Below are 69,740 nucleotides of genomic sequence, written 5' to 3'. Positions count from 1 at the left end.
CTTAAATCTCAAAGCTATCTAATTCCAGGATCACAAGTTAGATTTATTGGTACACTTCTTTAAAATTGAGCACTATCATGGTTTTCATTTTTTTTTTGAACGACGAGATCTAATACTGGATAATGTGGAGGCATTTTTGGCGGAATTTTGATCCATGTATAGAGAACATGATGTAATTTGTGTTATAATCAAGAAGATTCATATTTTGTGACAAGGCAATTGATATGTAATATTATATACTTTCTAATTTCAACAACTTGTAACTGATATTAAGCAGATTGATGTTGCACTTATTAGCTAATTTCTCTATGGATTACAATATGAAGTAAAAAAATTGATGCTCAACTTACTTCATCCTCAAACATTGAGTCAATCAAATGACTTTGCTATAAAGTGTGACAATTGACTTTTTGAATTTCAATTTGAGAATTACAAAAGTATGCCTCAACGTTGTCGTAGTGTAAATGCTTATAGTATGTAAAAATTAGTTAGAACACATTAAATGTTAATAAATCTAAATGTATGTTAGAGTGGATAATAGATTAAATTAAAAAGAGTTGGTATAAAAAAAAACTTTATTTTATTTTCCCTACTTAGTTTGATTATAGTATATAAAAGTTATAGAACCTTAATGTTAAGTATGAAGCCTTGAGAGGAGATAGGGGCCTAAAGATGAAGACTTAAACTAATAGGAGGTTAATTGGGAGGGATGAAACCAAGGCATGGTTGGATGAAGGTAGAAATAAGGATCTTCATCCCCATTGGTCGAAATCCGTGCCCAATGGGCTTTTAGGAGGCTGCCCGCGACCTTGATAAGGGTTTCGGCGACTTCAAAGAGGCCATTAGGAAATTAGAGGCAAGGGTTGTAAAGTTTAGGGTTTTGGCTACAATTTTTGTGCAAATTTTATAGGATTTAGAGTTAGGGTGAATAAGTTATAGCCGTTTGAAGTTAAGGTGTCAATTTGAGACCTACTGTTACTCTTGTGAGTTTAAGAGGCGTCTTACGGAAGATTTTGGAGATCGAAAGGTGCGGCTGGAAGGGCAACTTCAAGACATACATCTTTTGCGAAGGAAATTTTGCATTTGGAGTTTATGTGAAAGAGTTATAGGGAGTTAAAGACAATGCATTCAAATCAAAGGCAGTAAGTGAGTGGTTTTATTCAAAGTAGTGTTAGGAGCCATAACTTGAGTTTTCGAACGAAATTTTGGCTCAAACTTTGGGAGAATGTAAAAATTTGTGTTAAAAAGCTATCTATACAAGTTTCGTGGCATTTGGACTTATGGTTTGTGAGATATGAAGAAAATTGCCCGCGGGTATATAAAGATTTTGGTTTGAAGCGACTGTTAGGATTTTGAAGATATCTCAAGATCCGCGACGAATTTGCGGTTGACATTTTTTTGTAAAAATTAATAACAACATATTAGTACTTCCTGTAAATTTTGATCTTGTTTGGACGGTTGGATCAAGAGTTAAGAGGTGTTGAGGTTCGGGAGAATTTCCACACAAGGATATACAAGGATTTAGAGTACTTCTATCATATTTTGGGTGTTGTTTGTTATTTAAGACTTAAGTATTTTGTGTAATTGTCCCGAAAGGAGAACTTATATATATAAAATTAAGATTTCCTTATTTTAAGCTTGATTGAGCAATTAGTGACAGCCAGAAGCCCAATGCTTTCTTAAGGCAAAACCTCTCTACCCCGACAACGTTGTCGAGAGAAAGAAAGCTTGCCTTAAGAAAGCGTTGGACTTTTTGCTGACACTTAATTCTATTCTCTAAGATTATTTATAATTTTGTTTTTATTCCTTTCCATAATATTGAACATAGTAGCAATAAATATCAAATGTCAAGTCTCTAGTAATAGTAAAAGTTGTAGCAATAAATAATAATTTTTGGACTTCCAATAATAATAAAAGTTATAGTAATAAATAATAATTATCAAACCTCTAATAATAGTAAAAATTATAGCAGTAAATAATAATTATCAAACCTTCAATAATAGTAAAAGTTGTAGCAATAAATAATAATTATCGGACCTCCAGTAATAATAAAAGTACAAGCAGTAAATAATAATTATTAGACCTCCAGTAATAGTAAAATCAGTCAGTAATTTTCAAATCTTTTGTAATTTCCAAAATCCTTTTTATTGTAGTAAAATCCTTGTAACACCAAAATTCCTTCAATACTGAATTCCTTTGATGCACTGAACTTAAAAATTTGATAATTTTCAATCTAACCATTAAATTGAGCTCAAATTATCTTAATTTTTAAGCTCTGACTTCGACCAACTATTTCTTCTTTACTTTAGATGTGATTTTATCAAATCTTTTACAATAGTTGAAGCCCTTCAAGTCAACTTTCCAACTCCACCTTCTGATTGTTAAATGCCTTTCTACAACTCTTTGTATGCTTGAAAGAGTGACAGTAGGTACAAATTTTACATCTAGACTTTAAACAGCCATAACTCTCTTATAGTAGATTCAAAGTTAACAACCCTTGTATGAAAATTGTATTTCTTCAAACCAACTTTCCAACGACACCTTTTGTTTTCAAAAAAACCTTCTATAACTTTCTATATGCTTAAAAGAGTGACAATTGATAAACAATTCACACCCTAACTTCAAACAACCTTAACTTCTTCATACAAAATTCAAATAACAAACTTTATATACCAAAATTATAGCCCCAAATACAAGCTTTCTGAATCTCCCCTCTAAACCCTCGAATGCCTCTGAAGAAGTGACCTCCCCTTTGGTTTTTTCTCGGACAACCCCTTGAAGCTCATTGATCATGACCTATAGCCAATGAGAGTTAAGATCTTCTTATCCTTGCCTTATCTATCCATGTAGATGGGCTAAGGCCACTATACTATAATATCAATACCCATATATTTCTATATCTTTCATATTAAATATCCTAATACTTCTATTTTTAATTATAAAACTTATACAAGTTATTTAAGATTTCTATAAATCATGAATTTTATAGAAAATAGTTCATTATTTTCTAAGATCATTATTAAATAATATAAATATAATAACCATTATTTTTACACTATGAATAAATTACAATACGGCATCCATCCCCTCTAAAAGTGAACATTCTCTGACATGTACCAATTTATATATCTTCATCTTCTTCATCATCTTTTGTTACTTCCATGTGCTCTACTTGATCTAGATTTAATGTCTCAAAGTGCTCAAGGTCACATGGATTGAATCTATTGTCTTTTCTCTTGAATGCTTTTATTTTTTTTTCCAACCACAGGCATTTTCAGCATTGTTCCATTTAATTCGCGAAGTGAATAAGTGGCATTATCATATACTATTACCACTACATATGGACCAAACTATCTTCGAGCAAACTTTCTAAGAGTACTATGTTGATGTTCAAGACTACTATTAAATACTAGTACCCAATCTCCAGCTTAAATTTGTTTAATCTTCAATCGATGAGTTTTATCAAACCTTTCTTTGTTATTCAACCTAGCTGCCTTTAACTTCTCCAATGTAATATTTTTATTTTCAGACAATCTTTCAAGCTATTAGATCCGAAGCTCTAGCAGTTCTTCTCTTATAATGCCATCTTTTCAATTTGAAAATATCCAAGTAGACACTAAATCTTTCACTTGCAAAATTGGCTTTTGACCCAACATAAGCTCAATAGGCATATAACTAGTAATAGTGCTATGAGTGGTTCTATCTGCCCATAAAGTAAATGATAGAAGTCTTAGCCATTTGTTTTGGCTTACTTCTACAAGCCTTAACAAGAACATTAATAATAGAAAGATGCCCTTTTTCACTCTTGCCATTAGCCTCAGGATTATAAGCAATAATTAATTTCAACTTCAAACCATATCTTTGAAAAAAGTTTTTAGCTTCAATTACATCTAATTCTCCTCGATCTGCTCTCATTCTTCCAATGCTTATATATCTGCTAAAGTTGCCCTTAAGGATAAATCTATAAATTCCTTCTATAGTCTTGGTCCTCAAAGCTCTGCCTTCAACAAAGTTGGAGAGTTCTTCTCTAGCCAAGACAAGATATTTCATATTTCACAATCTCAAAGGCATGGCTACTAAGTCAATCATCCATTGAAAGTGCATGGCAAATAGATAGGTAGGATGCAACTCATCCTTGTATCTAATTTTAGATTACAATTGGCATTCTATACAAGAAGCCACAAATTCCTCCACATCTTTATAAAGACCTTTCCACCAATATCGTTCATTGATTTTATTGTAGGTGGCCCAAATTCTTTTATGCCCTACCCAAAGGATATCATGAAATTCTTAAAGAATCTGATTTTTAGTCTGTATATCATCAATCACCCTTAATAGCACTCCATCTTTCCTTTTTGGCCTCTTCTACAAAAAACTATCATTTAAAAGATAGTTATAAGACTGGTGTCTAATGTCTTTAAAGGTCTTGTTTGACCAACCTTCTTGCCTTCTCGTAGTGTTCAAATAAATATCAATATCTCTCAATTTCTCTCCATAAAGATCATCTCTAAATGATCTATTTCTATCACTTGATTTTACTTTGTCAATAGCCAATACATAACCATAGTCCTCAGCCTCATCATCTTCACTAATTTCTTGTGTTTTCATTTCTTCTTCACAAATATATCTAGCTCTAGATAACATATCTGCTACAGAGTTTTTTTTGCCAAAAATGTGCACCAATATAGGGTTAAGTGATTTGATGTAGGCTATCTACCTTAATATAATTGTCACGGACCAAAAATACAAACAAGAAATCTAAACAAGAAGTTCAAAAAGAAATGACAAGAACTAGATTATCAGATGAGTACAAGAGCAACGCCAAGAGAATTGAGCTAGAGCTTCAAGAAGTGTGTTGTCAAGACTGAAGAGCTCTTCAGCCTTGACTCCTATATATACTACTGGCCTATGATTCTAAGGAAGCACATCAAGAAGCTTCCCAAGAACTATGAAGCTTCTCGAGCAACTACTCAAGAGCTAAGAAGCTTCTCAAGTAACTTCCTAGAATCTACTAGAATATTCTAAGAATCTTCTAGAGCCTTCTAAGGGAATTTTTAGAGAATCTTCAAAGAATCTTTAGGGAATCTTTAAAGGATATTCTAAGAGAATATTCAAGGAATCTTCTGGAAGTTTCTAGAGACTTCTTTCTAGAAGGTTCTAGAAACTTGTCTCTAGAAAGGTCTAAGGACTATGTCCCTAACATCACCTCCTCCTTTAGCTTCGAGGTCTCCGAGAAGCAATGTTATCGTCAGTCAATACCAATGCAAGAAAATGAAGATCTGTCGCATAACCTCTGCTATGAACTCCAATTGTTGTTCACGAGGCAAGTGATTCAATGGTCCTTGAAGCCAACGGTAGTGGCCCACGCCTTCAACTTCTGACCAAGCATGAACCTCTGTGTCTTCATTGTGAAATTGTCCTGCAAACACTCCTTCTGGCTGACCATTGTAGGCAGGCTCGACCTCAAATACAATCACCAGCGATCTGTTGCTCGGAATCCTTCGACATCGTGGTGCAAGCGGTTCTTCATCTCGCGGTGGTCTTCGTGAGCTAGTTGCTTGAGATGACATGACAAGTGTAGTATCTTGGCTATCCATATTCAAAGGCTAAAATAATAAGAACAAACTTGGGCTACTAACAAAGTTCTACGCTATCTTGGAGAGAATGACTACATCAACTATGGATTTTGGTGGTGCTCTCTCCTCTTTTCTGTTTTCTAGATGAGCAAGCTTCAGTAAGAAGCTATCGTCGAACCGACTTGGATTTCTCAGGATATCGTCGATGAAACTCCTGTACCTTTTGCGGTGCATTCGCGAGATTTTCGGCCGGCTCCCATGTTCTTGGCTAGATTCTCGTCAATGTACTTCCGCAACTCAGTCAACTCCGTCTGCGATAAATTGTAGATTGGTCCAAAAGGTGGTTGTGCTCCTTCTTGCAATTCAATGGCACAGTCATAGGGTCGATGCTCTAGCAGCATATCAGCATTCTTCTTTTCAAAGACATCTTTGAATTCTTCATACTCCTTTGGAATAACCAAAGTCGGAGTTGCATCTTCTCGAGTCGGAGTTGCGAAGATGACAAGAGGTGTATTTTGCTTGGCTTCCTTCATGAAAGCCCTTGCACCTATAAACAAGGATTTGTTTCTAGGCATTGTCTTGGCAGATTCCACCTTCAAGGAGTTTGTTGGAAATGTCACTTTCCACAACTTCCAATCTATCAATGGATTATATCTATCAAGCCAAGATAGTCCCAAAATGATAGGACATGAAGGGGTCTTGATAACATTAAACACAATATTGCTCTCATGGTTTTCAAGACGTACCTTCAATGATTTAGTTTCATGGATAACATTGCCCGAAGACAATGGTCGTCTGTCTATGACTTCTACATGGACAGGCTTAAGTTTCTTTACAAGAAAAATATTGTGAAGCTTGGCAAACTCTTCATCTATAAAGCAAGCGGATGCAATCGAGTCTAATAAAGCATCGACTTGTAGTTCTTGAATACCCAGATGTAAAGGTACCATAAAACAATCTGAAGGTTGAGCTGAGAGAAAGGAACCTTGATTAATTTTGGATGTTGAGATGTCCAGCCGTACGGTCCCTATTGTGGCTGGGCGTCCTTGTTTTCCTGCATGCTTGTACTCCTGAGTCTTGTTGTTTGAGGCTTCTGTTTCTTCCGACAATCTACAGCTTTATGGCCCGCTTTTCCGCAATATAAACACAAGTTTTGTTCAAACCATCGCTTCCTTTCCTCAGCTGTGAGGGGTTTGACACGTACCGCATCAATTTGCATGGGTTCAAGATCTGTGGAGTGATTCTCTGGACCTTTTGAAAATGTAGCAAATGCTCCATCATTTCTCCAGCCTGATCGTCTTTCTTGTTGTAATTCAAAGAGGCGGTTGTCAGAAATAATTGCCTGAGATATAAGTTCTTCTAAAGTATCCGCCTTAGGCATGGTGATCAATAAGTTCTTGACATCATCTCTCAGTCCATATCAAAATCGTGTCATGAACGCCTTATCATTCCAATCAAGATCACATGTAAGCTGTTGAAATTTTGCTGCATAGATTGCAACAGAACGTGATCCTTGTCGCAGATTTTGTATCTTTCTTTCAGCCACTCTTTCTCGATCGCTATCTCCAAACGCAGCAGTAAGTCTCTCTATGAAAGCCTCTAGGTCGTACAATATTGGAGAATCCTTCTCCAATAGTGGAGCAAACCAAGAGCGAGCATTTCCTGATAGAAGAGTACCTATGAAAGCAACCTGGGTAAATCCATTCGGATAACGAGAAGGGTATAGGCGTAGGTAAAGCCGTACTTGTTGCACAAAACCTCGGAAGTTGGCTCTTGTTCCATCAAACTTGTCTGGCATACTCGCTTTTGGTTCTTTCGTACTAATCCTTGAAGTATCCATAGGGGTCGTATGTGACACATGTCTTGCTTCTCTCAATCGAATAATCTCTTGTTGTAGGCTATGAATTTTGCGTCTAGCTTCTTCGGTCACTAGATCAATTTGAGGTTCTTTACTTGGATTGCGAAGAAATGCAATCTCTTTTCGTACACTATTCATAAGAGCTTGAAGATCTACAAGAGTTGCCACTCTATTGTCTACTTGTGGAGATGCACTGTCTATGACCTGGTCTACTTCCATATTTAGAGAATAGATGGATTAAAATTTTGAGAGAAGAAGAAATTGCTAAGTCTCTTGGAGAAAATTGTAGCACTACCTGTCACTAAAACCTACTCGGAGAAAAGAAAATAAAACACTAAATGATTTCAATTTTAGAGGAGGGTAATCCGCAACCTCTAAAAATGCCTCAATGCTTTCGAGAAGAGGGGTAATCCGCACTCTATCAAGAAGGCAAAGCTCTGAAATCGATGTTAACAGTCTTTTTTACTAGCTATGCTAAACAAAAAGAAGGAATTAATATCAGTCCAAGAGAGGGTAATCCACAACCCTTAGAACACTCAAGTATCTCCAAGGAAAGGGGTAGTCCACTCCCTGCCTCAAAGAACTAAGCTCTGATATTGTGATTGAGAAAATATCAGTTTAGAGGAAGGTAATCCGCAACCCCTAAAGCGCTAGAATACCTTCAAGAAGAGGAGTAATCCGCTCTCAAACAAGAAGGATTCAGCTCTGATATTAAGATAAAGGTAGTCTCGACAAACTGTCACGGACCAAAAATACAAACAAGAAATCTAAACAAGAAATTCAAGAAGAAATGACAAGAACTAGATTATCAGATGAGTACAAGAGCAACGCCAAGAGAATTGAGCTAGAGCTTCAAGAGATGTGTTATCGAGACTGAAGAACTCTTCACCCTCGACTCCTATATATACTACTGGCCTATGGTTCTAAAGAAGCGCATCAAGAAGCTTCCCAAGAACTATGAAGCTTCTCGAGCAACTACCCAAGAGCTAAGAAGCTTCTCAAGTAACTTCCTAGAATCTACTAGAATATTCTAAGAATCTTCTAGAGCCTTCTAAGGGAATCTTTAGGGAATCTTCAAAGAATCTTTAGAGAATCTTTGAAGAATATTCTAAGAGAATATTCAAGGAATCTTTTAGAAGTTTCTAGAGACTTCTTTCTAGAAGGTTCTAGAAACTTGTCTCTAGAAAGGTCTACGGACTATGTCCCTAACAATAATAATATCAAGAGTAGAACAATTAGCAATCATACCTAATAATGATAAGCAAGCGATTTCCAACACCACATTGGTTCCAATCAAATAGTTTTTATCTGCCTTCATAGACGTGACTACTTCCAAAATTTTTCACTTCACTTGTGGATATTTTCTTTGTCTCTCTGTGAGAATCCTTGCTCCAAATCTGATAGCAAACTTTTTTCCTTGAGCATCATCTTGACCAATAGCCCAACCAATAGCAATTGGACTTGTATCAATGATAACAATAATTGGTCTTCCACAATCATAGTCAACTTACCTCAAGATTGGTGGTGATTTTAAAATCTCCTTCAGACCTTCCATGGCCATTTCTTGCTTCTGTTCCCATTTGAACTTGGTTCCTTTTCTTAAGAAATTATACAATGGCTTAGCTATGTGAGCAAAATGAGGAATCCAAATCTAATAGAAGACACAAGTACCTAAAAACCTTCTTATTGCAATGATGCTATTACATGCCTTCATCCTAGCAATGTCATCAATTTTTTTAGGATTAGATTTTCTGCCATATCTCCCACACAAGTGTCCAACTACTACAATCTCATCAACTTCAAATTTGGACTTGTCAATTGATAATGTTAAGTCTACATCCTCAAGTTTTTTTAAAATTCTCTCTACATCTTCAATGTGATCTATTACAAACTTTCTGCATCTATCAACATTCACAGTTAAGTCTTTTGCTTCTTCTTTACAGCCTTTGATAGGAATATCATCTACAAATAGAATGGTCGTCTCAGGTACAAAATCCCTTAAAATTTTATTCATAGCATTTTACATATGAGTCACTAAATTTGTCGCACCTTGAAGCAAGGTACACATCCTTACAAGTCTTAAAGGAGTTTTTATATTTGTCAAATCTCTACTTTTTGATGCAAGTTGAAACTCATCATAACTAGAATAAAGATCTCGAATAGAATAAATAGCATACCTTGTAAAAGACTCACTAATCTCATTTACAATTGGCCCTGATCCCGTATTTCTAATTGTCACTTTGTTGGCTGGTTGCATGTCTTGAATAAATCTCAAAGCTCTAGACTATGTAGGTATCATGAACCATCAATTAGAATATGGAGCCATTCATGGCTCAAGTATTTCCATTTGTAACTTTTCTTTCAATAAACTCACCAACTTAGATAGCAAGGCTTTTGGTATAAGAATTGGCTTCAAATCCCAAGGTACATGTGGAACAATAAAAATGACCATTGATACAATAACCTTTGGATTGACACATCCAATTTCATTTGGTGAAGAAGCAAAAGCCTTATCATGCTTGGAGATCATTTCTTGGAACATTTTCTTTTCAAATTCTTTCAAAAATTTACCCCATTCAATTTTTAGTTTGGCCAATGTTTTTTCTAGGAAATTACATCCAATCCTACTAGTTCTTTTAATCTAGGTTCTTTTTTAGCCTTCTTAATATGATCTTCAGAGTCTAGTAATAGTTGTGTTGCCATTGGTCTAACCTTCTTTGCCACAATCTTGTATTTGGTATTCACTATAGTATCAATTTTTAAGCCATAACTTTCAACCAACCTTGCATTAACAATTGTCTTTAATATTTCTTCATGTAGGCTGCTTGAGTGAATCTCTACCATCACATTAGTAGATGCAATCTTCTCTCCTTGTAAAGTCTCTAAAACTTATAAAATATCATTTGAAAATCCTTCTTCTTCAACAACTCCAGAAATGAATTCATCACTCAAAATTATACTCATTGTTTTAAATTTTCTTCTGTTCAAATTGAGTCCCCCTATTCAATACATAGAGGCAAGAGTGAAGCCTTCTTCACTCTTGTCAATGCCGTTTTAGTCCTTAGTCTTGTTTCAAGACTTTTTAGTCTTCTTGTTTTTGACAATAGTCATTCCAATTCAATATTATATCAACTGTCACGGACATACATATAATTACCTATATGAATAGATAAAAGTATGTAAAAGTAGATAAAAGTAGGTTAATTGTGTAATATCTTCTAGAGAAGCTTCTTAGAAGCTTCATAGACACTACTTTGACTTTATAGGAGTCTATAGTTGACTTTTAGGTTAGAAACTTGGTCAACAAGTTAGCCATGTGCCACACATGTTGGAAGCTTAAAGAACAAGCTAACTACGTGGTCCATCCATAGAAAACTTGCCTTGCAAACAAAAGCATGTGGCCTAGAAAGTCAACATATATTGGAGGACTTATAGAACATCGCCACATGGCTTCTAGTTAGATAGTATATATAGAGGCAAGAGTGAAGCCCTCTTCACTCTTGTCAACTCCTTTCTTGCTTCTAGTCTAGTTTCAAGGGTCTCTAGTTTTCTTGTATTTTGGCAATAGCCATTCCAGTTTCTTTCTTAATATACATATTTCTATTTTGTCCTATTTCTTTTTGAGAAAAGTCTCACTTACTCTTTAGCTTTCATCGAGTTCTTGTCCTTGACAGATTGAAAAGAGTACACTTACAATATCAGAGCTTTGTCTTTTCTTGATTAAGAGTGGATTACCCCTTTTTCTTGATAAGACATAAGCGCATTAGAAGTTACGGATTACCCTCTTTTAAACTGATATTGTTCTTAGTATTTTCTTTGTTATCAATTCCTCTCTTCTATTTGTTTTGAGCGTTATTAGACATCTTCTCTTTTCTAAGTGCTACTATGGCAGAGCTTGTTGAAATGAAGAGTGCAATGGCACAGATGCAAGAACAATTGAGGGAGTTAATGCTTGCGATGCATCAACTCAATTTACCACCACAAGGAGCAACAAGAATGGTAGGAAGTGAAGATATAGAGATGATTGGGGCTGCTTCAACATCTGCACCAAACCATGTCCCTTCTCCCAGAATGGAACACCCTTCGAGTGTTAGAGAACCGAGAGTTGCCTTGCCCGAGAAGTTTGATGGTACCAGATCCAAGTTTCGAGGATTCATCAATCAGGTCCAACTAGTGATTGAACTTCAACCCCAGAGCTATCCAACTCCAGGGTCACAAGTTAGATTCATTGGTACACTTCTTTCAGGTTCAGCATTGTCATGGTTTTCATCTTTTCTTGAACGACGAGATCCAATATTGGATAATCTGGAGGCTTTTTTGGCGGAGTTTCGATCCATGTTTGGAGAACATGATGCAATTCGTGTTGCAACCAACAAGATCCGTATTTTGCGACAAGGCAATCGATCAGTAACATTATATGCTTCCCAATTTTGACAACTTGCAACTGATATCAAGTGGGATGATGCCGCACTTGTGAGTCAATTTCTCTACGGATTACAATATGAGGTAAAGAAATTGATGCTTAATTTACCTGATCCTCAAACATTGAGTCAAGCAATTGACTTTGCCGTGAAGTGCGACAATCGACTTTTTGAATTTCGATCCGAGAGTCGTACAAGTGGGCCTCAACGTTACTACAATTCAATGGCAACACCGACGTCTCCTCAACACATACCTTCAGAAGTAGAGGATATGTAAATTGATGCGGTACGTTTCAAACCTCTTACTGAGCAAGAAAAGTCTCGTCGTCGACAAGAAGGATTATGCTTATATTGTGGAGAACCTAAGCACACTGCTCAACATTGTCCAAAGAAGCGACGTAACTACAAAATGAGGAGTACGGCTGTCAAAGAAGATAGTATGTCAGAAAACGAGTACGTCCAGCTACAATAGGGACCGTGCGGCTGGAATCTTGTACAACTTCTAATGAAGGTCCTATCCTCTCCTCAGAACCATCTCCTTGTTTTATAATAGATGTGCGTTTAGGACCTAATAATTACAAAGCCTCTGCCTTGGTAGATTCAGGAGCCTCATCTTGTTTTTTAGATGAAGAATTTGCTAGATGTCATAGAATATCATTAATACAAAAAACTAAACCTGTACACGTAGAAGTCATAGATGGTCGTCCGTTGTCTTCTGGAGATGTAACTCACGAAATACTTCCTATAGATGTAGTAATAAATGGTCATAGTAGTTGCGTAATTTTTAATATAATTAGATCTCCCTCTAATCTAGTAATTTTAGGCTTATCATGGTTAGAAAAGTATAATCCTCGAATAGATTGGATTTCTCGTAAACTTGATTTTCCTCAGAGCATTAGTAACAGTTCTAATAATCAAGTAAAAAACCATGAGTCTAGTATAGTAAAACTCGCACTTATAGGTGCAAAAGCATTTATACACGCAGCAAAAGAAGGATCAACTTTTGCTATTTATGCTGCACCTATTTCTGAAAGCGTAAAGACTTCAAGTGGCATTCCAAGTCAATATCAGGATTATCAAGACGTTTTTTAGAAAAAGAATGCAGATATTCTTCTTGAGCATCGCCCATACGATTGTTCAATCGATCTCAAGGAAGGAACTCTGCCACCATTTGGACCAATTTACAGTTTATCGCAAGATGAGTTGGCTGAACTCAAGACATATATTGACGAGAATTTAGCGAAGAATTTCATACGCCATTCAAAATCTCCAGCAGGAGCTCCAATTTTATTCGTAAAGAAAAAAGATGGATCTTTACGAATGTGTGTTGACTATCGAGGACTCAACAAGATCACAATCAAGAACAGGTATCCATTACCTTTGATATCAGGACTCCTTGACCAGTTAAATCAAGCTAAGATCTATACAAAAATAGATCTAAGAGGAGCATATAATCTAGTACGGATCAAAGAAGGAGATGAATGGAAGACTGCGTTTCGAACCAGGTACGGGCATTTTGAATATAATGTCATGCCTTTTGGACTCACAAATGTACCAGCTGCTTTTCAACATCTCATGAATGATGTATTTCGTGAATTCTTAGACAATTTTGTCGTCTGCTACCTAGACGATATCCTGATTTATTCTAAGAATGTTGAAGAACATGAAATACATGTTCGTCAAGTATTACAAAAACTTAGAGATGCAGGATTGTACGCCAAGATGGAAAAGTGTGTATTTCACACTACTCAAGTTGACTTTTTAGGATACATCATTTCAAATGATGGTCTTATGATGGATTCTAAGAAAGTCCAAACAATCATGGATTGGAAGATTCCAAAGACTGTAAGAGATGTCCAATGTTTCTTGGGATTTGCCAATTACTATTGGATCTTCATCAAAGACTTCTCACGAGTTGCAGCTCCACTTACACGCTTGACTAGTAAAGATAAATTCCAATGGAATCAAGAAGCGGAAGCAGCATTTGAAGCCTTGAAGACATCGTTTGTCTCTGCATCAGTCTTATATCGTGTTGACTTTTCCAAGGTATTTTTTATGGAAACAGACGCATCGGATTTTGCCTTGGGTGCAGTTTTATCACAAATGGGAACAGATGACAAACTTCATCCGATAGCTTTTCATTCAAGAAAATTCTCAGCAGCCGAGATCAATTATGAGATCCACGATAAAGAACTTCTTGCAATCGTGGATTCCTTTCAAGAATGGCGTCATTATCTAGAAGGTGCTTCTAGTCCAGTCACTGTGTATACAGATCACAAGAACCTCGAGTATTTCATGTCAGCACGCGTGTTGAATCGTCGTCAAGCTCGTTGGAGTATGTCTTTGTCAAGATTCGACTTCATTATCACTTATCGGCCAGGAAAACAACAAGGTTTGTCCGATGCCCTGTCTAGACGTTCTTATTTTGCACCAAAAGAAGGAGATGCAGCTTTTGAGCAACAAAGAACGGTCCTCTTGAAACCGGAGCAATTTCATCTCCGAGCAGTGAAATCAACATTGACTGTTGATTCAACTTTTCTCAAGCAAATCCAGTCCAGTATGTCCTCAGACCCTCTTGTTCATGATATCGAGAATAATTCTTCCAAATCTCATGATTCTTCTAAGTTCGAGTTCAAGAATAATCTATTATATTTTGAAGGACGCCTATATGTTCCAGAAGGAAAAGCACGTTTGCGTGTTCTTCAAGCACGTCATGACTTTCCAACAGCAGGGCATTTTGGATATAATAAGACTCTGGAACTCATATCAAGAGATTTTTGGTGGCCACAAATGTGGAAGTCAGTCAAAGACTTTGTACAATCATGTGATATTTGTTCAAGATCAAAAATTCCTCGACATCGACCTTACGGACTTCTTCAGCCATTACCTATACCAGAACAACCATGGTCTTCTGTTTCTATGGATTTCATCACAGATCTTCCAAACTCAAGATCTTATGATTCTATATTTGTGATAGTAGATCGTTTCACCAAGATGGCACATTTTATGCCATGTACAAAATCTATCACAGGTGAAGAAACAGCTAAGCTTTTCATTGATAATATCTATCGCTATCATGGATTACCTAAAGATATCATATCGGATAGGGGAACTCAATTTGTGTCGAGATTTTGGAGGACTCTTTTCAAGATTTTAAAAGTGGACATAAAACTATCTTCAGCTTTCCATCCTCAAACTGATGGACAAACAGAGCGCGTAAACCAAGTCTTGGAACAGTATTTAAGGTGTACCATCAACTACCAACAAGATGATTGGACAAACCTTCTGCCATTGGCAGAGTTTGCTTATAATAATACGGTACATTCCTCCACACAACAAACACCTTTCTTTGCCAATTATGGCTATCATCCACGACTTGATACTTTTGATTTTTCAAAAGTTGATAATCCTGCAGCAGAAGATATGACAAATCGGTTGTCAGAGTTACATGCAATAATGAAGGCGCAGTTGAAGAAAGCTCAAGAACGACAAAAGATAAATGCAGATGTATATCGTAAAGAGCAACCACAACTCAACGTGGGTGATAAGGTATGGCTACTTCGTCGCAATATCAAGACCACTCGACCTTGTGACAAATTGGACTATCGTAGGCTTGGCCCCTTTTCTGTTTCTGAACAGATCAACCCAGTTGCATATCGGTTACATCTACCGGAGTCAATGAAGATCCATCCTGTATTCCACGTGTCTCTTCTTGAACCATATAAGACAGTGGATATACAAGGAAGAAGACAAATGCCACCGCCTCCTATAGAAGTAGATAATAATGAAGAATTTGAGGTGGAAGAGACATTAGACTCAAGGCGGCGCCGAAATAAGCTGGAATATCTTGTTCATTGGTGCGGATATGATATTAGTGAGCGCACATGGGAGCCATCCAGGAATCTAGCAAATGCATCAGCTAAAGTCAAAGTTTTTCATCAACGACATCCATCAAAACCAAGATGAAAACCTCTCTTATAAAAGAGACAAGATTGAGGCAAGATAACATTCAATTTCCTATCCTTGTTTGTAACTTCTTTGCATTTTGTGACGCTAATTAGATGGAGAGCCAACAACCAGCGGATTCAACTCAAGAACCTTCGTTTGCTGACTTACCGGATGAGACATTGCGATTGTCACAACCTTCAAGACGACGCAACCGAGATGAAGACCCTCAAGAACGACATGTTCTTCCTCGAATAGATGGTGAGATACAACGCGTTTGATATCACGACCTTGGAAGAGATTCTCGATGTTTGGTGATATTATTGGAGATAGGAACGACTCCTGATGGTGTTTCAAATGTATTATTTGAAGGAAGTTATGAAGGCCTCAACAGTGATCAAATAACAGGGTGGTCTTCTCGCCCTGGAATGGGACACTATTGATGGCTAAGAGGACCCATCAACTATCTTCGAAGAGAACAAAGATCAGAGTATGTAGCAAATACAATTCGCCTCATATTAGATTTTCTCAATATATAATCACCGCTCCTCGTGGAACTCGTCCCTAGAAGGGGGGGTAATGTCACGGACATACATATAATTACCTATATGAATAGATAAAAGTATGTAAAAGTAGATAAAAGTAGGTTAATTGTGTAATATCTTCTAGAGAAGCTTCTTAGAAGCTTCATAGACGCTGCTTTGACTTTATAGGAGTCTATAGTTGACTTTTAGGTTAGAAACTTGGTCAACAAGTTAGCCATGTGCCACACATGTTGGAAGCTTAAAGAACAAGCTAACTACGTGGTCCATCCATAGAAAACTTGCCTTGCAAGCAAAGGCATGTGGCCTAGAAAGTCAACATATATTGGAGGTCTTATAGAACATCGCCACGTGGCTTCTAGTTAGATAGTATATATAGAGGCAAGAGTGAAGCCCTCTTCACTCTTGTCAACTCCTTTCTTGCTTCTAGTCTAGTTTCAAGGGTCTCTAGTTTTCTTGTATTTTGGCAATAGCCATTCCAGTTTCTTTCTTAATATACATATTTCTATTTTGTCCTATTTCTTTTTGAGAAAAGTCTCACTTACTCTTTAGCTTTCATCGAGTTCTTGTCCTTGACATCAACTTTGAGTGACTTTGTAGTTCTTTTTAGTGATACAAGAGTATATTAAGGATTTTCTTTCTTTGAGATTTATATCCTTGACAATTTGACAAGAATGCTAACATGTTGTTTTTGCCTTATTTCAAAAGTGAGTGGATTACTCTACTTTTATTATTGTGTTTTAAAAATTGTACACTCTTTATCTTTAAACAAAAAATCTTATTTTCTAATACTAATCTTTTCCTTAAAGATAGTCGATTATCCTTCTTTGATAAAATTTTTATTAGAGATTGTAGATTATTCTCTTTTAATTTAACTTTTTAAATTTATTTGAATTGTCTATGGAAGGAAAGATTATGGATGTTACTCCTAGCAAAAGTAAGAATAGATTTGCAACTATTGCAAATCTTTATGACCTTGTCATTACTCTTAGGGTAGAAATTTCATACATCACTAATATCAACCATGGAAGCACTACTTCTATACCTATAGAAGAAGTCTAAAGTCTACATCAAGAAGTTATACAGTTGAGGGAAACAAGTCACTCAGCCTCACAATTGAATTCAGGGGATCTTATTTTTACAAGTTTAAGAAAGACAAGAATTAGTATGCCTGAGAAGTTTGATGGAATAAAATCAAAATTTCAAGGATTTTTGTAACAAGTTAAGCTCTACTTAAGGTTACACCTTTTCGAATATGTAGATGGATTTACTCAAGTTGGCTTTATAAGAACACTTCTATCTGGAAGTGCTTCTTTTTGGTTTGTACTTTTGAGAGAAAAAGATTTGAGACTTCTTTATGATTTAAATTCATTCTTAAAAGTACTTATGGTTATATTTAGAGAAAGTGATCAAGAATGAGTAACAAAGACCAAATTCTTATCTTTATGACAAGAATCATGATTAGCCACTATATATGCTATTCAGTTCCAAAATCTTACTTGCGACATAGATTAGAATGAAAAAGTACTTATCAATCAATTTTGATATAGATTGAAGGATATGGTCAAAGATTTATTATTAAGAATGCGAAAAGCAAAATCTTTGAATCAGTACATTGCTTAAGCCATTGCATGCAACAATTGATTATTTGAAAGGCATCAAGAATAAATACTTGGATGGAGAAGAATAAGTCAAAAAATAGCGGTAACTCATAAGTTTTTTGAAATATATTCATCAAGGTCAGAACCAATGCAAATTAATATGATATGTTTTAAACCTCTCATAGAACAAGAAAAGACTCAATGTTGCTAAGAAGATTTATATTTATATTATAAAGAAGTTGAATACATAGCTCAACATTGTCCAAAAAAGCAACGCAATTATAAAATGAGGAGCATAATTACCAAAGAATATAATGTGTTAAAAACAAGTTTCTTCAACTACAATAAGGACTAAGCAATTAGAATCATGTGCAATACATAATAAAGATTGTATTCTCTCCTTAGATCTTTTATCTTATTTTACAATAGATGTGTATTTAGGACCTGAAAATTATAAAGTCTTTGTCTTATTAAATTTAGGAGCCTCAGTCTATTTTATAGATAAAGATTTTGTCAAAAATAAAAAAAATATCTTTAGTTAAGAAAACTAAACTCTTATATGTAGAAGTCATAGATGGTCATTTGTTGTCTTTTGGAAATATTACCCATGAGACTGTTCCTTTAGATGTAGCAATTAAAGATCATAATAATATAATAGTATTTAATATAATAAGATCTTCCTCCAATTTAATTATTTTAGGATTATTGTAACTAAAAAAAAATAACCCTCAAATAGATTGGATTTTTTCAAACCTTAACTATTCTGATAGTATAATCTAAGTTCAGATTAGTAAAATAGAAGTACATAAGTCTAATATAGCCAAACCTTTATTGGTAGATGCGAGAGCTTTTATGCATGCTACAAAAGAAAGATCATCTTTTGCTATATATGCTACATCCATTTTTAATGATGGAAAAAAGTCAAATAGTATTCCTAGTCAATATTAAAAATTCTAAGATATTTGTGAAAAGAAAAATGTAGATATTCTTCCAAAACATCGACCTTATGATTATTTAATTGATTTGCAAGAAGGAGCTCAACCACCATTCGAACCAATATATAGCTTATTATAGAATAAGTTGACTGCATTAAAAGACTATATTGATAAAAATTTAGTAAAGAATTTCATACACCATTCTAAATCTCTAGCCAAGGCTCTTATCTTATTTGTGAAGAAAAAAGTTGGATCTTTGTAAATATGTATGGATTATCAAAGACTCAATAAGATCACCATTAAAAATAGGTATCCTTTATCTTTGATTTTAGGACTTCTTGATCAACTCAATTAAGCAAATATTTATACCAAAATAGATCTATAAAGAGCATACAACTTAGTTTGTATCAAGGAAGGAGATGAATGAAAGACTACTTTTTGAATTAGGTATGGACATTTTGAATAGAATGTCATAGCTTTTGGACTCACAAATACACAAGCCACTTTTTAACATCTTATGAATGATTTTTTTTATTTGCTATTTAGACGAAATTCTAATCTACTCTAAGAATAAAAAACATGAACTTCATGTTCATCATGTGTTACAGAAATTTAGAGATGCAAGATTATATGTCAAGTTGAAAAAGTGTATATTCTACACTTCTCAAGTTGAATTTTTAGGGTAGATCATTTTCAACAAAGGCCTTATGATGGATTCTAAAAAGGTCCAAACTATCATAGATTAAAAGATTCTAAGAATAGTACAAGATATGTAATATTTTTTAAGCTTTGTTAATTACTACAAAATTTTCATCAAGAATTTTTTTCAAGTTGTAGCTCCACTTACATATTTGACTTATAAAAAAAAACTTGAGTAGAATAAAGAAGCAAAAGCATCATTTCATGCTTTAAAAAAAGATTTTACTTCTATACCAATCTTACATTGCGTCAACTTTTTCAAGTTATTTTTTGTGGAAACAGATCCATCAAACTTTGCTATAAGTGCTGTGTTTTCATAAATGGAAATAGATGATAAACTCAACCTAGTAGCTTTTTATTCTAAGAAATTTTCAGCAACCAAGATTAATTATGAGATCCATGACAAAGAGCTCATTGCAATTGTGGATTCATTTCAAGATTGGCATCATTATCTAGAAGGCTCCTCAAGTCTAATCACCATTGTCGTGTTGTGGTTCGGCTATCATGTGAAAATAATGTGATTATGTATTTAATGTACAATTTATTTAACAACATAGTGAGAGCCATGTGACTAGATTTTAGTTCATTGTAGAATAGGGTTAAATTACTACTTTAAAAGGAGGTTGTTCAAAAAGATTACTATTAGAATTTTTATAATATTTTTTTTTGATAGTAGCTTTTGAGATTGATTTTGTTAGTAGTAATTTTAAATATTTAGAATCACCTTTATTAGATTGGTGATCCTTGAAGTCTTATTTTGGTTCTTTAATTTGATATTTAGGCCATATATTGAGTAAATATTATAAAGAAAAGAGTTGGAGAGGGATTTTGGTAGTAAAAAGAGAGTTTAGGGTATCCATATAGATGAATGGAGATGGATGATAAAAATCTCTATTCCTATTGGTCAAAAATCATGACCAATGGATTTTGAGGAGGCTATTTAAGGCCTTATTAGAAATTAGGGTTATTTTTTTGTGACATTTGAGCTTTAAAGGCTAGGATCAGCAAGTTCAGGTTTTTGGCTATGGTTTTGGTGCAAATCTTGTATGCTTTGGAGTTTATATGAAAGAGATATAGGCGCTCAAAGTTAAGGCGTTGATTTGAGAGCTACTGTTACTATTTTCATTATAACGCACGCATACGGAAAGAAATTGAGGATTGATGACCGTAACTAGAGGGAATACTTTTGTGGCTAAACTTTTTACAAATTGCTTGCTAGATTCCAAGTTGAAGTAAAGGAGTTATAAGATTTTGAAGTTAGCACATGCAATCTAAGGGTAGTTAGTGACCCAATTTACTAGTGGTTGTGTCTTGAGCTATATCTTGAGCAATTTGATAATTTTTTAGCTCAAAATTTCAAGAAATCTATAAATTCATGTTAATAAAATTTATACATAAGTTTGATGATATTTAAGTATTGAATTCTTGAGATATTAAGAAAATAGTACTTAGGTGCTTGTAAATTAGGGTTTAGAGTATCTGCTAGGGTTTAGAGTATCTGCTAAAGTTTGGAATTAAATTTACAGTTGGTTTTTTGAGTAATAAAAGTTAAGGGTGAATTCTACCTATTTTATAAATTTGAAACAAACTGAATAGCTAGATCAAGTATTATGAATTTCTAAAGTTCAAGAAGAAAAAATCCTTCATGGAAAAAATATGTTTTGAAGGAATTTTGTTATATTTTGAATTTTATGCAAATTAAAGGAGTTTTTGGAAGCTAAGACAAGATTCATATAAAGGTTTAAGCTAAATTCTCTATATTTAGATACCCAGTGTATTTCCAGATAGTAAATCATGCCATATGACATCATATGTACGGATCATAAAAACCTTGAGTACTTCATGTCAACGCATGTTTTAAATTATCATCAAGCCCGTTGGAACATGTCTTTATCCAGATTCAATTTTAAGATCACTTATTGACTTGAAAAATAATAAGGTCTAACAAACATCTTTTTTAAATATTCTTATCTTGTATCAAAAGAAGGAGATGCATCTTTTGATGAACAAAGAATGATTTTCTTGAAGCCTGAGCATTTTCAACTTTGAGCAATAAAATTAACATTAATTATTGATTCAACTTTTACTAAGCAAATTCAATCAAATATGTCCTTTGATCCTCTTGTTTACGATATCAAGAATACTTCTTCTAAGTCCTATAATACTTCAAAGTTTGAGTTCAAGAACAATTTACTATATTTTGAAGATTGCCTATATATTCTAGAAGGTGAGGCATGATTATGTGTCCTTCAAGCTTGTCATGATCTTTCAGCAGCCGCACATTTTAAATAAAACAAGATTTTGGAGCTAATATCAAGAGATTTTTGGTCGCCTCAAATGTGGAAGGTAGTCAAAGACTTTATACAATGATGCGAAACTTGTCCAACATCCAAAACTCCTCGCCATTGACCTTATGGACTTCTTCAAATATTATCAATTCCAAAACAACCATGGTCTTTTGTTTCTATGGATTTTATCACGGTGTCATGTTGTGACATGATTATATGGTAAAAATATGACTAAAAATAGTTTTTTAATTAATACTCTATTATATTAATTATCATGGACATATATATTTACCTCAATAGTTACTTATATGATTAAGTAGAAGTAGATAAAATAGAATAATTTTATAAAGTCTTCTAGAGAAGCTATTTAGTAGCTTCATAGATGCGGTTTTGACTTTAGATGTGTTCGTAGGTTAGAAACTTGGCCAAAAAGCTAATCATGTATTGCTTATAAATAAAAAGTAAAGAATTAAAAAATTAAGTGAAAATATTTTACCTCAAAGATAAATTATTTATAGATCAAAGCTTTGAGTCTCATCAAAGCTCATATGTATTCTAATTGGGTCTTTAAGAAGGCCACAAGATCTTAGTCTTATCTTTCTAACTATATTCAAGGTGCTACAATTCATATGGAACTTGTACACCTTCTTTTTTATAAAGACTATATTAATTGTTGGTTCCACTTCCTAAATATATTCAAATATATTTGTTTTTTAAATATATATATTCAAATGTGTTATATATATATATATATATATATTCAAATGTGTTATATATATATATATATATATATATATATATATTCAAATGTGTTTGTTTTTTAAAATGTTGTCAAGTGTTTTTTTCTTAAAATTTCTATTGATTTCACTATGTGCATTTAAACTACACAAGTGCATAATTGAATTGTTTTTTATGTTTTATTTTAAATTCTCTATTTGCAATAAAATTAGAACACAAAGAATATTGTTCATTTCTTTAAAAAAAATCACAAATCGTATTTAAGGATACTTACTCTACCTTGTGTTGGTTCCAATAATCTAAATATCATAGTTCATCTCAAATATAATTCATTTAGAAAAGATCAGTATATAAGTAAGGTAATTCTATAAGTGCGAATTATCATCAAGTTCACCAAAACTGAATTTGGCTTTCAGATTCTCCACACAGTGCATCACACTTCCTCCGATCTGAGCTTCGGCAGCTCCTGGTCTTTCAAAGTGGAGATTCCAGCAACAGTGTGATTTGATCGTCGGAACCAATTTGTGTCCGTGGCCTACGTTTTACTTCGCTCCTCAAACTGAGCCGACCCGTAGTCTCTATACAACATTCTACAGAATTTGCATGTTTGGTTGCTGGATTTGCTGTGCATGAGCAGCTCAGTGTGGTGGATTTAAGATCGCTCGCGTAGCTCAAGATGCGTCGATTGTCTTTCAGGTGGGTATTCTCAGATTAAGATTGAGGTGTTTTTAAGATCCTGCAGGTGGGTCATGGAGAGAGGAAGCTTGTTGGCTGGGTTGGAATTCATTCTGCGGATAATGAGCTTTGGTTGACTTGGCACCTTTGCCACCGTGGCCTGCACAATCATGAACAACTTCTTTGCTAACTGATCCGGTTTGAGGACGTGTGATGGGATTTGAGCTAACCAGGTGTGTTTGTGTGACATGTGCAGGATTTTTATTCTTATGAAACTGTGCATTGTTGAGCTTGTAGGAGGGATCCGAGTGAGAATGGGTCTGAGTGATGTTTACCGTAATATCTGTAGAAGCTGTATCGTGAAGAGGTGGGTATGACTTTGAACTTGTCAGGCAGTTGAGGACGATAATATTCTCCGTTTTCAGCAGCTACGACTGGTCGAAGTCTCCGCTTCATCGCGTTTCCAACGTCAAATCCTTCTTCAGATTTGACTTCTGTTGACGCCCTGCACATACTCGTTGTGCGCACGCCCACCTTTAGAGGACGTGTGACAACCGTCGTCATTGTCTTGCCTTTGACTGAATGTTTATTCAGTTCCTTTCAGAACCACTCGTGAAGTTTGAGCTCCAGCTTGTGTGGTTCAATTCGTACAATGAGTTATAGGTTGAAGAGAGTGCGGCCATTGTTTACCTTGACTGATCCATGGGCCGGTACGATCGCCCAAAGAGCGTTTTTTGGAGAAACTTCGGTTTCGGTGCAATCCGGGGGTGACAATAATTGACATGGTCTTCAAGGAACTCGTGTTTCACCGGGATACATTCCGTCTTGTGCGTTACTGGCTTCACCTCACATCGGACTGCTGGTCGTGCGGTTACCAGTTCAAAACAGCAGGGACCTACAAGATACTGACAACAAGGCTATCGTCTTTGCAATTCGATGATGGATTAGGGTAATGATCCTTGTCTTGAATCTACGACAACGTGTGAAGGAGCTGCAAGTTCGGGCTATCTCTTGAGTACATTGCAAAATTCACGCAAACCTCTTTTAGTTTGAAAATATGATATGTGGTAGAATAGGGGATGACAAGAATACCCCGCCCGTGGCGCCATTTGATAGCATGAGCGCTTTTGCTCCACTCGATATTGTCAAAGCATGATTTAGCATCGTCTAGCTCGCGCTGGTGTTCACGAATTCTTCTCTCGTAAGCACAGTGTCGAAAATTGTACGTGGGGGTCTGCAGTTCCGGTTCAGACGTTAAAATGAAGACTATGTATTGTCTGAACTGCTTGGTTTCAGATACAGAAAGGTAACGTTTCTTGGCGTCACAGACGATTCATTGTGTAGATGACTGAACGCCTCTTTCCCTGGTCCTAGCATCTGTGATCAACTCTCTAGGGTCAAACGCCTAGCTCACTACGGACTTTATTTTCCCCTTCGTAACCATTGTTGTCAATTCTAATGCAGATGGTTTTGATCAGCAAGTTTTTGCCATTCCTCGTCTTACTTATTGACGGTGACGACCAAGTTTCGATGGATGTCTACAATCTCATAACCTTGAAAATCACTTTGGGTTTTTCGGTAGTTCTATCTTGAACTAGGAGACCCACGCTAAGTTGCGATAAAAGAAGCCGCAGACAACGTAGACGCTTATGAGACGCAGCTCAATCTTTTTAGACATACTGCAGGCAGAGGCTGTTGTATACCACGCAATTGGCGTGGCGATAAAACTCTCCATATGCTTGGCTCGTTGTGTGGAACCTCGGGGTTCTGTCAGCTGTGTCAGGAAACAGCATCACTGGCAGACAAGAGCAACAACCGTGTCACAAGGCTCAGTTAGATTGTAATCTCCAGCTGCATGCAAAGTTCGATGCTTGCACCCAACTCACGTCAGTAGCATACCAAAATCGAACCTGCTGCTTGACTCTTCTGCATACAGAAACTGGTGGGGAGTTACCCATTTTCTGTGAATGGAAAGAGAATCTGAGAGTTGCTCGATGCTGTGGCTAACTCTACAAATGCTTTTACTGCTTCAGAGCTCGTCTTTCTGCACCAGCACAGACTAGACTTTGCTGCTGAATCGTTTTCATGCGTTACCCCGACATGAGCACCATATTTTCTTGAGCTTATGAAGAGAGTGTTGTCCATCTATGCTTCAAATTGGCATTGTAGTGTGATGCAACAACGTGAGGAGCAGGATTGAGTGTTGGAAGGATTGAACTCTTCATGTTCATGAGATCTCACGAAAGGTTGTGACTGCCGACTCATATCGCTACAAATCAGAAACCCACGTCTGAGATTTGCAGCAATCTGTAGCTCTGCATTACATCAACAGAATAGCCCACCGATCTGACATTAACATTACTGGGTGACATCTGATGCAAATTTCCACGACCTTGCATACAAACGCAATTAACAGCGGTGAAATTGAGGTTATATATATATATATATATATATTCTTATTGTTAATAATAACAATGTGGACAAATTGTTGAAATGAATCTTTGGAAATTGGTGGCTGCTGTGATAGAATGAGTATTTTCACCTATATTGAAGCTTTTGGATCTTGGAGCAGAACCAAGTTGGAATAATGCTAAATTATCCACTTCAACCCCAAGTTTATTACTTACTTACTTACTTATATATATATATATATATATATATATGTATAATTATATTATATGTTTGAAGTGTATTTTCAATTATGATTTTTTTGTAACACAAAAATGTAATTATTGAAATACTTTGTTGATATAATTGAACTAATTTTGATAAAATTTATTGTTTGTAGGACTAATATTACAACATTAATTTTAATTTTCTAGAATTTTTACAATATATATATATATATATATATATATATATATTATTGAAAAGATATTACATGTTAACAAGAGTGGTGACTATTTGTGTGTTTTATTATCCATCTGAAAGTCAAACAATTTATTCATACATGCATCAAACAAAATATACACATTCTTATGAAAAGCTACAAATTCAATCTTCTACTTCTACTTGTGCATGCACAAGACATAATAAACATAGCAAATTGAGGGCACAGATGAGGCTGGTCCAAATAAGAATTTTAACAATTGTTAGACAGATGAATGATTGAATAAGGCATAGGAGATATTTTCACATAAATTTGTTTACAATATACAGTTTTTGCACTACTACCACATTTAAGAATATAAATATTACTTTGAGTGAAATTTTAAAACATGTTCTTTATATGATAAAAATTATACTTATTTATATAATAAATAAATGAAAATTACCAATTGAATTGCATACAACTTCTAATAATTTCTTAATTCCAAGCAATTTAGGATTATAATTTTTCCATCATGGGAAGAAAAATCTAATGGTTCACAAACCTCCATAATTAGTTAAACATGCTTTAGTAAATTAAAAACACAACAGCACAAAAGAAAACCACATGAATATACCCCACCTTCTCATAAATTGATTTCTCACAATACTGTGGTTTCTGATACTGTAATTTGATCAGCTTTTCATTTGCTATGGAGTTTTCCATAATTATTATATTTTCATCACAATCGTCTTCTGTAATTAAACCCTAAAACTTGGTTACCTTGGAGCTTGCTCGAATGTTTGTGATTCTGAGCACACTTCACAGGCCGTTTTCTCATCGAGATTACCGAGTTCTCTGCATATTTTCAGTAAATTTAGTGCAACTTGGCTTGTTTTTGGTCCTTGTTTTCTGACTCTTGTCTCTCGATGTCTGAAAGGTGTTGTTAAGACATTTGAAGAGCATGTTTGTTGTATAAGTTCGGCTTGACTACTTTACTCTGCAAACCAATGGCAGTTTTATGATCAGGTTTTAATACTTAGGATTGTACATACAGAACTACTGGTTCGTGTAGGTCGGCGGAATCGTGTTGTGCCTGTTCGGATTTCGCGGACTCGCAGAATGTTTCAGCCCGAACGTTGAAAAGCTTTCGGAACTGATTGATTTCGGGTTTAAGAGTCACGGCGCGCCGAGGTTTGCACTGATTGAGTGCTCGCTTAGCATTGAATTCCATGAAACGTGGTTTTGGTGGTTCGACTTTGGATGGGATTCCATGCGACCGACAACAAAGATGGGTGAATTCCACTCATATCGAGGGTTTAAGATACTTCCTCTGCAAGTCACTGGTGGAAACGTGAATGGCAAGCGAGATAATGCAAGAGTCAGGATGTCGGCTCTTTCTGATTCTGGCGTTTGTGCTCCTTTGCCTTTTCCCTTCTCCGCAGGTTTGATCGACTACATAAGAACCAGAAAGTTTCTGTAACGCTACTAAACACCTGCCTTCAACGCATGCTAATCATCACCGACTAACAAGACAAGGTACGTATGATGTTGCATATTGAGAGCTGTTCCCTTCTGTGAGATTAAGGGATCTATTTGTCTTTGATTCTGGGCTTGAGGTCTGTGGAGAGCTTGCTGCATGTTTTAATGTTCCAATGCGGAGGAGGAAATTCATTGTCATGTCTTGCTTAAAATTGTAGTGCTCCACAGAGCTTGGCAAAGAGTAAGGTGCATGAAAGAGATTGTTGAATGCAGAATATAATATTGAAACTCATGTTCTGCGCGTCGGGTTTGAAATTTGAGTTCTGAACTATAGCAACCGTTTCGTGCTTGATAGCCATTTTCAAGTTTTTGAGCTGTTTAGTGAATGCTTATGATTCAAGCTTTAAGGATCAGGAAGTTCGCTAAGAGTTTATCAACGTCGATTCTCACATAGAAAGGTATTCCACCTGAATCATTTCTGTTATGAGTAGGAGCATATCAATCCGGATTTTGAAGTTAATAACTCTGTTAATCCAGTCGTTCATCATTTTGTTTTTCAAAAAAATTTTAACCTTTTTGTAGTAATCGTCATTTCTCCTTGCTATCAAAAGGTATTAATGTTTGAATTCTAAGGGATATTCTTGTCTTAGATGGTTCGAGTGTCATCAGGCTCCCAAACCGAGATTTCAGTTTTTTTCTTTTTCTCTCTCTCTGTTTCTGTGTTTTTATTTATTTATTTATTTATATTTTGTTTCGGTCAATGCTCTATCATCACATTTTTTTTTTCATTGATGGAACAGAATGGCTCGCACAAAGCAGACTGCTCGGAAGTCTACAGGAGGAAAGGCTCCTAGGAAGCAATTGGCTACAAAGGTAATCTTGCAATTTGAGTTCATCCACATGACTGACCTACAATGTACAATTGTAATACTGATAACATTGTTACATTCACTCAAATAGCCAGAATTTTGGTTGGAATTTTCCGGTCTTGTGTCAGTCTATTCACTAAAATAAGCGCTGAAAACATGCCCAAGTTTTGCTCGAGTTTCTTTTTTTGCTACCATCGACTTTTTACTTAAGTATGGTTCTACAGGCTGCTAGAAAGTCCATCCCCACCACCGAAGGATTAAGAAACCTCATCGCTATCGCCCCGGTACAGTTGCTCTGCGGTGAGTGATTTAACCATTCTGGTTTTCTAGTTTTAAGAAACCTTACCTAGCGACTGCAGAGGAAACTGAATTTTAACATTTGTGCTTACTTGCAGTGGGATTCGCAAGTTCCAGAAGAGCACCGAACTACTAATCCGTAAGTTGCCATTCCAGCGACTGGTTCGAGAAATTGCTCAAGATTTTAAGGTGTGCTCTTGGTTTCAACTTCGTTATTTCGTCATGAGAATCACTTGGTGAATTTTGGGGAGCGTCTCTTTCTGGTTGATTTCTTGCTGCTTTATAATCTGCTTCATGCTTTGTTGTAGTATCTTTGACATCAGACGTTTTCTGCACGTTATCACAGACTGGTTTGCGTTTCCAAAGCCATGCTGTTCTTGCCCTTCAAGAGGCGGCAGAGGCATACCTCGTTGGGCTTTTCGAAGACACTAACTTGTGTGCCATTCACGCCAAGAGAGTCACCATCATGCCCAAGGACATTCAGCTTGCTAGAAGGATTAGAGGAGAAAGAGCTTAGTCTGTTGCCTCAAATTGGTTTCTTTTATATAGTATACCCACATTTTGGGTTCTTAAACCCGCAAAAACTGGTCCTCATCGAATCTATCTAAATTTTAGATTCAATTACATGAAAGATGTCTTCGGTTGGTTACACTTTCTCGCCATGCGAGAGAGAGAAGGGGCTCACCTCTTGTTTAATCCAATAAATCTGTCATAAAGCTGTACATTGCAGCGATGACCTTCAGTTCGATCGTATTTCTTCCTTATTTGCTGGCTTGCTTGTCTGTGAAGCTTCATCCCAGGAACAAATCGTGATTAATTTCGGCAACAATCTGCGATGAACACTAACAAAATCTTATTTAAGTCAAGTAATCACGACAGCAAGCCGACATAGATCAACTGCTTCTACAAATTATACCAAAAAGTATACACAATCGGTAGTGATAGACTTCCTTGGGACAAAGCATTAGAGAACATTGTCAATCGCAGTTTAAGCATGAGGGTGGCACACACAATAATCGAAGAAAATTTTCGAACGGACTCGTACACTGGAAGTTGCTTAAACCGAATCCAGACGTCTTGGTGGGACTACGTGGTTGCTCACTAAGAGTCTTCCAGCGATTTTTTCAACTGATTCCTGCTCACAACCAAATTGTGTGAACTGGTCGTTAGCAACTACCCTCCTTTCGGGATTCATAATAACTACTTCAACTAACTTGCTACTAACTGGAACATACAAGCAACCCCTGTATGGCGGAGCTAAGGAGAGCTGGAGGTTCATTCTTTAGAGATATACATGAATATGCATGCTTTCGAGAGTAGGATCTTGATGACCAGAACTGCAATTAAAAAAAGACCGATAGTGACTTTGTCGAAGAAAACTTTCGTTAAGACTGCGATATGCAATGAGCACCACCGATGATGCAACGACGTCTTCTACGATTGGTACTTTTGCCTGATGACCTAATTTACTTGTGTCCTCGAAGAAATTTAGTTGAGGGAGCACATAGTAGCTTAAATTTGTGTTAGAATTGGTCGTCGACGAGAATGGGAGTTATCATAGATTGCTTTGTCCAACTTAGCATGTTGTTTGCTGAAGAGCGTGGGAATGCAAATGATCTCCAGGTATCATTCGAGTGCTCGTTGCTGCAATGGGCGACAGTGCGCGTTCGGTGCAAGAAGCAGCCGCATCTGCACTTTGCCAGATTGCTCAACAGTGAGTCCTCCTCTTGAGGATTAGCGGGTGAACTTTGTATACTATTTGCAATGTATTTCATACTGGCATTCACGTGTTCTTTATCACCTACTGTTTGAGGTATTGATGGTGTGCTCTTGGTTTACACTTAGGAACGCTGAAGCAGTGCTAGACTGCTGCGCCACGAGCTTACGAGCTGGCAAGAGGGTAAATCCTTTTGTTTCAGTGATTTATGCGTTGTTATGTATTATGATGTTGGAGATTTTCTTAGGATCATCCAGCTGTCTCTAAACATCGTTCGCGTGATTTTGAAGAGTAGGTTGTGAGTTATCGTGCTGGTTTGCTCCTCATCTTGGCCTACACTGTTCGCGAAATGAGAGAGGAGCAGATAAATATCTCGCTCATGCGCAGCACTGCCAAACTGGCAATGACTGAGTTGGCAGCTAATAAGGTACATTTGAAGTTCAAGTGGGTCATTATGTTCTCTTCGGTGGCTAATGTACAAGCCGGAAAAGGAGTAGAAAGATTTTGCGAGTGCACATTGGTTGGCCGTTGAATAGAAGGTTTTCTACAATCAAGACAAATTTATTTTCCTTAATTGCAACAGGAAGATGTTTCAGACTGGAATAGCGCAGCATCAAATCTCCTTGTCGCAGTTGGATCTCGGTCACCGGATTTAGTGAGCTTCCTTCCACCATCACCCTGTTGCAATTCCAGGTTGAGTCCTCTCATTCTGTAGAATTCTTTTAGTCGACGAATGTGTTCAATTCTTTTGCAGAATACTTCAGAGTGCTTTAGGACTACTCTGGAGTGATAAGGCGCAATCAACAACTCCAATAAATAATTCTGTGATTGATAACTGAGCTACAGCTTATGGACGAAACATTCAATCAGCTTGCTGGAGGAATGGTTCCCGTCGTACATCTGGTGCAAACATTGGCGGAATTTGCGTCATCCTGTGGTAAACCTAGCTCTATTCACTTGTTTTGTAACCAAGGATTTCTCGCGTCACTGACAATCAAACTCTTTTCGGAAATCCATACTTAAAAGAAGTCACCCTTGATTTTAACTCAAATGCATTGTTTGTTTGAATTTGCACGTGCCTGAGCTATATTGAGACTAGAAACCCTGGTTGGCCATGGAAGGTTTGCAGTTTGCTCCAAGGCTGAAAAATGTATTATCTCGTGTGTTGCCAATTCTCAGTAATGTGACAGACAACCATCGGCAAGCTTTTGCGAACGGTAAATATCAGATAATTTCCTATTATGACTAAAATTTCGGTAATTTGCTTATAATTTTGCTAATAGTTGCATTTCAGAGGGTTTCATAAGCGAGATATACGAGTATTTAAAACTACGATGCTTTGCTTTTGCGTAATTCCATTAAGAACGCTACTTTCAAAACCTTTTCGCAGCATTCACGTTTTGGTGTGACACCGTTAATCAATGTAATGAGGTGTGTCTGTCTAATACTTCACCGGAAGGAGACTTGCAGTAAGTAATGATTACTTCACTTCATTCTAGATGCTCCAAGCACCAATTCTTGTTTACCTTATAACCTTAACTGACAACAATAAAAAGACATGCCCAATTGGATCCAACGCACATCAGCACCCTTTTGTTTTGCAGGGCTCTGCTCCAACAAGCATTTGAACTATTGCTGAATTCTTGGATCAAGTCTCCCGATTCTGGGGTAAGGCGGACACTTTTTAATGAAATTAAACCACTTGCTCCTAAGAAATCCTACATCAATCTCTTAAACTCTATACCAAATTGCTGATTCTAAAGTAGGAATTCTCTTGTCTGGGAGGTCCTTTTTATGAATGCAGGTTCGGTTAGCAACTGCAGAGGCATTAGGAAAAATGGTGGATTTAATTAGCAGAAAACATCTCATCTCTGCATTGCCTAGACTTCTTCCGTCTATTTTAGCAGTGTAAGTCGCAAGAATGTTGTCACACATGAACCTCCTGTGTCATTTTTGTCATGCAAGACGTTCAAACATATGACTAGTGATGCAAATTTTGCATTGAAGCCTATGACTCGTTTATGCAGTTGCAGGAAAGAGAAAGAAAACCCTCTGCCAGCTACGACAAGCCTACACACAGTCCTATCTCTAATTCTCGTGAATGATGCTCGGTCACCAATGATTGACTTCCTCGTAAGCTCTTTCAACCTGAATAGGCCGAGTTTAATCTGCATCATCTTTGGCTCTGTTCCATGCATGTTCATGAGAAATGATTGTTTTTCAGTAGCATATTCTACGCACCCATTGTTGATCATGTCTGGTAATTTTCAGAGTTCATTTCACATTAATCATGCTTTTGTTGAAGATGGGCGTTGGATCTGCTGATTTCAATTCAAGAGAATGTGGCTTCGTTGACAGGCTCTGTCGCCAGTATTGAATATGTTGCTTCTCAAAGCTTACTTGACTGTGAAGAAGGGAAGCAACTCTGCATATAGTGCTCAAATGAAGGTTCAGTTTTCTTGAATTATTTCGGGTGAAGAGTTTAGTCAGAGCTGAATAGATGACCTGCCTTGTGGTTAGATGGGAAGCTTACATCGAACTGTCCCTCTAATAGAAGCGCCTGCATTGTATCTCGGGCTCCAAATGTCGCTTGGGTGCTCGAATTCCCTTATGGAATGTCAAACATGGTGTCAATCTATGCAGGTTTAACAATATGTTCACCTCGACCGTTGCTATGGCACTTTTCAAATTCGCAGAACCACAATGAAGTTCTTCGTTGCTTTGTCACGATCAGGGAGGCCTATCCTTCGGAAATCTTTGATTTTCTGTTACATGTAAGTCACTAAATCTAGACGCTCGTGCAACTGTCTGATCGACCCTGCTAAGTTCAATACAAATTATTTCGAAAGCTAGCAGTTGATTATCTCCTGTGTGTGTGCAGCAACTTCGAACGCGAGAGGAATATGTCCAATTGGGTGTATTGTCAGTGTGGAAGCACCTGATATTCAGGTACAGCCAGTGACTGTAGTTTGCTCTTTGCGTTTTATATTTCGATATTAATAGAGAAAGGGACTCTCGACTTATTGTTTTCATCCTTCAGGCAATCGGAGCCATGGTTAAATAGAAGAGGTGAAATTGCTGAAGCTGTAAACTATCTTCTCAGGAAACAAGATTTGAAGTTGAAAAAGTCCATTGCTGAGGTGCAGCTGATTAAGCACGAACTTTTCTTGTGCTCTTTACATTTAAAATATCAAATCTACATTCGACGATAGCCTAAAGATGAACAATAAGTGAACAATAAGTGGTCTCTAGAAGTTGTAGATACAAGAACCAATGGCCTTTTCCAACTGATAATTCTCAATGCCATTGCAGTTGATTGTATGCATGGCTTCAAGTGGCTATCTTAACAAAACGACAAGCGAAGCGTGTATTGAATTTTTAGTGAAGCAATGTGCACTGGCGAGTACGAGAAAGAGGCTATCGGAGGCAAGCTCCGCAGTCCCAGAGAAACCAAAAGCGACCGAAATGCCTGTCAGCATTCCTGCGAAGAAAGTACGAACTGACTCATTCTGTGAACTGTAAATTACATATGTTGAAGTATTCACCTAGTGAACAGTCAATTGATACAGTATTATTAGAGGCTCGGTATTTTCAGAAGATTGAGTCTCAGCCACTTGAACATGACGGGTTGAATTTATTGTGTAATGTTTTGTAAGGAATTAGGAGGACAGTTGAGATCCTTAGAGTTGCGGCGTGTTTGTGAGACAGGCTTGCTTCTACTGGCAGGCACTGTTCCTGCTGCTGAAGTACAGTTCTCTTTCTCATACTACTTTCATCAAATTTCTAATTTGACTTGCAATGATCTTTAAATTTTTGATGCTGCTTCTTGTGGTCACTATCCCCATGGCAAAGGGGTTACTATTCTTTAAAGTACAGCATTGTGGGCTTTTCTTGTACTGAAGAGAAGAGTCATTTTCCAGGTCATACTTTGGCCATTTCTTCTCAAGATGCTCATGCCAGTAGAGTACACGGCGGCTCTAGATACGGTAAGACTTCTGAACGTCGAACACCTTTGAGCTTATTTTGTTCATTATTTGACGGTGTACTTCCTCGCTAGCCTATAGAAATATTTTTGCTTGTCCATGGATTTTTTGAGGGATTTGTTTAGGACCAATTGACTGGTTTCTAAGATTTTGAATGTGATGGTGAGTAGGTGTGCAAGTGCATAACCGAAGTTCTTAAACATAAACGTTCACGGGGTGAGAAGGTCTCCATCGATTATTCCATGACATCAAATATTCCAGAACCAGAGGTTTGGCATTTTTCGTTATTTGAATGTACATTGTAACAGATTTTGGTTAAGGTCCATACAATAGGTTCAAGCTTGCATTTTTCTATATCCTTATTATTGACAAATATAAACCAGATGCGTACCTTAAATACATGGAACTTATACCTAATCCATGATTCATTATGCTAAAATAAGCTTAATAGCAATGCAGGAACTCTTTGCTCGTCTACTTTTGCTCCTTCAATATCCACTGGACACAGAACTAGCTTCCAGGGTGTTGACTGTATGCGAAAACTTCATCTGATGTTTCTTTGAATGAATATTCTTTTTGAACATCTTTCCGAGTATTCTTATCAACAGCCTTGTGATTGACAACCACTTTCAAATATTGAAACATCGTACAACCATCTACTTATAATCAACTCAATTCTGTCGATACAGATCTTGGACGATTTGGGGCCGATATTTCCAACAGCTATTGTGCTGCTCTGGGAAGAGGAGGTCTGTAGTTTTCTGAGGCTTCTCTTGTCGATAATTACACTTGGAGCACTATATCCACTTTACTCAATCATTGTTCTTAAACCATGTACAAAGGAGGATTTTGTTTTGCAAAGTGAATCTAAATATTTCCATGTGGCTTCGTCGCAAGCTGTAGATTCCGAAATTAAAGGCTTACATCAGTAACATCGACGTTGCTTCCTGGCAACAAATCGTCTGGGAGGACATGATTATACATGTAAGGAAAATGACGCTTCATGGCCATAACCTTCCAAAAGTGGAGAATTGTTATCTCGTCTGCGTTGTCTACGCTACATTTCATTGATATTGTAGTATCCGCATGTTTGGAGGGCTTGAAGTAAAGCAAAGAAAAATAAAACATTCTTAAATATGTTATTATAGGATCAAATTCTTTTCAACGAAAAATAGTAGAAAAACGAAAGTTGCAAGGAATGCTGGACTTTTGAATGAATATGGCATAAGGATTTAAGGGTCACCCCCTAGAACATTCATTAGGAGCTTTGTTTCCGCACCCTGATTTTTTTAATGATTTAACTGCAGTTGCTATCCGATGCGCTTGGTGTTGTCCATGATCCAGAGTGGATAATGTCGTTTGGCAATGCCTTGGCAACTCACTACAATCTGTATGATGACAACCAACAGATATCGCTCTTGCACAGGTATGTGATTTAGTATTTACTGAATGTGATTCTGAGATATTGTATGTACTTCGCATGTTAGTTTAGTATATCCTGTACAGAATGCTCAAGGACAGCAACTGTTTAATTTGGAGAGCTATAAAAACTAATTGAGAATATTCGGCAGGTGCATGGGAACTGTTTTACAAAAAACTGATAACGAAGTGTATGTGCAACGGATGATTACTCTTATGTATCAACGTTCTGATGTCTCAAATAAGATAAATAGAGGAGGTCTTGCAACGGCAATGGGTCTGGTAACAAGAGCTCTCAAACGACTCATCAACGGGTTTTCTGCACCAATCTTTAACGTTATCTTAATGGTGTTCATTTTATTTTTCCCTTCCTCACGCATCAGAAAGCCTTCACAAGTGCAACGTATTGTTTCAGGTCGCTTCTGCACATCTGGATACTGTGTTGGCAAAGCTGCGAAGAATCCTAGACAATCACAAACGTAATGGATTTCTGAGGTACTGAAAATGAAGTTACTTTGGACACTCATTTTCATGGAGTAACACTAACTAAATGGGATAATTTTTCTTACTGAAGTCAATTCTTAACGAGGCATTTGAGTAGAGATCGAATTCTTTTCGATGCAAGATAGGACATGACATACTTGTCTCTCCCTTTGTAGATTTGTATTGCATTTTGTGAAGCCCCAGAAGATTAGAGCAGTTGACAATGTATTCGCAACTTTAGCACTCATGTATGGATATACTGCATCATACGCACCGTCAAGTGGCATTGAAGCCCGTATTGAGATACTAGTGGTAAGATCTCTATATTACTTGCAATTTGCAAGGAGCTCTGTGAAGCGATTCTCTTGACAATAGTCTTTTGGAAGAGGCCCAGCGCTTAGCTATTCCACACTGACACGTGGAAGTTGAAATTAGTATACTAGCCTAGTGCACACCAGAAGCATATGGAGTGTCAAACTTTGTATGCATCTTGCAGGGAAGTGATATGCTGAAGGGCTTTTTGAAGGTTAAAGCTCAAGCATCAAAGCAAGCTGTTTTATCTGCCATCAATCTTCTGGGTATGACAATTGAGAATCCTCGAAAGATCTTTGAATTCTTGATAGTTAATTTTAAGCGATGGAACCTCTTATTACTGCATTGATCGGCAGGCCAAGCGGTTATCAAAGCTGCAAAGAATGGGACAGTTTTTCCTTTGAAAAAAAGGGACATTATGCTGAACTACATTATTTCTCTTATGGAAAAGGACGAAAAAAACAGCTTGGACATTGAACTGCAGCATACTCAGGTACTTATACAAGGGACGTCTTTAAAAGTGTATGACCTCTTTGCTTTTCTCTCCTTATCCGGTGTTTTACATCAGGAACAATAATAGCATGTCCAAGACACAGTGCATGGACAAAGAGTCCAGCCTTATATATGAAAGAATTGCAGGAGATGGCTTTAGATGCTTGCGCGACATTGGTTTCAGTAAATCCCAAGTTGACGTCGAAAATGCGAGACTCTGTCCTCCAGGTATATGTTTTCACTCTAATTCATTTTCATTCGAAACAAACTTCAGATGAAATTTAAAATCATATATTCATGTGAAAGACACATTAGAAGAACAAAAGCACGCAGATACTGGACCGTGGCATGAATGTGCAGTTTCATATACTTGAGCACAACATTAGACCCTGCTTAAGTGGGGAATACCCAAAGATTACTAACTTCCTTTCATCAGAGACGGACAAGCCTCAAGATTAGGTTCAGGAAGTGATCATAGGTAATCTCTAATTCTCAGACTATCTTCGCCGAGGGTTTTTGGATGTTTCCCAGGCAGCGTTTGGCTTCTTCACCTTGCCAATGTCGCTTGCAGTCAGCGACACACTGTTCACCAATTTAACAAGGTTTTTATGTACGATTTTGCTCACTAGGTAATTCACGATTTCCTTTCTAAATTATGCTGGTGTGAATCTTTAATGAATCGCGTAAGATCATCATGTTGATCATTTCTCTTCAACTTATAATTCTGATACTGATTCCTCATTCTTCGCAAAACCTCTTAAGCTTTGATTGAATGTGGAAGGTCGATGTATTTCTGAATTTCCAGTTCACTGTTAATCGTTTTGTTAATCTACTTTAGTTGATTGGGTATCGATATCATTTCTGAAAGTATTCTCATATTAAAAACACTGTATACTTTAATTGTTTCCGCTTGTTTTGTTTCACAAACCAGTAGACATGCCACGTACTCACAAATCTTGCATATGAATTTGCTAACTCTGAAGAATATTTGTTCTCAACTGATTTCTCAGTGGCGATGACGGAAAAAGTAGAGCAATGCAATTGCAGTTTCTATTGAAACGTCTTGATGAGTTCGCTTCTTCGTCAATGGAGTATGAAAGAGAGAGGGCAGTTCGTACAGTTTTGGCACTTCTGCAGTATTATCGAGCCCTTTGTTTTCCTGGAAGCTGTTATGTTGGCTGCACTGGCAGTTACATGCACCTCCGATCATCTTCAGACACCGATCAGAGTGGTGGAGCAGGTAATTGTTCCACGATTCCCTTTCTAAGTTATGGAAAGCCGATCCCTCGGTCGGTGGATGGAAGTTGATCATCTCTGAATGGCATGCAATAATTGAAAATATGTTTTTTCATCTGGTGTGAATTGATGATGATGTTGTGGTTGAAAGGACCAGAACTCCAGTTTTCTTGATGTCCAAAAATCAGAATTTTACATTTGGTTGCTAGACAGCTTAGATATTCATAGATTTAATGGTGGCAATTTGATATTTGAGCAGCTGGTCCTGCTTTGCTGCCACCTCGTGAAGCCTTGAGGCTCGGGGAAAGAATCGTAGCTTTCTTGCCGCGTTGCACAGATGTGTCTCCAGTTATCAGAATACTAGCTGGTCAGGTGAAATATGATTTCTTCTCGCTTTTTAAAAAATTACTCCTTGAGATAATAAGGCTTTAGAATTGCGGCTGAGAGTTTAACTTTGAAATATGCCACCGCAAGTTACCGCTTTCCTATTGTGAATGAAGCAGATAATCACCATACTCTGTAACATGGTAATGCTAATTCCCGACCCAGCTGGAGCCAAGAGTACGGATGACAGCATAGAATTGAGTTTGGCGATAACAGCACTGCAGGACCTCACAGACAGCACTAAAGGGGTAAGTTAAACTGAAGGCATTGAGTATGTTCTCAAATTTTGTATTGTTCCAGAGATTTGTGCGTAACTCAACAACCCAGGACACTCGTTTTTAGAATGAGAATAGAGCATAACAATTGTTTTACGTTTTCAACTCAATTATCATAGTGCAATTCTCACCTGTGATGTTAACGCCTTGCAGAAGACAGATGGATCAGAGGTCAATGTACTTCAACGCGTCGTTGATGCTGTTTTGAATCTTCTCAATTATACGGAGGTAGGTTAACGGAGGACAACACGGTGGATGATTTTACGAGGATGATTTATAATTATTAAGTTGCTTTAAAATTAAATACCTGCTAATCTTCAAGTGTCCAGAAGGTCCTCTTGGCATTACGTCATGGTTTGAACCATATTGCAGAAAATACCATCTCCCAAAGAAGAAATAATTTTGGAAAAATTGCAGACTAGTCAAGCGGCGCACGAGCTGCATGCAGGAAGCTCAGATCTATGCACATGGATACATTAACATAAACCTAAATGGTAATTCTTGGGTTGAGGGTCAGGTGGTTGCTGCGTTGAAAGGATGTAAAATTGCTGTTTGTGATAAGGTCTTGCAGTCGGCACAAGGAGCCATGTCCGCACTTACTCAAATCATATACTCTCGAGGTTCTCAATTACGAGAAGGAGACATATGCAAGTAAGAGCTTCGTTGTCCTGAATATCAAAGGCTCTGATCTTATGGTTTCAATTCGCAGTCGTGTAAAGAGCTTAGTGTCTATTTCCGGTTGGGTGGCAGGATAGCGCGAAATTTGTTTGAAGCTGCTGCAATTGATTGTGATAGGCATCAGGGAATTCTTGCGGTTGTAAGACTTCACTTCTCTTCAACTCCAGGAACTTCTATGTTTGACAGAACGTCTTTCGTTCAAAATAGTTTACCAACTGTGATAAATGGGTTCAGAAGGAGCAACCTCTTCGAGGCAAAGTTGTCCATAAGATTGTATTGCTATCTACTACTATTTCAATCAATTTTTTATATATGTGGGATCATGTACTTGCAATTGAATATTATTCGAAATTTTGACAGGTATGTAGCCTTGCAGAGCATTCTGTGGCAAAAGTGGTATTTTCAGAGATAATCACTGCTGGAGAAATTGAACTCGTTGATGACTTGGACAAGAGAAAACTTTGTCGGTTTGAAAAAATAATTCTTGTGAGTGATCCAGTTACTTGTGCCCTCGTTCTGTTAATTATATCTGAGAAGATAAATTTGAAAGAGACTTCCTTGAGTGATGGGCCTTGATGCACTTTGCCATTTTGACTATAAGTACCAGCTCGAATTAAAATGCCTTAAAGAACAAGGAGTTAATTCGATATAGAAGAATAGTAAATCAATAATGAGTAAACTTGAATCAAATAAGGGCTTTTTGTGTAATCTCAGAGGTAAATGCATTCATAATGTCATTTGTTAGTGACCACCATTTCCGGAGCATCTAACGTTGTAGTTAATTTGCATGACAGGCGATCTCTCATCACGAAAAGTTGTCTCTCATCTTTCTGGAATATGTGGTGGACATTTTGGATCATGCCCCTGTCTTTAAAGAGGATGATGCAGAAAAAGGCAACATTTCAGACCACCTGACATTTCCTATGAGTCTTTGCCAACGGTCGCAGGCAGCCACTCTAGCACTTCAAGAAATTCTTAGGTACAATTTTCGTTAAGAATGTGCATAAATCTATGAGATGGATTGAACTCAGGTTAGCTAACCTACATTCTGGATTACTCAATTTGCTTATAAACGTGTGTTACGCGAGCACTTTGTCTTTCCAACCTTCGGCGTTCACTGATCTTGGATTAAGTTGTGGATTTGCATTTCGACAGGGGTGCAAATGATACTGTCAAGCAAGCCGTCAATCAGTGCTATCCAAGAGTGTTGTGTTGTTTGTTGTTGCGCATTGGAAGCATACAAGAATCCATCAGCATAGATATGCAACCATTGAGGTACGTGACCTAGGTTCCGGTATCTCACAATCGTTGTGGTTTTGTGAAGTCATTATATCATTCCACAGCACCTATAATGCGACATTTTCACAATAGTAGAAAACTTGAAGATGTAACTATACATGAATATCAAGTGGAACAAGGTGAATTTCTTTCTTGGATAATTCTGCACATCTGACCAATCCTTCCATGCTGAGCATCAACTCCATTGCTTTTGATGGATGTGCAGGGATATGATTACAACCATTCATGTCTTTTCTGAAACCGTGGAAAATGACGACATGGGTAAGGTACTAAATTAACCAAGATAGAAGGATTATGTTCAGTGACAAGATCTGCAAGTACTTGTGGTGCACGTTGTTTATAATAAACTGAGTCAGAGTAAAAGTTAAGAATACTGGGAGTCGATCATCAGAAATTGGGTACTCGTCATCATTGCTGTTGTAAATTTATTGAAATAAATCGATCAACTTGATCATGCCCAGACATCCTTTCATGTAAATTTATGAGGCTACAGGGACTTAATGTTTTGTATTTGGGAACTTAGCCAGTATTTTGGTTTAGGTTTTGTTCACCGACGGGGAGCAGCGCTTGAGTGGAGAGCGTTGGACTGAGGCAGTTGAAGAGGTTGCTTCAAATTCTGCTAGAGAAAAACCAGAAGAAGTAACTTTAGCCACCATTAACTTTCTTCTGAGTTGTCTAAACTAAGTTCTGGAAGTTCTTATGTTGTTTCACCGATTTATCTATTGCATATTTTGATCTATGCAGGTGACCAACATGTGCACATTACTATGGCCAGCTTTGGAGAGGCAGCATGACTGCCAGCGTGCTGCTGCAGCAGCAGCTCTTTCTGGATTGGTCCAACACTGGTATTCTTTGTGACGAAATATTTCTTTTATAATGCTTTCCATTCATGAATTGTTCTCATGATCAAATTTAGAAGAGACAGGTCATATCTCATGTGTGGACCATATTCTGGACAGATGATTTACATTTTATATCCTGTTCCTTTTGCACAAACTTCATTTTAAACTTCCTTCACTCAATTCTCAATCTGCGTTGTCCGTGGTATCTCTAAGTACTTAGTATGAATTTCATTGAGTATGCAGTGAAAATACAAGCATCCTTTTGGGTTCCCTTGTGGAAGCTCTGACTGCTCACACTAGTGACGAATCTTCTACTGTACGACTTTTATGTGTGAGAAGTCTTGTTCAGGTCTGTCACGCTTTTTACTTTCATCCTCCGCTCTCAGTGAATTTACCGGATACTTGAATAAATTTTTTCATAATATCCTTTTACACTGCAAACTCCGAGTTGAATAGCTATTTGTTTTATGTCAAGTAAATATTGTAAATTTAAAGGCTTGTAGATGATAAAGAGAGGAGTTACCGCATTCGTGCCAGAGGCTCTGAATGTGATTGTCGCTTTATTGGAAGATAAAGAGGATGAGGTGGCTAATGCAGCTGTCTGCGGACTTTCACCTGTAAGTTGCCAAATTGTGCTTGATTCTGAAAACGCCGCCATTTACCATTTCTTATGATTAGAAGCACGAAGATCCTCCACACCTTTCCGAGTGCAGGATGTTTGCCAGGCAAGTGATTGCGTGGTGTACTCCAATTGGTATCTTTGAAAGGGGATCTTCTGCGTAGCCTCTGGAACTAATAATGATATGGTTGTCGCAGTTTTATTTCGCCTTGTATCATGCTTTTAGACTCGGTGGTTATTGAATTCCAGGTCATCCAGGTCGCAAGTGCTGAGGTTGTGTATCCAATGTTACTGAACCTGTGTTTGCGGTTAAGTATCCTTCAGGTAAGACGATGCATTCAGCAGTTGAAATCCGGTAATTGTAAGCTAAATCTGATTACTTTATTATTCAGGGCAAAAACTAACTTTAAATTCGGGGCATACATTAGACTCGGCATTTGGAAAGCACGAGAGCTGCAGCATTTGAGGCTCTCGGATCTGTTAGTAAATTTGCCACCGGTGTTCAACTTGGTACGTTTATGGAACAGGTGAGCACTAATCTTCTATAAAGAGAATGTTTCTCACAATACTCTGCCTGGGTCAGAATGGAGAAAGAAGATATTACTCATCTGATTGTCAGAACACAATAAAATGTGTACATTATTCCATGCATTTCTTCAGATTCATAAAATATTGCCGCGCTTGGTGTTTCATGTCAATGATGAAGCACCTTCTGTATCGCTAGCCTGTAAGGTTAGTTCAACTTTTCTCGATGGCTCCTATGCCTAAGTCTCATCGACCTTGCACAGTGAAAACCGTGGACACAAACTCTGTGACATTTCCTTTTTTTTTTTTTTTTTTATTGTGATCGAGTAAATATGTCTGTCTCATGGAGACATCTGACTTTCGAACACTTGTCCAGAATGCCTTAAGGAGTATTTCACCATTGTTACATGCTCAAGACATTAGAGCACTGGTCAACTTGCGAACATTTGAATTTGGTAGAAGGTATGAACATCCAAATGGTTTCTCCTGACTGAAACTAGATCTCAATGTAACTTGTATTCACAAGTCCTGTAGGAGTATGTTGGGAAGGTGAAATTATGGTGCTATGATTAAATTTTGGCATGCATGTGCATGTAACTTTTGCAGTATGGAGTATGATGATTTTGTCAAGGAATTTGTGAAGCATCTCGTGCTTCAATTTCGTGACAAAGTGGACATCTACGTATCATGTGCAATTCAGGCAAGCTGGCAATACTATCAATCTTCAAAGATCTTTCTAACCCAAACACAACACGGTCCATATCTCACATAATTCCTCACAATTTTGTACGAGCCTAGTCTTCATTTGCAGAATACACTTATTATATCCACACGCTTGATTGAGTTGACGACATTGTGAACTCCCAAGTTTGCAACAGCAATAATGTGTAATGTGAATTTCGTGTGCAAATATATTACATCTAATACTCCCTCGAGATGCGGCAATTTCACGTGTTGGGGTGTATGTTGACATCAGGCTTTTGAGAGTCCATGGCCTGTAATCCAAGCGAATTCAGCTTATTTCGTTGGTTGCCTATTATCTAGAGTGAGAGATGCAGTATCCGTAGCACACTATGTGCCCCAGGTTCGAACTTCGCGAATTTGTTGCATCGCAAGCGTAGAATTCTTAAAATTTTGCTAAACATGAACTGAATGCTTCGATTTCTTCGGTGACGGGATTAACCAATACATGAGTTACTCTCGACGTTGACATGAATCTCTCTCATCTGCTGCACCAATGACTAACTTCTTCTAATTTTCCATGCCTTTAATAGGTCTCCAATTTGCTTATGAAGATGACAACTAGTTCTCCGAGTGCTCTTGTGCGAGCAAAGTCCACACTTGCTTTAAGTCAAATAATGAATGAAATGGAGGTTTTAAATACCTGATCAGCGTTTGATAGTGAGGCTGATGACACTGCTGTGATCACTATAGTGTTTTGCTTTCACCAGAAGACTTCTCACAGTAGCTCAAAAATGTAGCTGAATTCACCACAAGACATGGTAATGAAATAGGGATGAATGGAACAGTTCAACCTAGGAGACGATCCCTGGGATCTGCCACTGCCCGAAACTCCAAAAAAAATAACTGAGCAGCGATAGATAGGAATTGAAAGAGGCCAGTTTTTACACCATTTACTCTTGTAATTGTAGCAATAATGAAGGAAAGAGAGGTGTCTTGGATGCTAAAAGGTAAAACTATCCCTAGCCCACACCAGGTAAACGAAAGTACATTAGAATCGATTGCCGGAAGAGAAAGCTAAAAAAGACACGGCCTTGTGCCAAAGAAAACGAGTGTCATGATACTTCAGGCTCTTTGGCTTCTTCAGTCTCTCCTACTTCTTCAGTCCCCAAGACCTGAGCACCATTGTCCGCATCAGTAATGTCGGCTGACTTCTCCTCTTTGCCTCGATATCCCATGAGACGATACTTTCGATCAGACCTGGTCAAAACAAGCCTAAAACCTTAAATGGGACATAAAACTAATAATAATAATAATAATAATAAACAGAGGATTAAGAGTTTTTGCGGAGGACAGACAGTTACATACGAACGCACAATTATTGAGGCTTACTCAATACAATAGCAGTTTCCTGCTGGAAATGATTGTCATAAACCAAGGACCTCAACAGTATTCCTTGCAATTCTTGTGAATTAGCTTTCCACATTCAGCCGAAAGCTGTCAAATGATTTTACAATTCTCTGAACATATCACAGATTCCAGAGTGTAAATAAATAAAGTATACGCCAAAAGACTGCACCTGAAGCCAATTAGCCAGAAGAATTGTCTTGCAATTGGTGGTGGGAACACAGCAAACCCTGACGGACCACCCTTCTTCTTAATCTCCTGCACAAGGTAACTCTCAGGCATCAAAGGAAAGTTTACATCTCGGCTTGGTGATGAATGCACTACCTTTACTATATAACGATAAATCGTTAGAGGCATACAACGAAACCAGAACTGAACTTTTCCTTAGGAGCTAAAAGTAACTCGAAAGGTGCTTAATTTTTAACAACGCGTGGGGTCATTATGAAGCAAACTGTTAATATTTGGTGTTAATGAACAAGTGCGCCTGAGGACTTCTACAACAAATAAAACAAAATTTTCAAAATAGATCATTTTCATTTTAAAAGTCAGGGAAAAAGAAGTAAAAAATCCACAAGAAGTGACATTGTCATCCGAAATGAACTTGCAATGGAGTTCTAAAAGGGAGAAGAAAACCTGCACAAGTCGTTTGACGATCCGTCGTCCAATACCTTGCTTCTGATACTCCGGATCAACGGCTACGTCACAAATTGTAGCCTGAAACAAAGAACAGAAAATTATGTGGGTACAACCAGATCTCTGCAAAACTCCCACAAAATATCTGAGTTTGTGAAACGTACTCTAAAATTGAACAGGAATTTTTTAAAAAATGAAACAGAGACAATAGGGCCAACATATGAACACATACAATGAATGAACCATCAGATACTGCGCGCCCAATCCCTGATCCGCGTTCAAAAGACACCACCAGAAACAGAGTGAAGAGGATTTCCAGCAACCGTTACTTCCGATGTCTTAAAATAGCACAGCATCACAACACATAAAATTATTTATCCTCAAATTCTAAAAAATATTTCCTTTCGATTCCAAAGCATCATTTTAAGGATACGAATGAGATTGAAAATGAAGAATACCAACGACTTTCGGAGTAGATCTCAATCCTAGGTCATCTTTCTCCTGTTCTGCCAGCACAATCACAAACTGCAGCATTCAAGCTGCAAAATAAATTTATCAAACACTCTAAGCAACAATATATTATGTGCAAAAATCAGTCTTTAATAGTGCTTGTTACTCTCTATGACAAGCACACGTCCATTCCTTTCCGACAGCATTTAACAAATCGGGTCCAAGTTCATTCTCACAACCAGTCAACTATATACAATGAAGCTCAACTGAAGAACCTGGGATACCAAGAAGTACCAAGAAGGCAAGCTGTCTTGAGCTTACCATGAAGCTGTGCCGAAGTGCTTTCATGATTTTCGAAGGTTCTCTAGTAACCATCAGCGTTTTTTCCCAAAGTTCACTAAGCTGATTATCCAAACCCATGAAGTTAACACCTTATAGAAGTATGAATTACAAGTTAAACAATCAAAGTCCATATAGTATGGCATTGACACCTAGTGCAAAATGTCGCTCGCATCTGCATAATGCAATCACACAAGATTTTGTACACATGACGACCTGAAGAAAGTGTCTAACAAAATCAATGCAAAATCAATATGAAGTAACACATCGCTTGCCTAACCCCTCCCACTCCTCTCTCTCTCACGAATTCTACCGAAGAAGTAAAGTCTGAAATATATCTAACCAAAAATGTGGACATGCGGATACATTGATACGTTTGACGGGACAACGATATGGAATTGAGTGCGTTTGAATTGAAGGGATGAACTCATAGAACACCATTTACATTTCCCATTTCAATTTCACAATGAGCAAATGGGAAGAGAGTGGCAGCACCTGAACCGGATCAACGTCGGCAAGATTAGTGCTGTATACAAGTGGTCGAGGTATTCGTATTGGCCATAAGGGCCTTGGCGATTGAGGCAATGGGGTAGAAGCCAAAATAATTGCACCTCGCTGCAAGATTACAGAAGAGGGTGAGATATGGTACATGGAAGCATGAAATTGCTAAATGGATTAGAACACACAAAGTGATACTTTAAACGATATTGCTCCGTAATACTGAGACTATAAAAATTTAACCCCCAACCGACGAGGTCGTTCCACAAGTTGCAAAGTCCCTCATTCTTAACGCCACAAATGTCAATACCACTAAAACCTTACACGTGTTGCGAATCCAATTTCGCTTCAGAATATATTCGATCTGAGCGACAAGACAAGGCAATCGGAGCTACTATGGAAAGGTGTGGATATGCTTCATTATGACAGAGTTTTCAGATTAGGGATTCGCTATTGGCACTTTTCACTTAGGTCTCGCAAACTTCCTCTAGCTCTGATCGAACTCAGATTGCAAGCAGACCTGAATTCTTAATCCTGAATGGTATGGTGGAAAAATTAAGCTGAACATGAGGCTACGAAAGTCGAGCTCTTCACAAATTCGACTTGAGCAACTCTCAAATTAAATGCTTTTATCCTAATATAAAATTGTTGAGATAGCTGCTGCAGACATAGACGGATCCAAGTGCAGTCATATCCATAGGACCAGACCAAAGGGATCTCAGGGAAAAGCAACGAACCGAGCTCTTCAATTGTGAAGGAGTTGCAACTTGTCTTCGAACAGGCACGAATCGAGACAACGACACATCACAGGAGCAACAGCATCGCAGACGACCCGACGAGAATTGGAAGCTGCACCCAGGGACCGGACGCGCCATACTGAGCTGCATCGTGGTAGACGTATTCCCAAACCACAACGCACAATCACTCACGACCAAGGCTGCAATGACGCTCAGCCTAAACCCGAGCGCGCACCATGCAATCACAAGACTCAATCCGAAACCTTGCCAACACAACAACTCCACGAAACGAGACCACCTCAACCAAAAAAGCTACGTCGAAATCCATAGATTTCTCGTGGTGATTGTAAAATTCGAGCTAGATTCTCGGCCAGTTAAACACAATAACCAGATGCCAACAGCCTCGATTGATGGCACGTGAGAGTTAGATTCTGCTGATGCAATTCACGGACTGCTAAGAGCCGCAAAATGAGATCCTAGTCCTCGTCGAAGGCAAAACCTTATCTGCGCTCTAACCTCCGTTTTCTCAACGCCGTTGCGAAGAATAAGGATGAATGTTGTATTTCATTCGTCACATCATTAATCATTCATCTTCATTTTGGATGATGGATTGAGCTGAAATTGTCTGGAACCTCTTTCACACTGCAGAGTTCAATCAACACACACACACGCACTCTATTCGTGACATATTCTACCTGCCAGATGAGAACACTTGTTGAAATAACAATAAATGGCAGGTCAGCTTCTGACCCCTACAAGAAAGATTGTATTCTTATCAACAACGGTGATGAGAGTGACAAAAATGTATAAGATGGGACATTTTGACTCAGTTAGGGTTTGCATATGTTTTGTTGGCTCTTGTTCTTTCATTGCAAAGACGTGTATTTCCATGAGGATGTAAAGTCTTTGTAAGAATGTTGCATGTTGTTACCATTTCCTTTGGAGATTGATTTGGGCTTAATGCTTTCTCTACATTATGTTTCTCCTTTGATTGTGCAACATCAAAAAATAAAAAAAATCAAGAGGTGATGTGCAAATTTTTTAACACTTGGGTGAACATAAATATAAAATTCATTTTTTGTAATCATACAATTTTACACTGTCAAAGAATAATTTAGTCTGAAAAGTGATTATCTATTTTGAGAGTATTGAAGGAAAAAATATTTTGGCATTTTGAAGTAACATTGCCTCTCTCAAAATGTTGAGGGTGGATGTAGACAAAGTTTCTTTAAACATGATTGTAACAAGGCATATGAATTGTTTAGTATCTGTATGACAAACAAATAACAATGGGACTAATTTTACATATCAATTAGAATAATTTTGAAGTAAACGTAACTTTAAAAAGTATTCTAGAACCTGAGCATTCATGAGTGGTTTTGTAAAGAAACAAAAGTGTACGTCTAGTAGTATATTATAATGGAGCCAACATCAAATTTACCAAAATGAATACTTTCAAGATTACTAGTTTTTCAACGAATATTAAGAAAAAGATAATGACACAACTAAGCAAGAATACATATACAGAAATGTCACCATGATCAAGTCCAGCAACATGTGTTCGACATCAGCTTGAAGTGCACTTCAGGTTACAGTCAATAGAATTTCAAGTGCTTCGCATCCTCAACTTCTAAGTTTTCGTGAAATTCGTTCTTCTCATTTCCACAGTTGATTTCATACCTTCTGCATGATTAACTTTGAATACCAGATTGTCGGTAACGGTCAAAATCATGAGGAATCGTCTCTCCAGCATAGGACGACTTATTGTAGCTTACATGTTGATTACAACAGATCGATCGATCTAAGTGTTTAGAAGTCATTCTATTATCAATTGAAGGTTCGGTGGACCTAAATCAAAGCGGTAGCACACAAACTCGTGACGCTTACCATGTTCGGGAAACTTTGAGTCAATTAGACGCTACGTGGATCGTAAACGTAGTAGATCCATTGCTCTTTGATCGGCATCCTTCAAATTAATGCACAATGCAATGTATGTAAAACTTAAATGTGCTATTCACGACCAAAGAATTTAGAACGTACATGCACAAGTTTGACAGAAAGTAGGTATTCAGTAGCAGGAACAAATTCTCTTACACAAATTGGACCTCAGATTCAGAATGGATCGCCTGAAACAAATGCGCTGAAGTTTCTCCAAAGAAAACTTTGGTAAACATGATATGGAACAAACAATCCAAAGTCCGAGGAAGGCTTGAAAGAACTGTCCTGCAAATGCTCAGGGAACCACCTCATCTAATGAAAAACGTCATGCAGTTCCCGAGGCTATTGTAGGAGTGTCCTCTCAAGTCTTTCTCAGACCTAGAGAGTGTCTCAAGAACTTTCATGGGTTTGCAAGGTGGTCTGCTCTATTATGTACAACTCGTTTGGTTCCGGCGGCGGCTTGATATTGGCGCGGTCCCCTGCTCCATTACCACCAACGCAACAGAAGCCAAGCATGATGTCTGGAAACAAAATCGGGCACCGCAGATAATGGAGATCAGATTTGAAGCTATGTCTTTATCAACTGTAGTGAATGGCATCAGAATACCGAAAATAAAGCTTGAAATCGGTCGATAAAAGGATACGGCCAATTGAAAAGAACTAGTCCAAACGTGCTTATCAGAACGTTCCCCTCGATGCATTTGAATCTCTTTAGAGTAAAGGAATAATCATCGATAGAAGACAATGGAAAAAATTAAAAGAGAAAATATGCCAATCCATTAGGATCGAAATAATCCGTGGCTCAGACAAGCATGTGGTCTGACTATCTTCGTTTTCAAACCGCAGGATGTCCGAACTAATTTTCTGTATGTTACGAGATTGAAGTCCAATCTAGGGACAAGCAGAAGACAGTCTCTTCTGCTTATAGCGTACACAATTTGTCATGTATGGTGTTGAAACATTTCGAGAATCACAACAAGTTGTTGCTCGCAAGTACAAATCTGTTCGGTGAAGTCATAATGAATTAGAAAGAATACATCATTCCTGCCACGCATTAATTAGCACCAAGGCTGCTGATCATTTTTCTGCCTTGGCAAGATTCAGAATTGCAGATTTTGTGTGATCTTTCCACATTCAAGGTTGACCGAAGTGGTCTAATATACAGGACGTGGGTGCTGGCGTGGGGTTAATTCCTTGAGGACCATTTCGCCCTCTCTGTTATTACCTGTGCAATCGCCAATCCCTTCTTGATGCAGTTTCAGTGACTTATCGTAGAAAATTTGCGAAGGGATATGCATAACCCTGCCCCTTCAACTCCACCAAAGTGCAGCCAGACACAATAACTGGGCCTTTGCACTCTGGCGGATACGGAATGTGGAAGAAGAGAGGGGTGTTATCCCCCGCACCCGCAGGTTAGTTCCCAGTAAGTGCGCACGAAGCTGCTTGAATTGAGTTTTCCTTCTTATCCTACTGTAATATAGTAATATAGACTTGATGCGATGAATGATCTATATTTTTGTTGTCTCGTTGATGGAGCTACCAAAAGGCGGTCGCCGCAGTGCTCATATCGAATTGATCAACACAATCTGCGGCATCTTCTGCCTAAACTTGTCACAACCAGCTTCATACAACTATTGGTCATATGACATCAGCTTCAACTGTAATACCCGTCAAAAATTTCATCAAGAACTAGCCGATTGGATCAATGGATGGCTATCTCTGGGGAAGTTCTGAAAAAAATATTGCAGTCTCATTTCGAGATTAAATAGACTAATTCCAGAAAATGAAGAATCCGTTAGTTCAGTGAGCTTGCGGATTCAAAGTAACATCTAGACGAAGTGAAATAAAGAAGAATAACCACATTATATTTTTCTTTTTTCCCTCTGTTCAATTGCGACAAGTCCACAATCACTGTCGCACTAAAATGCTTTTAGACCGCAATGGTCGGTTTCGTAGAGCAAAGGAACAGAATCTTAAAAAGTGACCCGATCCTATTACCTTGTCGTCCTGAGGTTAGCCTCTTATAAGCAGTTGCAGCAACAACAGACCGGCTAACCTAATGCATACCGAGCAAGGACATTCTAGGAATCGTGGTAACAAAAGATGTTATTCTTGGTCCTGAAGACACATGAAACGATCGAACTTTGTTAAGAAACAAGACACATCGAGCCAATTTTCATAACACTTCGTAAGGTTCCATTGACACAACTTTCTTCTCTCTTATAATTACAGTCAACCTTGCAGCATGTTGCATATGTAACGTCCATCCTCAACAAGTTCACATAACGTCTTCTTGTGTGTAATCTTCATCAACAGAGCCAATAAATACTCCATCAGACATCAGAGCTAAGCCTCAGAGAAAAGGCACCGTCCAGTATGACAAATCGCTGCATAGAAGCAAAAGTGGCTATAAAATTTACATTAACAAGCTGTTTTCCACTTTTACAACGAAGCCTTCACCTAGCCACTGGACTTGCAATAATGTTTGTAAGAAACACTGAGCGATGGCTCCTCTTGAAACTTCCCCTCTGCAAAATCACTACCAATATTACAAATCCAGTGTCCACCAACCAGTGGGACCATCGACGGTGAAAGATTTCGTTACGGTGACAGGGTCTTGCCCTTAAACCGTGAATGAACAGAGGGGTCATCGGTGGATAGCTTCAGGTTTAAGCCACGGCTGTCGTTGATTGATATGGCGCTAAATCCTAGTCATCGCATACGATTCCCGCGCAATTCCTTCACTCCCTCCATCAATCCAACGACTGTTTTGAAGTGGCTTCGCATTTCGATTTGAGTTCGGATTGCGCTCATGGTTTGGAATGCAGGGTTCAGTCAATTTCACGCTGCAATGCGTCGAAATCGAATCGACGGGAGTCGCTGATGACAAACGTGAAATTTGTTGTGGAGCTTGACGGACAACTTTTAAGATGGAGGAGAGAATGAAGCGTTTACATACATGTGAGATTTTTCACTTTGAATAGTGGATTGTACTAAATCTCTGGATAATTTTCTCCCGAAATCATTCTAGCAATTATTTTTGTCAATGTGTGGATGTTCGGTGATCTACTTCAATCTCTCACAGTCCCTGAAGTGGCGGTTGAAGGGGATTGTGTCATGCAAGCGTTAGGAAGAATTGTACATTGTACCGTTTTCGGAATCTTGGGAGAAGTATTGAGATGATTTTTTTGTGTTTACAGGACGAGATTGAGCCATTCGATGTGGCATTTTCTGGTGAACGAAGTAACGCTCAAGTGATTCTTTGTTTCTGAGATGGTGCTGGATGCCATGCGACAACTGGCATGAAAACATTCAAACTTGAACGGAATCATGGCCGATGGGGAGGATTTAATTTCTTATCAAATGGAAGTCAAACCCTGATTTTGTGTCATATCGGCCGTTGGCTGTTTCTGTCGGTTCTTTGACGTGCTTTGGAAGTGATTTACAATGGCAGGTGAAGAGAAAGAGGAAGAATCGCTCAAAAGAAAAAAAGTGGACAATGTTCCGCGTGGCATGGCATGGGGAGCTCAATCCTTTGCTTCTGCAAGAATCAGCAGCATTCGCGAGAAAGATCCCTCGAGCGTCAGTGACTTTGGCAGGTTTTACATTAATTGAAAATCGATCATATGTAGGATTGAAACTCAACTTGTAAAGCTATCAACAATTGCTGCAAGGAACTTTGTTTGCTTCTCACCCCTTTGATCATAGCCATCGTGGGACAATATTTTTTAGCAGAAATTAAGATTGGATTTAACATGAGTGTCATCAGCATTGGCTGGTTTGGTCTACATTCTCATCTGTTCCAATTACAGGAGTTATAGATCAGATTATTTTTCAGCACTCCCATTCATAGACCAGGATGTCAGAATTGATCAAGTCCAGTGGTTTCGTGTCACCTGGAAGTACTGATGCGATGACTTTCCTTGGACTCATGCTCATGGTAATCAGATACATGGCTGAAAAGCGCCGCAAGCTAAATGTGCAATATAATGAGGACTCTTCTAACAAGCTTCTCAAGTATTTGGATCGCCCCAATCTCACTTCTCTTTGCTTTTATCTTCTTCTTCTTTTTTTTTGTTTTTTGTTTTTGTGCGTAGCTTTATTGCCTGTTCATGAAATAACGTTCTTTTGGATTCAGATTATATTTGTGGCTCTTGTTTGTGTTTTTGTCGAGTACAATTCTTAGAACTAAAATAATCGCAGAGGGGTCCGTGAGTTCAGTTGTTCTTGAACATCTTTTTGCAAGTGGCAGACGTTTTTACTGCGTCGTAGTCTTGAATGGGTACATTGTGTCTTTAGCTCACATTGTCTCGGACTTTTTTATGTCAAACTTCAGCAATGCGACAGCGGCTGTTGCAGCGCTACATTCAAAGGAGGGGCAAATTGTAGTCGCTGAGATTTCAACCAAGTCACGCATATTCAATGGAATTTCAATTTGGGTGGACGGTTTCACTGTACCTACTCATCAGGTTTGAATTGCGTACGCAAGGCTGTATACGATAACCTTTTTAGTTTATCCTCAACTTAATCATGACCCTTCTGAAGCATGTTTCTCAGTTTATAACCTTGCTTTGCAGGAGCTACGACATCTAATGCTACAATATGGAGGTGTTTTTGAGAATTACTTTAGAAGGGAGCTTGTCACTCACATCATTTGCAGCACTCTTCCTGATAGCAAAATTAAAAATCCAAGGTGTTCAAGGGTTTATTATGAAATGGTCACTTTGAGGTCATCTGATTGGAAAGTTGCAACTGTGTATTTTCTTGCTGATTTGAAAAAAAAAAAAAAAAAAAAAAAAAAAGGTTTTTTGGTCGTCGATCTTGGCATTGACTTGGAAACGAGTTGGTTTTCTCTTCGTTTTGTTTCTCACATACGGGGACAAGTGCTCAAAGCTGGCATCTCATCTGCAGATCCCTCAGTCGAGGTTTGCCAATAGTAAAACCAGAATGGATCGTGGACAGCATAGCTGCAGGCCGAGTCCTATCTTGTAAGAGATTTCCTTTGTAATATTCTGAAATCCGTTTTGTTTCCCCTGTTTTCAGACCACTCTTTTTAGCCGCATAACCTTGCACCGGAGCTGACGGGCGTTTGTTTAGCTCTTTTACGCTTAACTTAATTTGAGATTTCGTAATCCAGATCTTGTGTAGATCGTTTTATCTGTTTCACTGTGAAATTAAAGACAGTGCAATATTATGGTAATTATCACTTGCAGGGGCTCCATATCAACTCCAAAGAATAGCATTGGAACATCCAAATCAGCGTACTCTGCAGTCGGCATATTTGAATCCCAAACTCGATCACTGCCCTCTTCCTCTTGACTGGAGGGATAATTACCCAACATATTCAAACATGATGGACATAGACTTAGAACCCCGATCGGAGCTGCTAGCACTTGAAAATGTTCCAACGTCAGACAACCAAGGTCCATCTTCTGTACAAGGTTAGTCACACGAGAGTCCATGATATTGTTGTGTACGTAAAAATGCTACCGTTCCTGTGCGATTTTAATTGAAAAGAGATTTTGAATACTTCAACTAGTTATTGTATCACTTCAGCTGTTGTTTCAATTTATCCTTAACGCCCTGTGGGTTTCTTCAACTCTAGCTAACGTTTATGCGACGCAACTTGCTATTACAATTTGTATGTTTTCGGTCTCTGAGCCACGGCACCTTAGTGCACAACTCTCAAGTGTCGTCTCTAACTCTAACAAGTTTTGGACACATCCGACTTTCGATCTGACACTTCCGTGTTTTTGAAGCCTCCTCTAGCTAACAATACTCACTGCTGAGTTTAGAAAATTTAAGCAGCAGACTTGTTCAAGATCATCACGGTTTTGTTTACATTCCAACAGATGGAGCTGTTAATTTTACCCTTTTGGAGGAGGACCTGAAAGGCATTGAAGTGAAAGCTGATGAATGCTCTGAGACTGAAAACCAAGGAGTGCTCGAGTCCCACGGCAAGAAAGACAGTGTAGCTATTGTAGACAGAAGTAAGCGAAATACCGGCGCTGGCTACTCAGATGCCGCTGCTGCTGCGACTCACTCAACGTTGGGAGACGATAATTTTGTACAAAACTACTTCAAGGCAAATCTAATCGCACCTTAACCAATCAAACGACCATAGTAATGGATAAATATTTTTGGTGTATTTGCGTATTATTTGTTGTCTTTGAATGACCATCTTAAAATTAACAAGCTTGCTTGTGGTTGGTGATTGATTGCAGTCTTCTAGACTTCATTTCATAGGAACATGGCGTAACCGTTACCAAAGTCGGTATGGGTCCTTCAACGATAATAGTGAAGGTCAAGACCAACAAGTTTTTAGAGCTAAATCAGGAAGTGATCCTGCTGTCATCCACATCGATATGGTAAACACTAAGACAATCACAGACATCCTCATGGCATGGCTTGTCGCTGAACATCAATTGTGATTTTCTCTGAGTATTATGAAATTCGCAGGACTGCTTCTTTGTGGCTGTGGTTGTGAGAGACCGACCTGAACTTCACGACAAGCCAGTTGCTGTCTGTCATTCTGATAGTGTACGCGGTAGTGGAGAGATATCATCTGCAAATTACCCAGCAAGAGCTTTTGGTAAGCTGTTGTAGTTTTATAGCATGATTGTTTCATTGTTATCGTTTATCATCTCAGAATACCGAAGTTGCAGCGTGTCCGTTAGGTGAGATTTTCCAGTGGATAAAAGTGTGTTTGTGACCTTTTCCTTGTTCTTGCCTTAACTTGCCGAAAGTGGCTTAAACATTTGACTCTCAATTTCCAGGAGTTCGGGCAGGCATGTTTGTGCGTGATGCGAAAGCAAAATGTCCTGACCTGGAGATAGTACCCTATAATTTTGAGGCTTATGAGCAGGTTCACATCTCTGTATTGCATTATAAATGTTATAATGGCTTCTCATCGCCCATTTTAGCTTCGCCATGTGTGACAACAAGTGTGTCTTTTAGTGATCTGCATCCGGTTTACTTCTTGCAAGGTTATTGAATGGTTGAGTTTATAACATGGTTAACGGTGACTTTTTCTGCAATGAATGGCGTGCATATTTAAGTATTGACTTTGTTCTTGTTCTGTTATTTCAGGTAGCTGATAAGGTATACAATATTTTGCATCACCATTGTGGCAGAGTACAGGCAGGCTTATTACTTCATCTTCGTACAATATGGGTGATATCTGCATGACGTTCATAGAGGTGTCAATGTGGTGTTCATGGTTGGCTTAAATATTCTGTCTGGGTTTCAATTTTGAATTGATATTTTGATATGTCTACGTTGTCACTTCTACAAGGTTTAAATTTTTTTCCACAATTGCGCAGGCTGTTAGCTGTGATGAGGCCTTTTTGGACGTCACAGATCAAGGGGACCCATGCCAAATTGCATCAGTGATAAGGAGCCAGATTTTTGAAGCAACCCGGTGCACTGCTAGTGCAGGTGTCTCAAAGAATAAGTTGTTAGCACGTCTGGCCACACGAAAGGCCAAGCCCAACGGTCTATACTACATTGCACCCTCAGAGGTAGAGGGATTCATGGATGAGCTCGCCGTGGAGGATCTTCCTGGTGTTGGATGGACGTTAAAGGAAAAATTAAAATCTCACAATCTTCACAAGTGCTCTGATCTGCTAAGAGTTTCAAAGGTAGATGACCTGTCTGATGTCCATACCCCTGATGAACATGAAGCATTATAATGTGGCGGAAATTAAGTTTGTTAGCTTGAGGCAGGACTTTTTGCAAAGGGAATTCGGTGTGAAAACAGGAGACATGCTGTGGTCTTATGCACGAGGAATTGATACTCGTGAAGTTCAACAAGCTCAGGTTCTTTACCCGTGCCCTTTCCTCTGATCCACGATACTTTCAAAGGATTTGTGCATGCAAAGGGGTCGCAGGGAATGCTGGTTTTTGATATGAATTTCATTTTTCGGCTCTTTTTCACATAGTTCTGATTGTTGATGTGGTACACAGCAGCGAAACCTGTAAACGGAACATCATCTACTTTTTTACCTATCATGTTTGCAATGATGTTTTAATACTGGAACTAGATAATTACCACAAGACAATGTCTGTATCCTTTGCACCATTTAATCATGTTTTATGGCTGGAATTAGTGTTTTTTACCTGAACAGTCTGAGCTATTCGACTTCAGTTCAGTTTCTGATGACACTCAAACTACATTCTTGCAGATACGCAAGTCAATTGGTGCGGAAGTTAACTGGGGTGTTCGTTTTCTTGTGCCTGAGGATGTAAGTATATGTTCGTGTTCGTACGTGGACTAGGTTGCAAGAAAACGTAAGTGGATTTTCTTGGCGGTTGCATGCTGATGTAGTGGTGAAAAGCCATACTTCACAGACCGAAAATAATGTGGGCTTGCCGTGGTTAGGCTCATCGTTTTTTGGTAACGTTAAGCACAGAGGTCGCGACACGCTTACAAACTGCTGCTGTCAAAGGTCGCACTATTACCTTGAAGGTATTTGAGTGAGATTTTAATTCTGCGATTTTTAACTGTCTTGTAGCTTCACACCTTATTGTATCAACTTTAATGCACTGCTGGGCTTTATTCCTGTTTTTAGTCCTAGACCAATTCGAAGTCCCAAGTTCTTCTGCACCTTTGCTTACACGCAGTAGATCCAACGTGTAGTTTAACTGTCACCTTTTTTAACATCATTGTGTCCATTTTCATGTTTAGGTGAAGAGACGGAAAGAAGGCTCTGGGGAGCCTTCCAAATTCATGGGTTGTGGAGTTTGTGACAACTTCAGTCGTTCTGAAACGGTATGATACCCTCAATTTCATTACCGACTTTGTCATTTGTGTTTTTATTTATTTATTATCTTGCTTTAATGCTTTGGAGTTGAATCCCTGGTGCATGTATTCAGGTTGGATACGCTACTGATTCTCAGGAGATCCTACTTCGTGTGGCAAAACAACTTTTCAACTCTTTTGCATTCGGTATGTTCTTTGATCTCATACTTACCGGCATGCTTCACAGTTCAGAAAGGAAAATTGTGTGTTTTTTGGATGACTTTTACATTGATTGTCCTGCAGATGTGCGTGATGTCCGTGGGGTAGGTTTGCAAGTCACAAGGCTTGAAGCAGTTGGTTCTGGCCAGTCACTGAAAGGTGCGTTTAGTTTACGAATGCTATTTAAAATTCCTGACTAGTAGCTCATGTAATATGCTCAACATCCTTATTCCAACTCCTTAGGTTTGGGGCATGTATGGGCATTCTGTGCAAAGCACTTGCCCTGGTAACTGATACTTTCAGCTTGGCCTTTCTCATCGATATTTCTTTGTAAACCTCTAGTTTGACGGACACTAGCCGTTTCCAATGGATTTTAAATGTCATTCTGTTCGAAGTAATAGTTACTTCATTCAAATATCCATTGCAGGTGGACAAGGCCAACAGCGTGCACTGAAGTCATGGTTAGCTCCTGAGATCAGCAAAGTAATGCTGGATGAAAGTGCTCCTGCGGATCGTAACTCAGGCAATCAGACAATCATACACAGAAGCACTGAGCCACTCAAGACAGAGGCTGGGGAATCGATTCCTGTCAAAAGTCCAGCTTTAGATGTTCCGAAACTACCTCTCAATACATCAGCGCAAGACAATAATGATTTACATGCAGGTATACCTTCGTCCAACTTTTGGCTCACAAAATCTAGTTGGTTAGGAAGAACTTAAGTAGCCAAGTTACAAGTTGTGTATTAAAAGTTACAACTTCTTGGTGAGTAACTCAAATCGAGTTAGTATGTACTTACTGCATGAATTATTTGTATCAAAAAGTAAGACGTACAAGCATCGTTGTGGTCGTTCTAGCAACTTTATGGTTTTCTTAATTCCGCATTTAAAACTTGCCATTCCTCTGAGTCATTTCCACTGGAATATCACCCTAAATCCCCAGTGTTCACAGCTGCGGAATCTGGTATGAGGAATTTCATTGCACCAGATACGAAGGATCGCATTCAGGTTGGGAGGAGTTCAACAAAAGCTGCACCACCTCCAACAAACTTACCCCCGCTCTCTGAATTAGACCCCTCTGTTTTAGCTTCACTTCCGCCTGAAATTCTGGCTGAAATTCGAGAAGTTTATGGGGAACTCGCAGCCCAGCCTGTGGTCTCCAGTAAGCCTGCAAAAAATTATTTATCTCCTGTGGCAGTAATGAAGGGTGCCCATAAAACTAAAACATCTGAGGTAAGTAATAGAGTGGACAGAAGAGAAGATGGAATTAGAAGGGTTTTACCTTTGGAGCCCTTGACTGAACGAGGAGAATCTTCACGGCCACCTTCAGTCCGCCCCGAAATAGTAGCACTTCCACCAGCATCACAGGTAATGAAGTGGTGGGAGATTGTTTACAAAACTGAGAGGTGCTGTTTAAATTCGCCGATGGATTGGTACTACTATATTGATCGTGTCATGATTTCTAGGTGGGATTTAAAGTTTCAATGACGAATGGTAATCAAGATCTGGTTCGTGTGGCTGCAGTTGGATCCCTCAGTTATGTCTGCGCTCCCGCTGTCTTTGCGAAGAGAGCTTGAGCAAGAATATAAGCGACAGCAGGTGAAGAAGCCTGATAAGTCGACATTGCGCGTGAGTGAACCGGAAAAGCTCTGCGTTGAGAGATGTTCATCAACTTCACTTGAAGATCTTTGGACTGGTACACCACCTAAGTGGGTACACATGTTCAAAGAATCCCAAGATGCAGGTGAGAGCCTTTGCCTTTCTGTATGTGAGATTGGTCTTTGGATGGCTTGAATATGAACTGCTGTAATTCATAGAATCTGGCGTAGTAAGAGCTTTCGGTACATATTTGTTGTCTAACATCGATTTTGTGCATCTTCTCCTAAGCATCAACTTCAAAAAATAAATCTTTGCAGAATTTAGCAACTTGTGCGTGCTAGCGGAGCACATGGCAGGTGCAGTCAGACCGTTTTCAGTTGTAATGCTGTCGGTTCTCCCTCATCTTTCGAATGCATGTTCTGCAACAGTAAGCCAGAAAGTTATTCAAAGTTGTATGGAGTTGATTAAACAGTATGTTCAACAAATGATAGCGTGCGACTTGGAGGAAGTTTGTATGATAATGCGTGTGCTAAAAAGAGTTGCTGCCAAGTCTCAACTGTGGAGGGTTGTTGAGGATCTCATTACTCCCTTCGTTCAGGTATTGCTGATGACCTTGAAATACCCTTAGCAATCTAAAAGCTATGGCAAGTGTGTGGTTAGTATATTGCGAAACTGCAATTTTCACGCATTGATCAACACAGGGTCACCTACTTCAAGCAGCATGCAGGATACCGCCTTCCAAATCAGTGACTTATGTCATCGTTGTAACCTAATTATAGAGGTTGTCGGTTGATTCTTTTTGTAGAATACTCTACCGTTGGTTTTTGTTGTATAGTCTGGTCCTTACTTTCTGAGTTTATTTTCTTCACTTCAGGGTATTGTTGGAGAGTGTTATGGAGGTCACCTCAAAATCTAACAAGCAACAGGTGCTGCTCTTAATAATCGCCAACACATGAAAATATCTTCAGCCTCCAGAGCCTTTTGTTAGAAGCATACATTAAGTCCTAACATCAGGAAGAAGCAAACACTTGTTTCAAAATCTTAGCCTTAGATTCCTTGTTAGAGAAATTTTCGACAGTATTCCTTCACCTGAGTTTCAGGGAATTGTAACAAATTTATTCATTTGTATACATAGTGACGTACACTTTGTTTTCCAAAGTTTCATCGATTTTGGACAGAACTCACGATGTCGCAATCACCAGCATAGATTGATAGGTTTAACTGAAGCATGGATACATTTGATGATAATCATGGGTAAAGGAGATAGTGGTGTGTCATCCAAATGGGATGACACTGCAATAGAGATGGCAACCGAGTCAGGAGAGACAAAAGAGCAATGTTTCATTTATTTTTGACGGCTTCACAAAAAGCCAAAGCCAAGTAAGATTTGTACCAAAAGCTCCAACATGGGAGTTGTTCGCACTTTCATACAACCTGTCATAGTGCAGCATTTGCGAGTGGATTGCTACGCAACGGTGGAGGTAATTTTACTGAGCAGCGTAGTGTTGAGATCCTGTTAATGGTTTTGGAGTTCTTTGACCAGACTTAAGAACTTTTTTGGCGGGGTGGCTTGCATCGTGAAAATCAACTATGAACACTAACCGACACTGTTTGCATTTTTGAGTTGAATTCCGTCTTGAACGAGAACCCGATTCTTCATTGTTTATACATGTCGAAGTGTTAGAAAATGTTACTACACAACAAAGCCAGGTTCCTATCATCGGCACCTCCGTGATAGGCACCGACAGCTTTCTACCAAGTTCTTTCAGCTTCCGTCAATCAAGCTGTGGGCAACACCTTGTCAACATCTTACACTGCATGTAAACTCATGTTCATTTAAAACCATTGCGTTAAGGTTTTAGAGAATCAGTGTGTCAAAATGAAAGTAGAGACATCGCATCATGTCATTTTGTGTCATTTTGTGAACATAAACGAGTACCCCAACTGGGTCCATTCAAGGGGAAGGGTTTCGCCGCGTTCGTCTCGCATCTTCTTCGTCTGTATGACCTCGTTCGTCTTTTTCACTCCGTTCGTTCGTTTGTTCATTCGTTCGTTCTTTCTTTCGTTTCTATCACCCAGTTTGTTGCAACATTGGGTTTTCCGTCGGCATTTTCATTTCCAGCACCCTCATCTCCGCATTCAAGGATTCGCTCTAGTATTCTGTTTTAGTCGAGGAAGGTAGTATTACGCATCGGATCACTGTGCTCTAGGCCTGCTGCAGGTGGAGTTTCCTGGATTGCAGCGATGGAGTTCGTAGGCGGGACGGCAGCCACAGCCCTCAGAAGCGCAAGCAATGGCATTATGCAGTGTGCAGGCCAACTGGGCACGAGCTTCAATGGCAGAGGTCCTTCGAGGAGCCAGCGCAAGGGATCTGTGGTGATCTCAGCGAAGAAGGGGAAGAAGAGTGGCGAACATGAGTACCCATGGCCAGAGAAAATGGGGGAAGTCTATCAGGGCGAAATTACTGATGGGGCTCTGAAATTCTTGAACCGCTTCAAACCTTTGCCGAATCCGCCGAAGCCTGTAACTCTTCCTTTCGAGAGCCCTATTGTGGACCTTCAGAACAAGATTGATGAAGTGAGGCGCTCTCCTTGACCTAGTTGTGTTTCTGGTACTCTGCCTTTTTTGGTCCGTCTTTCTGTCTCTCAACTGCTCCATATCCCTCCTAGAAGCAGTCATTCGATGAATTCGTAGCCATTCTAAATTTCACTGTTAATAATGTATGGGTTTGGAGCTGTGCGATTTTCAGCACTGGCCTAGCACTGCAAGATTTTATGTGCGTCTGATGATAGCCCTAGTATCTGAAGTACGGATTACTGTGTTAATTGATTTCTGAATTTCTTTGCATGGCACTCTATCTACGCGACCATTGGATGGGAACTAATTTATTCCTATGTTGTAATGTGACAATAGGTTCGGGAGCTTGCGAACAAGACAGGCATGGATTTTACTGATCAAATTGCTGAGCTCGAAGAGAGATATAACCAGGTTAGTCATTACCTTAGCTTGACCTGTTCATTTTTACTCATCAGCTAAGCAGCTAAACCAGAATCAAGCTGGTGTACACGGTGTGTACTATTTTGATTGGTATTCTAATTTCTCACTTGCGTGTTGGGTTTTAATTTTTTTGCTCTGATTTTAGGTTACTTATCTAGCTGTGATACGCGACTTTCATTGAAGTATATTCACGCAAGACCTAGAATGTCTACTTTAGATATTGGATTCTGAGATAATTATCGCATGCGTCAGCCTTTCAAGACTTTGTCGAGATGTTTAGTTCGAAGTCAAGCACCTAATAGAATGTGACACCCAGATTCGATATGCTCTGTACCTGGCTTTCTTTTTTACAATAGCATTTATTCATCGGTTTAAGGCGTCTTTCAGATTAATTTTCACTTGAATTGGGTCGATCAAATGTGAATTCTCAGAGAAGAAGATTGTTGCGAATAAGCTGGTGTTCAGTTCGGGTGTGTGTCTAATGCGTTTTCCACAACCTGTTATCGTGCTGAGCAGTTGCGTAGGGAGCTCTATGGACAACTTACACCAATGCAGCGCCTTAGTGTGGCCCGTCATCCTAACCGACCAACTGTCCTAGACCACGTCATGAATATCACAGACAAGGTAATATGCAACGTTGGAAGATTGATGTAAGCAGTGTGTGCAATCTGTTTTTGCTAGTTACAAATGTGGCAAAATATTTCGAGTTGTGCCAGAAATAAGAACTGTGGCTTCCAATTGCAGTGGGTGGAACTCCATGGCGATCGAGCTGGGTTTGATGACCCCGCTATGGTCTGTGGTGTTGGGACTATGGATGGAATGAGCTTCATGTTTATTGGTACCCAGAAAGGTCGGAATACAAAGGAGAACATCTACCGTAACTTTGCTATGCCAATGCCAAACGGGTAAGGTTTCATTTGCTTTTACATATATTACGGAGATTGCCAAAACATAATTTAATATCTCGATTCAAAAGAGATGTTAAGTTATTATTTCTCTTGTTATTACTGAGAAGCACATATTACTTCGGAGAGAGTATTGGTGGCGAACGTCCAAGCTGTTTATACATTGATTTATCTTCAACATTTTCGTACCGTAATCGTTAATTTTCTATCAGGTGTCTTAAATAAATCTCTCACATAGCTGTTCACCCTTGCAGATATAGAAAAGCTCTGCGCTTTATGCGACAGGCAGAGAAATTTGGTTTTCCTATCCTCACATTCATTGATACCCCAGGAGCATATGCTGGTATCAAAGCAGAAGAAGTTGGTCAGGTATGCCGAGCGCTCCTCCGATGATCATGAACTTCTTCATTGTTCAATTTATTCTTGCAATTTGGAAGTTCCTTGTCTTTATATTTGTTTTTGCATGACGGCTATAGACTGGTATAAACTTTACAGTGAGGGGATAATGCTCTAGCACTTTGACAGGTATTTAGCAGGGTTTACAAGCTACTCATTATGAGAATGTTGGGGCCGTGTGCAGGGAGAAGCCATTGCTTTCAATTTGAGGGAAATGTTTGGCATTAAAGTGCCCATCATCGCAATCGTAATTGGAGAGGGTGGCTCTGGAGGTGCACTTGCCATTGGATGTGGTAACAGAATGTTAATGCTTGAGAACGCAGTCTACTATGTAGCAAGGTGAAGTTAGCTGCTTTGACGAGTGTTAAGTCCATTTTCATCCTTGAGGCTTCCGAGTATGTTGATGATCTTTTATCCTTGGTTATGATATCCTCAACACTTTCGCGACCGATGGCACTATCAGTTGGGGCCCTCCAGCTAGTTCAAATTTTGATTGACATGCCTCTGTTGTATGGTAAGGTCTACGAAAATGCCACCAGTTGTCATAGGTGAAAGTTTATTAGTACTGGCATACAGAGCTTATTTAATGAGAAAACCCGTTCTCATTCCTTTTCTGAACATTGTTTTGGTTGGCGTAGTCCGGAAGCATGTGCTGCTATTCTCTGGAAGACTGCTGCTGCGGCCCCCAAGGTATTACATCATGATGCTTGTATTTTCCTGTTAATGAGGACTTTATTGTTTTTAGTTTTACAATGAGAACTTGTGTATAGTTTGAGAGTTATTTGCGTATAACACTAACTCGTTTTCATTGTATTCAGGCCGCGGAAGCTTTGCGTATCACTGCGCATGAGTTGGTGAAACTAAATGTTGTGGATGAGATTATTCCAGTACGTTCAGCTGCTTTACTTATTCTTCGGTAGAAATCAAGGGGGCATTAAGTTTGGGCCTGACAGTACATGTTTTATTGTTATCTTCATCAAGTGTTCGAAGAGATTTTTTTTACTCATGTTTTGGATTTTCTGCTGTATCCATGAGGTGCACTTATCTGTACTTATCACCTTGATATGCATTTTGCACTCTGATTCTCCCAGGAACCTATAGGTGGCGCACATTCTGATCCTGTGCAGACTTCCAAAAACATCAAGACGGTGGTCATGAAGCATATGAAAGTAAATCCATGTACCTATTCCAATTGAAAAGCTACTTCTTTCTATCTTTCTCATACCAATGATAACCCTTTTTTCTCAATTGGCTTAGAGTTATTACTTAGTCCTCATATTTCTAAGGTCCAGTTCGCTGTAGTTCTACATATTTACATGCTCTATTAGTCCCTTGTGGATCAAATCAACCCCTTAAACCGCTTCTAATAATCATATCTGTGTGCACGCAACAGGAGTTGATGAAGATGGATGTAGAGACTCTGTTGCAGGATAGAGCAGCCAAGTTCAGAAAGATAGGTGAAGTGGAGGAAAGTGCTGAAGTAGATCCATACATCAAGCGTAACATGAAGAAGAGAGACGCTCCTCTTGAAGGTGATGACCTCAGGATGCTTCCTTCTGGCAATGGAAGTGCACCCAAGGCACCCGTGGCTAGTAATGCAACCAGCGATAGCTTCAGGGAGTAGGCTTACAGATACCATGGGTGTAGGCCTATATTTTTAATGTCTAGTGCTTGCACCCTTCGTCTGACCTACATGTTTTGACGACATCCTCTTAGTTGAAGGAGATTGTACCGTATAAGAGAGTCCCACATAGATTCAGCGACTTGACTACCCTTGAGAATCAGCATTTAAGTAGCACCAGGTAGTGTTGGGTACATATCTATTTTAGCAATTTTATTCCTTTTCCTGCCAAAGATTTCTCGAGACTTCTCTGCAGTTGGGCTCTTCACCCCAGTTAGTGTGCTTTAGCAGTCTGCACTAAATTCAAGAGCTAGAAATTACAGCTTAAGATCCCTTATTACTGGATGCACCTGATGCTCGGATATACATACCTACGCAGATTGGTTTCTTGTGAGTTGAGTTTCTTAAGCAGCAATTGGGTCACTGAAGATGCTTTTGGAAAACAATTGAGGGGATTGCAGTCTTGTTTTTGTGCCCAACTGATACGATATTCTCAGAAGTCTATACAACTGCTGAGTTCGGCGTGGATCTGGTAACTTAGTAAACATTTTTAAGAGGAGGTCGACCATTCTGCCCAATTCGACCATTCTGTTTCCCACTAAATATTAGGGGCCCTATGCGAGGAGGAATTCATATCTAGCTTTAGAGATGGAACATGGAATTACATATGAAGAGGAGCTTCCAATGCTAGAAAATAAATAAATGAATAAAATAAAATAAAAGATACACACACACACACACACACAATAAAAGCATATTTTAAAATTTTAACAACTCGGTCTTTTAGTAATATATTAAATCAAATATATTGCATCTATTTATTAAAAATACTGAGTTTTGGCTTTACTTCTAATCATGTCTTTAATAGTGATGTTATTGTTTAATCTTTTAGAATACTTATTGTTGTACAAATTAACTATTTAAAAACAAGTATTATGAATGTCTTAATTACCCCTTTATTTATTTTTATTATTTTTGGTATTAAATAGTGATGTAGGTGGCTTGGTGTTTTCCTAATCAATACTTTATGGCATAATCAATAAATATCTATACTAGTTTTAATAAAATATAAAATAATAATAAATATTTAAATAGATTATAAAGCACCAAATGAAGTAATGCAATTTTTTTTCTTTTTTTCTTTTCAAAACAGGTCTCCCCAAAAGATTTTTGTATAAGTCTTTTTAGTTTTTGTTTATATGTATTCCTTCCAAACGAATATTTCTATTTTAAAATTTAAATGCTACCTTTTTTTTCTCCGCTTTACTCCTCTTTTTGAATAGTTATACTTGAAATTTCCCAAAGATATTTCTTTGTCCAGACACACTATCATAAATGTTAATTGCTTGTATTGCTTCAATTTTTAAATCTCATTTTTGTTATGATTTGTTATGAGATAACTCAATGTTTGGAATATGATACTTAAGTTTTTTTTATATTTACTTTAGTTAATTAGGGAAATTCATGCAACATAGCTCATACCTTTTAATCAGATAATTCATGGCTTTCTGAAAATTAAAAAGTAGAAGCTACTGGATTTCACACTTTCAACCATTCAAGCTTTCCAAGTCCAGGTTGTTAGTTTGAAATCTCTTTTATGTGGTTTATCAAAAAGTACACAATAAATTGTAGAAATTATATCTTAATAAATAGCAATTCGATTAAACACAAAAGCTATGAAAAAAAAATAAAAAAAAATAAAAGCATATAAAAGATGTCTAAAGAAAAATGCAACTTTTTTCACTTTTGCAAAATATTTCAAGAGAATATATTGAATTCATGTAGCTAATGTATGCAATAAAGTTTTGCTACCTATAATACAAATTATGTAACATAGTTTAGAAAGTTTTTTTTTTTTTTTTGTAATTATTATAAGTCTAGCATTTAAAATGGTAATTAAAGATGGAATTGAAACCACCGTTGAGATTTTACTAAATAAATTGTCACTTTTATTCTTTTTCTAATTATTTTATTTTCATGACAAACATCAATAAAAGTTTTGAAAAAATTGTTTTACTTTGATAACAATTCATTAGCTATGGGGGCTGAAATATCAAAAACTGAGACCCATTCTGATACAAATTTCAGAAAATATCCAAATAAATTTCTAAAAATCATTTGACTTTAGACTTAGGTCTAAGTATTCTATTATGGAAATTTTCAACATCAAGAGCACTGAAAATGAAAGGATAATACACCAATATGTGAGAGCATGCCTGATATTGTTTTTGAAGTAATAAACGTGAATAGTTACAAAATCAACAAACAAAGAAAAAAAAATAGGAATCAATGAAAATCATCTTTAAAAAATCCAATAGCGCAAATAAATAAATAAATAAATAAATAAATATAAGTAAATGAATCAAAGCTAAAAAAAAGTTATATATTTCAAAGGAATCTGAAAAGATGATTGTAATTGCAACAATACAACCATACTCCCTTAAATTGTACTTTTTCTATATTCAAGTGTGTAATTGTAAAGAATGAAACTAAATATAAAAACCCTAAACATACAGTTTTCTACATTCATTAACTAGGAGATAAAATCTTTTCAATATATAGGATGGAAGAAGCCCATAATGTTCTATTCAATAATTACATATGTAACTAGGATAATATTTAGTTAACATGCATATTTCCTACGGCGATTTTTTATTTTTTATTTTTCTTGTGGATTTTTTAATTTCACCACTATTGTTTAGTGCTAGAAATACATCTTTTTTTCTCTAATTTGTATCTGCTCTGTTGGTCTTGCCACTTAATTGTTTTGCCAACACTCCAATGCATGAATTAGTTTGAACAATTTTGTTTTTTTGTTTTTTTTGTTTTTAATGGATGGGCACACTAAGGGTGTAGTTCCTTTGATTTTGTAACCATTCACGTTTATTCCTTTGGGGTTGTGGGATTTGTCCCAATTGCACATTGCTAAGCACTTGGATAAAAGAAAGAGGAAACTCACCCAAGTAAGAGTTATTCATCAGCCATGGAGGAGATTTTACGGCCGGGAATAGAGAGTAACAAATTGAAAACTAATATTGTAAATATAATAGAGAGATTGTGCCAAATTAGATTAGTTTATTCATTAGTGAATGTTGGCCAAAAACTAAAATAAAAAATTTGTTAATGCTACATCTCCAATTGAAATTGCTACACCCCACATGATCTTTTCATAGACAATTAGATAATAATATGCCTCTTTCTTTTGAACATTATTTTTTCTTTCTTTGCTTTAAGAAAGGATGGTGATTATGGAAGAAACATTTTATGGAAAATTAGTAATAAATAAATTATATATGTATATATATTATATTAATAAAAATAAAATAGATGTTTATTTATTTTTATACACTTAAAGTACCATACATTTTTTCATATATATATATATATATATATATATATTTAAGATATATCCAGTTGTAATTTTCATTAGATTTGAGAGTAAATTTTGTCTCATTTAAGTGTCTCAATAAATTAAAAAGAAAAAAAAAGGGAAAAAGACCCAACACCCAAGTTTAATACTACAAACCACATCTCATGAATTTTAATTATATAATGTTGTGCACTTTATAGGAGATATGTGGTAT

General features: G+C 37.9%; 5 protein-coding genes, 1 long non-coding RNA gene and 1 pseudogene across 22 annotated transcripts; 4 read left to right on the top strand and 3 right to left on the bottom strand.

The window, feature by feature from the left end:
* Positions 1-22,811: 22,811 nt before the first annotated feature.
* On the bottom strand, positions 22,812-26,295 carry LOC112275117 (uncharacterized). 2 transcript variants are annotated; one of them, XM_090246323.1, is made up of 7 exons: positions 26,160-26,295; positions 25,233-25,547; positions 24,982-25,073; positions 24,371-24,512; positions 23,969-24,173; positions 23,614-23,783; positions 22,812-23,438 (listed from the first exon to the last, which is right to left on the bottom strand). In XM_090246323.1, exons 2-7 carry the CDS (start codon positions 25,234-25,236, stop codon positions 23,332-23,334), a joined length of 720 nt encoding a protein of 239 aa, XP_090102449.1. In that variant the 5' UTR covers positions 25,237-25,547; positions 26,160-26,295; the 3' UTR covers positions 22,812-23,331. The 2 variants fall into 2 exon arrangements, with proteins under 2 accessions (XP_090102449.1, XP_024360926.1); XM_024505158.3 differs by lacking the exon at positions 26,160-26,295 and adding an exon at positions 25,821-25,878 and having other exon boundaries at positions 25,233-25,593.
* A 305-nt stretch (positions 26,296-26,600) lies between these two features.
* On the top strand, positions 26,601-29,481 carry LOC112275119 (histone H3.3-like; annotated as a pseudogene). The gene is made up of 6 exons (XR_016500154.1): positions 26,601-27,626; positions 27,925-28,027; positions 28,370-28,442; positions 28,663-28,738; positions 28,834-28,924; positions 29,082-29,481. The product of XR_016500154.1 is annotated as a histone H3.3-like (transcript).
* On the bottom strand, positions 28,498-29,562 carry LOC141044764 (uncharacterized). Its single transcript, XR_012216438.2, has 2 exons — positions 29,421-29,562; positions 28,498-29,223 (listed from the first exon to the last, which is right to left on the bottom strand). It is a non-coding gene; the product is annotated as an uncharacterized LOC141044764 (long non-coding RNA).
* Positions 29,563-29,879: 317 nt separating this feature from the next.
* Positions 29,880-44,826, top strand: LOC112275114 (protein SHOOT GRAVITROPISM 6). 11 transcript variants are annotated; one of them, XM_024505150.3, is made up of 51 exons: positions 29,880-30,178; positions 30,359-30,449; positions 30,581-30,635; positions 30,748-30,879; positions 31,036-31,107; positions 31,299-31,389; positions 31,574-31,669; positions 31,843-31,921; positions 32,057-32,120; positions 32,257-32,360; positions 32,480-32,585; positions 32,811-32,900; positions 33,149-33,226; positions 33,334-33,401; positions 33,493-33,592; positions 33,765-33,944; positions 34,109-34,198; positions 34,373-34,438; positions 34,606-34,704; positions 34,895-34,966; positions 35,125-35,184; positions 35,339-35,419; positions 35,743-35,861; positions 36,007-36,136; positions 36,270-36,349; positions 36,514-36,649; positions 36,834-36,915; positions 37,006-37,142; positions 37,289-37,369; positions 37,673-37,770; positions 38,152-38,381; positions 38,637-38,749; positions 38,881-39,009; positions 39,190-39,264; positions 39,608-39,687; positions 39,787-39,853; positions 40,075-40,200; positions 40,509-40,693; positions 40,870-40,989; positions 41,219-41,279; positions 41,554-41,652; positions 41,758-41,858; positions 42,099-42,204; positions 42,359-42,472; positions 42,724-42,798; positions 42,903-43,001; positions 43,135-43,206; positions 43,376-43,461; positions 43,606-43,699; positions 43,976-44,083; positions 44,274-44,826. In XM_024505150.3, exons 1-51 carry the CDS (start codon positions 30,139-30,141, stop codon positions 44,385-44,387), a joined length of 5,031 nt encoding a protein of 1,676 aa, XP_024360918.1. In that variant the 5' UTR covers positions 29,880-30,138; the 3' UTR covers positions 44,388-44,826. The 11 variants fall into 11 exon arrangements, 9 of the variants coding, with proteins under 9 accessions (XP_024360918.1, XP_024360917.1, XP_024360916.1 ...); XM_024505149.3 differs by having other exon boundaries at positions 39,599-39,687; XM_024505148.3 differs by having other exon boundaries at positions 39,554-39,687; positions 41,554-41,616.
* Positions 44,604-48,014, bottom strand: LOC112275116 (histone acetyltransferase TAP1). Its single transcript, XM_073530208.2, has 8 exons — positions 47,745-48,014; positions 47,005-47,124; positions 46,492-46,572; positions 46,179-46,245; positions 45,953-45,987; positions 45,730-45,801; positions 45,260-45,354; positions 44,604-44,940 (listed from the first exon to the last, which is right to left on the bottom strand). Exons 1-8 carry the CDS (start codon positions 47,892-47,894, stop codon positions 44,796-44,798), a joined length of 765 nt encoding a protein of 254 aa, XP_073386309.1. The 5' UTR covers positions 47,895-48,014; the 3' UTR covers positions 44,604-44,795.
* A 4,461-nt stretch (positions 48,015-52,475) lies between these two features.
* LOC112275095 (translesion synthesis protein REV1) lies at positions 52,476-61,417 on the top strand. Of its 5 annotated transcripts, XM_024505100.3 has the most exons (24): positions 52,476-52,643; positions 52,883-53,281; positions 53,631-53,699; positions 54,019-54,151; positions 54,260-54,375; positions 54,594-54,670; positions 54,896-55,123; positions 55,535-55,767; positions 55,907-56,050; positions 56,142-56,274; positions 56,459-56,547; positions 56,772-56,822; positions 57,005-57,322; positions 57,408-57,500; positions 57,866-57,925; positions 58,063-58,149; positions 58,369-58,452; positions 58,557-58,629; positions 58,726-58,800; positions 59,069-59,305; positions 59,591-60,006; positions 60,163-60,382; positions 60,555-60,835; positions 61,112-61,417. In XM_024505100.3, the coding sequence occupies exons 2-24, from the start codon at positions 53,130-53,132 to the stop codon at positions 61,151-61,153; spliced, it is 3,411 nt and encodes a 1,136-aa protein (XP_024360868.1). In that variant the 5' UTR covers positions 52,476-52,643; positions 52,883-53,129; the 3' UTR covers positions 61,154-61,417. The 5 variants fall into 5 exon arrangements, with proteins under 5 accessions (XP_024360868.1, XP_024360869.1, XP_024360871.1 ...); XM_024505101.3 differs by lacking the exon at positions 52,476-52,643 and having other exon boundaries at positions 52,980-53,281; positions 56,772-56,783; positions 59,582-60,006; XM_024505103.3 differs by lacking the exon at positions 52,476-52,643 and having other exon boundaries at positions 52,980-53,281; positions 59,582-60,006; positions 60,710-60,835.
* Positions 61,418-62,343: 926 nt separating this feature from the next.
* On the top strand, positions 62,344-66,550 carry LOC112275096 (uncharacterized). The gene is made up of 10 exons (XM_024505104.3): positions 62,344-62,814; positions 63,151-63,225; positions 63,751-63,858; positions 63,979-64,139; positions 64,394-64,508; positions 64,720-64,874; positions 65,174-65,225; positions 65,354-65,422; positions 65,627-65,704; positions 65,929-66,550. Exons 1-10 carry the CDS (start codon positions 62,482-62,484, stop codon positions 66,157-66,159), a joined length of 1,377 nt encoding a protein of 458 aa, XP_024360872.1. The 5' UTR covers positions 62,344-62,481; the 3' UTR covers positions 66,160-66,550.
* The last annotated feature ends 3,190 nt before the right edge of the window (positions 66,551-69,740 follow it).

This window comes from Physcomitrium patens, chromosome 22 (genome assembly GCF_059467195.1).
Source record: "Physcomitrium patens ecotype Gransden chromosome 22, ASM5946719v1, whole genome shotgun sequence".
Lineage (NCBI taxonomy): Eukaryota > Viridiplantae > Streptophyta > Bryopsida > Funariales > Funariaceae > Physcomitrium > Physcomitrium patens.
The sequence above is the reverse complement of the archived record's forward strand: the minus strand, read 5'-3'. Positions and strand labels throughout refer to the sequence as shown.

Coding starts and splice junctions, on each gene's coding strand:
- LOC112275117 (XM_090246323.1), bottom strand. Junction 24,174..24,370: donor CAAATGGCGCCACGGGCGGG/GTATTCTTGTCA, acceptor AGTATCTTGTAG/GTCCCTGCTGTTTTGAACTG. Junction 23,784..23,968: donor CGGCCCATGGATCAGTCAAG/GTAAACAATGGC, acceptor GAGTATGTGCAG/GGCGTCAACAGAAGTCAAAT.
- LOC112275114 (XM_024505147.3), top strand. CDS start 30,139: ATGAGCACCACCGATGATGCAACGACGTCTTCTACGATTG. Junction 36,137..36,269: donor TTGCAACGGCAATGGGTCTG/GTAACAAGAGCT, acceptor GTATTGTTTCAG/GTCGCTTCTGCACATCTGGA. Junction 37,370..37,672: donor TGCGAGACTCTGTCCTCCAG/GTATATGTTTTC, acceptor GATGTTTCCCAG/GCAGCGTTTGGCTTCTTCAC.
- LOC112275116 (XM_073530208.2), bottom strand. CDS start 47,894: ATGCAGCTCAGTATGGCGCGTCCGGTCCCTGGGTGCAGCTTCCAATTC. Junction 46,573..47,004: donor CCGACGTTGATCCGGTTCAG/GTGCTGCCACTC, acceptor TTGGATAATCAG/CTTAGTGAACTTTGGGAAAA. Junction 45,355..45,729: donor GACGACGGATCGTCAAACGA/CTTGTGCAGGTT, acceptor CCTGAGAGTTAC/CTTGTGCAGGAGATTAAGAA.
- LOC112275095 (XM_024505099.3), top strand. CDS start 53,130: ATGGCAGGTGAAGAGAAAGAGGAAGAATCGCTCAAAAGAAAAAAAGTG. Junction 56,275..56,458: donor TTACCCAGCAAGAGCTTTTG/GTAAGCTGTTGT, acceptor CTCAATTTCCAG/GAGTTCGGGCAGGCATGTTT. Junction 57,501..57,865: donor GTGAAGTTCAACAAGCTCAG/GTTCTTTACCCG, acceptor ACATTCTTGCAG/ATACGCAAGTCAATTGGTGC.
- LOC112275096 (XM_024505104.3), top strand. CDS start 62,482: ATGGAGTTCGTAGGCGGGACGGCAGCCACAGCCCTCAGAAGCGCAAGC. Junction 64,509..64,719: donor AAGCAGAAGAAGTTGGTCAG/GTATGCCGAGCG, acceptor GGCCGTGTGCAG/GGAGAAGCCATTGCTTTCAA. Junction 65,705..65,928: donor TGGTCATGAAGCATATGAAA/GTAAATCCATGT, acceptor TGCACGCAACAG/GAGTTGATGAAGATGGATGT.